Here is a 72,089-nt window from a genome sequence, read left to right as displayed (position 1 = left end):
TATAGCAATACAACTACCGCATGGGGCTATCACTGGATCAAACCACCCTGGACTCTACTGTTCTTTTATTCACATTTAGTCTAAAAGACCAACTGAAGCTAAAGAGGAGTTCAGCTTCTCCCTTGTTACAACCTTTGTCAACATATCTACTAGATTTTTATTGGTATGTATCTTCTCCAGCTTTAACTATCCATCCTCCAAAACTGACTGAATTAAATGGTACCGCAACAGTATGTGTTTGGTCTTAGAATGCAGAGCTGAATTCTTAGCAAGATGAATGGCACTCTGACTATTTGTGAACAAATAATTATCCTTCTGACGATGTCCCAATTCTTCCAAGAAGAACTGAAGCCATATCATCTCTTTGGTTGCCTCTGTAGCAGCAACATACTCTGCCTCTATAGTGGAGAGAGCATTAAACTTCTGTAGCCTAGAAACCCAGCTCACAGCTGCCCCACCAACAGTAAAGACATAACCTGTAGTACTCTGCCTGGTATCAATATCCCCAGCCAAATTTGAGTCAACATAGCCTTGTAAATCAGTAGTTGAGCCCCCAAAGTGTAAACACTTATTGGATGTTCCTCTCAAATATCTAAGAATCCACTTGACAACATTCCAATGCTCAAATCCTGGATGACTCATATACCTGCTAACAACTCCCACTGCATGTGCAATATCTGGCCTAGTGCATACCATAGCATACATCAAACTTCCTACAGCTAAAGCATAGGGTACCTTGGACATCTTATCCTCCTCTTCCTGTGTCTTGGGACACATCTCCTTAGTCAATTTCAAATGACCAGGTAAAGGTGTGCTGACAGCTTTAGCATTCTCCATAGAGAAACGTTGCAGCACCTTCTCAACATAATCAGCTTGAGATAGCATCAATTTTCTGTTCTTCCTATCTTTGCAAATCTTCATACCAAGGATTTGTTTTGCTGCCCCCAAATCCTTCATAGCAAATGCATGTGCTAATTGGCGTTTCAGCTCCTTAATATGATCCATGTTAGACCCAGCTACAAGCATATCATCAACATATAAACATAAAATAATGTAGCTATCATCATCCAACCTCTTAAAATAAACACAATAATCTGAATGACACCTATTATATCCATGCTCATGCATAAAACTATCAAATTTTAGATACCATTGCCGAGGTGCTTGGTTAAAGCCATATAAACTTTTCTTCAATTTGCACACTAAGTTCTCCTTACCTTTGACCTCAAAACCCTGTGGCTGAGCCATATATATTTCTTCATCCAAATCACCATGAAGAAAGGCTGTTTTAACATCCATCTTCTCTAAATGCAAATCTTCAGTACCCACAAGACTTAAAATAGTATGAATAGAAGTCATTTTAACAACAGGAGAAAATATCTCATCAAAATCAATTCCCTTTTTCTGTGCAAATCCTTTTACAACTAACCTGGCCTTAAATCTTTTCTTACCTCCTTCCTCTTCTTTCAACCTGTAAACCCATTTATTCTGTAAAGCCTTTTTACCTGCAGACAACTTGCACAAATCCCATGTCTTATTTTTCAGCAAAGAGTCCATTTCATCTTTCATTGCAAACTCCCACTGAATCTTAGTATCCACCTGCACAGCTTCATCATAACTTTTAGGTTCACCAGCATTAGTAAGTAAAATAGAATACAAAGATGGAGAAAACCTTTGTGGAGGTCTAATTAGCCTTGTTGACCATCTAACATTCACTGGTGTGTGTGGTATTTGTTGTTGCAGTTGTTGCACATCATGAGGAATGGCTGGAACATCAGCTTTTGGAATATCATCCAGCACTACATAATCATCTTCTTTCTTCTCATGTTGCTGCAACAGATCTTTGTACAACACTTTTTCATTGAATATGACATCCTGGCTTCTTATAATTTTATGATTTTCAAAATCCCAAAGCCTATAGCCAAATTCATTAATGCCATATCCAACAAAGACACATTTCTTTGATCTAGCTTCTAGCTTGGTTATATTTTCAAAGTCTATATGAGCAAAAGCTTCACAACCGAAGGTTTTGAGAAAAGAATAACTCACCTTCTTACCAGTCCATGCTTCGTCTGGAATACCACAACCCAAAGGAGTAGAGGGACCTCTATTAATCAAATATACTGCAGTATTGACAGCCTCCGCCCACATGTGTAAGGGCAACCCAGCATGCAACCTCATGCTCCTTGCGCGCTCCATTATAGTCCTGTTCATGCGTTCAGCCACTCCATTTTCCTGTGGAGTCCTTGGAACAATTTTTTGTCTACGAATACCATTAGTGGAGCAATAATCTTCAAATTCATGACTGCAATACTCACCACCATTATCAGATCTGAGACATTTTAATTTCTTACCAGTCTCATTTTCAACCAAGCATTTCCATTTCTTAAAAGTTTGAAATACATCAGATTTTTGTCTAAGGAAATAAACCCATACTTTTCTAGTTGCGTCATCAATAAATGTAACATAATAATGAGAGCCACCAAGGGAAGATACCTGAGCCGGTCCCCATACATCTATATGCACAAGCTCTAATTTCTCCTTTTTGTTTTCCTTCCCTGTCTTTACAAAACTCACTCTCTTTTGTTTTCCATACACACAACTTTCACAGAAATCCATATTCACACATTTTAGACTAGGTAAAACTTTCCTTGAATGAAGTACTTTCATACCTTTCTCACCCATGTACCCAAGTCTATTGTGCCACAGCGCTGTATCAGAATCTACAACAGCTATTTGTTCTCCCTGCTCAACTGCAGTAATTGTTCCTGAATATTCATTTTTCTCTGAAACAATCAAAGTAGAAGGAACAATATGACCTGTACAAAGATATAAGGTGCCTACTTTCACAACTTTTGCTACTACAAGGGAACCTTTTGAAACCTTCCAATTTTTATCATTAAAAGTAACTACACAACCCTCATCACCGAGTTGCCCTACTGAAATTAAATTCCTACTCAGCTTTGGAACATGTCTTACCTCATGTAGTAGCCAGTGATTCCCATTTTGCAACTTAATCTTAATTTTTCCCTTTCCAACAATCTGACAGGGTTCATTATCCCCTAAATAAACAAACTCAAAATCCCCTTGGACATAATCAATGAAATAACCTCTATGAGGTGTAGCATGAAAAGAAGCACCAGAATCTAAAACCCATGAATCATCAACACTCTCTAAAGACAGAAGCAAAGCATCCTCTTCGGATTTGTTACTTACCACATTTGCCTCTTTGTCTCCATCTGATTTATCTCCTTCATTTTTCTTTCGAGTCCAGAAATCTTTCTTTTTGTGCCCTAGTTTCCCACAGTACCATCAATCATTTGGTCCTCTCGATTGAGACCTCCTCCCCTTTGACTTTCCTCTTGATTTTCCATGATTTCCAAAGTTACTTCCTCTTTCACTCATTCTGCCCCTGCTTTGTGCATTTAAAGCACTTCCTGATGTAGATCCACCTGAGGATTTTCTACGAGTTTCCTCACTTAAAATAACACCGATCACATCATCATATTTTAGGGTACTAGATCCAGGAACAGAATTACTCACCGCCATTACCAAGCCATTCCAGCTTTCAGGCAAAGAACACAAAATCAAGAGAGCCCTAATTTCTTCATCAAAATTGATACCCACAGAAGATAATTGACTAGTAATTGTATTAAACTCATTTAAATGATTTGCAACAGATCCACCTTCTGCTATTTTCATATTAAATAAATGCTTCATGAGAAATACCTTATTTGAAGCGGAGGGCTTTTCATACAGTGTCACTAGGGTTTTCATCAAATCTTTTGTCATCTTTGCTTTTGTAATATTAAATGCCACCGATGGTGCCAAGCATAACCGAATGCTTCCGAGTGCCTTTCTGTCCAAAAGATCCCATTCAGCCTCTGACATAGTTCCCTGATTCTTGGATTTTCCTTCCAACGGCTTCCATAAATCCTTCTGATATAAATAGTCTTCCATTTGCATCTTCCATAACTGGAAGTTCTGCCCATTAAACCTGTCAACCCTCAACTTACCCTCATCTGCCATCGCTCCCACTCAACTGTGAGACTCCCACTTAACCGTGAGACTTTCTTGTAGAGGATAACTGAAAGACAACCTTGCTCTGATACCACTTGTTAGGATAAACCACGGACAGAAATAAAAACTACATGCAAATATAACCAATAATAGAAAATAATATAACACACAGAAATGAACAAAAGACACCAAGATTTAATGTGGTTCACCCAATCCCTGGGCTACGTCCACCAAACAGCAAGTCCGATCTTATTACAGTCTAGTGATTACAACCTGATTACAATCTATAATCCCTTACAGCTCAATACCGCCGCAAGAACCAATTTCGTATCACCACATATAAAAAATACCCAACCCTAAGCCCTTTTTATACAAGTATTAAACCGCTTTAGGGTTATAACATGTCAGCCATATGTCGGCCATAATATGTCGGCTACTATGTCGGCTACAGTATGTACAGTACTTTCTTGATCAGTCACCACAATCTAACAATCTCCCACTTGGGGACTGATCAGGCTCCACACGAAACAACAATATGGAATGTTTTTTTTCATTTTGTCTTTGTGCAAGTTTTCAATGGTCTGAGTTTTGAACAGATTTTTCTTATCTTCTCACTGGAAACAAGTTGATAGTTTGCAGAAGATTTAAAAGTTTTAGTTTTGGGTCGAATTTGGTATGTTTGCAAAAAATTAGTCTCAGTGTGTGTGTAATATCTCCCAAATGCACCATTGGATTTTCATGAGCTTCGTATATGTTATTATAGGCCTAATTATGCCCATCTTCACCATAGAGATCGAAGAGTTTTGATCTGGTTCAAGAGTTATTCATGTCTGAGTGCAGGCCTATCTACAGATAGCAAGAAGTAATGTTTTGCAGAAAAATGTACTCTGATGCGGGGTCAATATCTCAAGTTTGAACTGTTGGATTTCTCTCAAATTTTTATATGTTGTTTGAAACCTAGTTACGCAAAATATCAATGGTTGGATTGAGTAAATCTTTTTGGTTTGAAAGTTATTCATGTCTGAGTGTGGGTCTATCCGAAGGCAGCAAGAAGATATTTTGGGGGATTTTTTCTTCAAAGTTTTGTTTATTGAATCTGATTTTAGTGTGTGATCCTGAAGTTTGTAGATGCCCCTTGAAGCAACTTAGTTGAGTGACTGATTCCTCCTAAGTTTTCCAAGGTGTGGCTCTGCATCAGTTCCTAGGGCCATCTCTTGTCTGGATTCCCAATCTTCTTTTTGAGCTTCACCAGCATCAGCAGGAGGTTTCTTTGCTACACCAGTGACATAACACAATAAACCTTTTTCTACCAATGGCTCTCTAATTTTTTCTTTCCAAGTAGCATAATTATGTGGAGTTAACTTTGAAAAAGAACCCATAATGCAAGAACACAAGATCAAGGAGACACAGTATGCAGTATACGCCCCCCCTTTTCATTCAATCAAAAAATGCCCCCTTTATGTATAGTGCATTTACAATGGGCCACTTGCCAAAATGAACAAAGTGGTCTTTTTGATTTTGTTGATTACAACCTCTATATAGAGAACAAATCTAGACTATTACAATGTTGCTCAAAATTACAACAATTGTGAAGCAATACAATGCAAAACATGACCTATCTCTGAAAGTGGTATTTTTGTCCACACAAGACTAAAATCTAATTATAGATCTAAAAACTAGACAAAAGAAATACACTTTCAAAAAAAATGGAACTTGAAAAGGAGCCCAGATGAGCTAGTATGATGCATTTGAAGCTACAAAAAGTAGGATTAGATAGGTACAGTCACCAAAAAATGCTAATTATGAAAAATCCATGCACCAAAACCAAAAGTAACTGCACCACTAAAAAATTTAGAAAATTTTATCCAAAATCAGAAAAAAAGTCACACCTAATTTAAAGTCTAGATGACCGAGTTATGGCAGTTTGAAGTCAAGCTACCAAATCAAAAATGAATTGGAAGATGAGTTTGCAAAGGAAAACACTATTTGAAATTTTATGGTCAAATGGCTATTGTGGCAGTTCAAAAATGCCCTAGTATGATGGTCAATCAACCATCAATTGTAGGCTCATGATTTGTTGACGTCAATGTCTTCAACCCCTGTGATGACATCAACAATATACAAACAAGTACAATCTAGTACGATAAATGAAATATATAGTATAAAAAAACTAACATGTCACTAAAGTGTACACCAAGTTGGCTACTTGTGTGATAGTCAGGGCACTAACTAGTTGATGACCATGTAGTATGGTTGAAGCTGAGATGTGTACGGCTAGTAGCTATGGCTTTGGCCATGTGGAGGTAGGCTAGATAGGTGTCTATCAGAGAGATAGGTTGTTGCATGTGCTAGAGGCTGAATTCCATACCAGAATATTCGCTTGGGTCAGAATGTTGTACCACTCAGGTTTGTGGGCCAGAGATAGAAACAGTCACTAGGACTTTGTTATGGAGGCACCGAAGTTTTAAATCTGGCAGGACTTTAGTCCCAAATTGTTGATGCCATTGGTAAGCATAATGAATAAAAGATTAAGCACTTGGACTGTTTCTTAACTTGTATCTATCAGTGGAAATTGAAAGAAGGCCACCTATTTTCAATGAATAGTCAGCTGGTAGAAAGTATGTGGTCACCTGTATTTGAAGGAATCTTGGCCACCAATCTTAAGGAATATTTACTAGAGTGTTGAATGTCCACTTGTGTGATTAAACCTATGAATATTAAAAAAATACATGTAGAATAATACCTGCAGACTATAGTATATTCCATAATACTTAGGGCCAGGGTTTGACTACCCAGTTCTTGGGAAAAAAAAAATTCTCTGCCTAGACGCCCACCCAACTAGCTATTGATTTGAAATTTTTTTCTCTGTGCGGCTTTGCAAATTGGGCCTTTGGGTTCTGATTTGTAAAAAAAAAATTTTTGTCCCCGTTGACTATGGCCTATTTGGCATCAATCTTCATCGAATCATTGCTTTGGACATAATGGTGAGGTCTGATTTGGCTCTAGACAATCCCAATTATAACTGATGCTCTGGATCTAGATTGGGTCCCTTAGAGAGATGAAGCAATGAGGTCTCTAATGGCTATGTGATGAGTATCTCCTTTAGCTCTGATAACATGTAAAAATCTACCTTAGGGTAGAATTTACCCAAGACCAAGGAGCTCAAACACAAGCACAAAATAGATTAGAGTATGATCAAAATAACTGTATAGTATTCAATACAATGAAATTCTATGTACAAGTACACTAGGAGTGCCTATATATAAAGGCCTCTAAGATGCATCTAGAATACCTAGGAATTAGCTACATGATAAGTCATACAAATAGGCACATATCCACCAAATATGGGTTATCCTCCATTAAGCATGGAAGTAAGTGTGATGATGAGAGAATAAGCTTACAATGGTGTAACACACAAATTAGTGTTGTAGACAACATGTGCTAAATTAGAAGTGTGAATAACTGTGTTGTCTACATGACAACTTAGTGAATGATGCAAGCTCCTATGTTGTAGATACCATGTGCATAATTAGAGTTTCCTACTTCTATGTTGTCTACATAGCAACTCAAGAAGGTGCGCAAACTCCTAAGTGTCTCATAAAAAAAAGAAAAATAATAAAATAATGCACTAACCTAAGTAAAGTTAAGTAAATTATAAATAGTAAATACCTATTTACACCAACATTCCCCATGTACAAGTGAAAAAAGTCTTTTCTTGATCTTCTGGTGCAATTTTGATCTGATTATAACTAGAAAATCCATCCATGAGTGAGTCCATTTCATATCATGTCATCATGTCCACTATCATATCAATGTTAGGTAGTGGAAAATCATCCTTCAAACTTACTAAGTTCAGATCTTGGAATCTATATAGACTTTGATAGATTTGTCATGCGCGAAGACTAGCACAATATTTGATATCCATTTAGCATAATCAATAGCACATATGAAACCAACTTTCAAAAGCTTTTCTAATTCAGCTTTGACCAATAATGCAACATGAGGATGCATTTTAATAAGTTTCTATTTGACTAGTTTAACTCCTAGCGCAATAGATAAGTGATGCATTATGAGGTCGGGATCTAATCCTAGCATGTCTAAGTATGTCCACGCAAATTTTATCTTTTTCTCTTGGAAGAAGGCAATGAATTCCTCTTTTTCCTCTGGATATAGTGACTATGCAAGATGTATCATGTGAGGTTGTTCCTTTATTCCCAAGTTGATTAGTTGTGTTGGTTCTATCAACACCGATGATCTTTCCTGAAAATGACTAGGAATTACATCAAATATCTTATTTGTAGGCACCTCAAAGAGGTTTTCACCCTTGGATACGTCTTTTATTTTTACTATTTTAGGTTTTGATACTGCCACAATTTGGTTTTCACCATCAGACCTTTATTTTTTATTTTTTTTATTTTGTATAACTGAGATATTTGATGTCAACTTTAGTCATGTTGACATTTTGTTCACTGGTGCAAAACATTACTAGTTTGACATCATTTAAGTAGAAGGCAAGAGCATAGTCATTCTAGAATGTAGGGACTTCACTATATGCATTGGAATTCTAGTCTATGAGCTTGGGATAGGTGAGTGAAACAGATGTGATAGATTCAATTGTGTTCATGGTATAATCATTAAATGCTTGAACAAGAAATTTGAGACCTAGAGCAACTTTGTGCATAAGCATCTTCTAATTCCTTTGAGCAGTAACATCATTAATTGAAGACTCGAGGACACTAGTTGGATAGGACTCATCAAACTTAACCCTAGATGATTCACCAACTTCAAGAAGGTTTTCATAGACATGAACTTGATCTATGTCTTTGTCTGTAGTTGCTTCTAAGAGAGAGTTGAATTCATACTCTCGAGAGTCTGTGCTACATGGAGACAGACTATAGAACTCCCCAACAATGATAGGGACAAACTCTCCTTCATCCTCTAGATTTTTGCAAAGGTACTCAATGTTTAGAGCATGACTATACTTTTCTTGTTCTTGTTGAAATGGGGAGAATCAGCAATGTCACTAGAAGAATCACTATCACCATCCATGTTACTTACACGTGGTACAAAATCATTTGGTTCCACAAAGAATTCAGCAAGATCATCAAGAATTGGATAAGGATAAGGATCTTCATCATCTACATTATCTTCATGGTCATCGAACTCAGCTCGTGACTCATTTTAAAATGAATTCTCAGTTTTTGGTATAAATTTGTTAATCCCTAAATGGAAGGGAATCTTCTTGAAGCCTAGACATGATGTGTCTCAATTTCTTTAGGTTATCAATTTGATAGGGTCAACCAAACCATTTTTGTCGTATCCAATAGGACCAGTCCCCTTGTAGCCAAAATGTTTCATGAGTCTAAGACCGAGACCATACTTCTCAGGAGTAATTTCACGAGTCTGTTCTGTGTGGTCAACTAGAGTTTCCTCTTTGTAAATCCATGCATCAATAGCTCTATTTTTAGATTCCTCCTCAAGATGTATAGTAGCTTTAACAAAGGTACCATCATACTTAGTTTGAGGCATCAACACAAATGGTCTCTTCACTTCAGATGGTCTCCCATAATGATGAGGAGACTTAGGAAGACATGTCAAAGACAGAACTGGTTCTATGTGATATTCACCCATATAGTTTCTTTTAGCTTAAGTGACTGTTCAATTTGTTTCAGCTTGTTATAATGATGGTTTGTAGATTCCCTATTAGCAGGTACAAATTTTTCAGCAAATTTCATCATGTTACAGGTATAGCTAGTAGTTATAGGTATGGTGACTTCAGAGCCATGAAATGGGAATTTTATGCATTGATGATAAGTGGAGGCACAACTCACATCTCATGTATCCATGGTCTTCCTAGTAGAATATTATAAGCTAAGGGAATGTTGAGGACCTCACAAGTGACATCCCTTTCTACAGGACCAACGTGGAGAGGCAACACCACAAGAACTAAATATTTTTGCTCAACTTCATAATATGCTTTGATAATTATCTTACAACAGGGATCAATGGAATATTCAGAATAGTCCAATTGCCTAAACAGAGTAGCAGACACAATGTTTAAACTAGCTCCATTATCAATGAGCACATGACAAACATGTTTCTTGTGTATCATGACCTCAATGTGTAGAGGTTGATTATGTGGATGAATCAGTCAATTATCATCTTCCTCAAAGAAAGACATATAGTAAGATGAGGTCAAATGACCTACCATAGATTGGAAACTCTTGAGATCTAAATCTTGGGGTACGTTTGCCTCAGCGAGAGCTTAGCTGAGAATCTACCTATGAGAAGACAAGATTTTGAGCAATTCAAAGATTGTAATTTGGGTATTTGTTCATTTTAATTGATCAAAGATACTGTAGCTAGTAGCTATAGAAGTTGTTGCAAGTTTTGTTCATTTTCTAGATGGACCAACAAGAGGCTTGTCTTTGTGTTGTTCTAGCTTAGGCACAGAAGGCGCAGGGCCTTTGAGAACTAACTTAGCATGAGAATGTGTAACATCCTTGGCACAAGATTGTGATGGTTCATTTTTAGATGTGTTGGAAGAAGAGCCCCTTAATAGAAATGGTGTCTTAGGTTTAGTTTTGTCTTATGTGCCATTGATAGTGATAACATCTTGGTACTCAACATCCATGGGTTCAACTATGTGGACTATCTCATCATCATCATTAGAGTATATTGAATTGATCTTTTTATGAGATTTCTATTTTGAGTTTTCTCCTTTTTCATAAGATGGGAATGGCTCCTTGAAAGCCTTGTGATTTTCATTCTTGTTATGTCCATCCACAACAATCTCACAATCATCAATTAGGTCTTGGATTTTGTGCCGCAAGTTGATGCAATTGCTGGTTTTGTAACCTTTGTTTTGGTGATATTCATAAAATGTGGTTTTGTTCCACCATGGTGGTCATGGTTGTGGATTGTAAGGACAAGATTTATCCAATGGAGAAATGAGCATATTTTACAGCAAGGTCTTGTAGACCAAATCCAAAGGTTCACCAAGAGGTTTAAATTCTCATTTTGGGCTTGTAACCCAAGATGAGATTTTTGGTTTGTTCCCAACCATCTTGTTGTTAGAAAGAGATTTTTTAACATTCTTGGATGCTTTGAGATTGTTTGTGAGATTGAAAGCTACCTTAGTAGGTTTAGGAGTAACGTTATCAACAACTCTCTCATGTACGACCTCTTAATTTTTATTCACATACTTGGATTTGTCCTTATTAGAGGTAGATCCTTGTTTAATTTATTTTTGAAAGGTTAACTCGCCCTTTTTGACCATGAATTCCTCTATTTGGATAGCTTGTGTGACCGTATCTTTGAAGGTACATGGACCTTGAAGTTGAACTTTATACCCAAAATCAGGTAAAAGATTATCCTTAAAGATATCAAGTTTTTGTGTTTCAGGGATTTTACTTGAGTATTTGGTGTAAAGTTGTCTCCATCTCTGAAGGAATGTGAGGAAAGGTTCCACAACTCTCTATTCAAGGTTACACAACTCTCAAATGTTAACTAGGTGTTGTATGTTGTGAGAGTACTATTGGACAAACAAGTTTGCAATCTCATTGAATGTTTTGATACCCATAGGAAAGAGTGAAAACTACTCCATAGCCTAACCACCTAGACTTCTTAGAAATAGACACATGAGATATGTCTAATTATGCATAAATTTCATAGACAAGGCACCAAATTCTCACAAATGATCTTGGGGATCTATAGTTCCAAAGTATTTATCATACTTAGGTAACTCAACTCCTCTTAGAAAAAGAGGCATGTCTATACTCTTGTCAAAAGGAAATGGAAAAAGAGCATCTAGAGTGTATGTTGTTGTAGGTTTTTCTTTATCACACATCATCTAGGCTAGTTGGTCTTGCATGATCTTTAGTTTTTTTCACAATTTAGAAATTTCAGTTTCCTCTTCAAGTGTAATGATATTTTCAACATTAAAGTGATGAGGTAGCTTAGCTCCCTCTTGGGAAAGTTGGAGAAATTATTTCTCTTTCTCTTTGCTAAGAAAGATCTCCATGACTTTATGGAAGTTATTGTCTTTATGACATTTTTAGATATGCTTAGGGAGTATTTCTACCTCTTCTTCATTCTCATCAGTAATAGGTTCCCAATTTCTTTCAGTCCTGTGTTGATCTTGGTCTCTATTATGTTCTCCATATTCTATTTCTTCTTCAACCATTTTAGGGATGTGATAAGTTTCAATGTATGTTGGTTGAAAAGGTTGTCTAAATAAGAATTCAACTGTGTTGTTTAGAGATGTATGACCTTTGCTAGTTTTGGGATCCTCTTGGTACAAGGGGTTCTTGTTTTGTTGTAATTTTATAGAAAACATTCTCTGAACATGAGGAGATCATGAAAGCTCCTCACTAGATGAATTGGACATATACCATGCATAAACTGAAGAGTGACCTCTACCATGATTACGACCTCTAGCTCTACCTCATCTAAATTTGGAAGGATAAAACACATTTTTTCTTCTTGTTGCCACAATCATAGACAAGGACAAAAAGTGAAAGCCTGGACAAGGACCACACTAGAACATAGTCTCAAAAAGGAAGATGAGAGTTTTGTATACTAGGGTATGAGTTGTCTAAGTGATGGTTAGAAAAACCAAAGGTTATGACTATCATGACACAAAGTATGATGAATATAAAAGGAAAAAATAAGATAAACAAGTGAGGAGACAAGTTCATGCATAGATCACAAGTGTTTAGCTAAGAAAGATACCATTGTTTGACACTATTTGTAAATAGAAAGGAGGTAAATTGTTGCAGGGAACAAACCAAACTTAGAGTGCAAATAGCTTTGACATAACCAGTTGATAGTTTTAATGCAAGATCCCACACAAAGATTCTTAGGGAACCATGCAAAAAGGCACAGAGTACCAAGTGAAGATTCATAACAATAAATTTTGACCAGCTTCCTTGTGTGAGGACTTATATAGAGCCATGCAAGGATGTGCTAGACTGACAAGAAAACATGATTCTAACACAGAAGGACAGATTTCCAAGATCTTGCACAAAGATTTGCATAGGACCACACAAAGACTTGGACAGGGTTGGCAAAGAAGTGCAAGCTCAAAAGGTTCTCATGCAAAATTTCACAAAGTTGGGCACAAAAACAAGGACAAAATTGACAACTAAGATAGAATTTTAAAGAGATTTTTAATCTTTTCAATAGTTCTAGAAATATTGTTGGTTGTTTGATAGATTTTATGGAAATAACAAGATGGTTTTCAAGCTTCAAACAACATTTTGATTTCAAAAAGATAGTTTGTTTTCAGATAACATGGGAAGCAAGTAGTAGTCGCAAACAATCCAACCGAGGACAAAGCAACTCAGAGGGATAGGGAAGTCTTGAGCTTCAGTTCGTTTAACATGTTCGGACAAGTGTAAGACTTGATAATGAACATGCTTATCCCTATAACAAAAAATGGTAGAGGAAGAAAAACCTTTTTCCCACAACTTATGTGCATGCATTCAACTCACACAGCCGTGTCACCCTACTAGAGGGTGCCTATGTTTTTGGTGTATTCAAAAGGCTCAATAATATATACACTAAATGAACACTCTTGTAGCAGGGGTCAAGTGCATATACTACCTTCCAATGTCTAGGTACATGCTTATGGTGAGTTTTATAAGAGAGATTCTTCCCCCTCCTTGCACAAAGATTATGCCCCCTTTTGGAGGTGAACCAGGTAGCAACTAATTAAGAGGTTTTTACTTGGCTTTCATTCATATTAACCCCTAGTGGCTTCACAAGTGAAGTTGAGGCCAACAACCCACACCAGCATCTGTAAGTGCACACACTTGACTAGCAAGACTGGGGCTAGCATTGACTAGTTTAGTTTATAGAGCCTCTTCTTCATATGTGATGTTAGGATGAAGAAGAGGAAATTAATATGGCTTTGGAGTCTTTCGCTCTACAAAGCTTCTTTATTATAGTGAGTTGGAATCTCTGGCCAAAGGATTGTGCTCACTTGGGTCATTTCTGGAGGTTGGATCACTTTGGTAGGCCCTCTAAAGGTTGACTTGGACTAGTGGTTCAGATCTAAGGGTCCAAGTTTCTGATTTCCCTCAAGGGAAAAGTACATACTCCTCTACCTCATCAGCTAACCCAAACATGCAAGACGTGTTAATCACTGAGTTATCTTATTGATTCCACCTTGTCCTATTCCAAGACTTTGATACCCTAAAAGGAAATCATCATCTCTTAATTAAAGGATTTATTTGGGAGAACAACTAACTTGCTTGCCTCCCTTGGGTACCATCTTTTAGAGGCTTCTAGGCTTTTGATTTACCCTTAGGGATCACTTCCAAGTGGTAAAGAGAATACTCACCTATTCCCCTATCTTGCACCCTATGAAGTTCACAAGCCCTATTTCTACTATATGTGGAAATAAATAAATAAAACACGATGTTTAAGTGGGTTTGAAATGAGTCTTTGACATGTGTATCTTTGACAAAGTATCCTACAATCACACAATTATACTTATTTCAAGTGTTTTGATAAGGTGTCTTCAACATGCATCCTACAAACCACTATCAAGCTATTTCAAAACCAAAAATAAGAAATAAAATTCTTTAGTAAACAACATTAGTCAAATGCATAATGATAAATCCAAATTTTGGAAACTATACTTGCATATTTTGTTGCAAGATTTTGCATGAGATCACACACAAGCCCATGTGAGAAAATGATGTGCACCGCATGAGAAACTACGCATTTATTCACTTTTTCATGTGAGAAAGTGTAATGAAAGAGGTGAACTCCTTATTTCTTCACATGAAAATAATATTTCTCACACAAAGATCTAGAAAATGGTATGGACAACTGCGACAAAGTTATAAAAAATGTAAAAAATAGAGTAAATGATGCCAAAAAATTTGATTTGTCGGCCCCATGGTGGGTGCTAGAAATATATATGTGAAATGCAGGCCTCAGATTCTCACACATACTTCAACACAATAATTATCTAAAAGATCATCCTAGAATGAATATGAGATTATTCATCTGAGTAATCCAATAGTTCAACCTATTGCCTTCTAACTAGAAAGATTTTTCCTTTGTTGTTAGAACGAGAAGTAGGCAACCAAACCTCTAGAATGAAGGATTTGAGGCTATATGAGATATGCAAGATTATTCTAACAATAAGAAACAACAATTAATCTAAATGGATGCATTATTAAACTATGAGATTGATATGTAATAATATTAAGCTAAGAATGCAATAGAAAATGAGTAGATATTCTAGCATAAGTTCAATGCAAATTCAATTCAACCTCTATAATGAGGAATTGAAGGCTTCTTAAATAGAACCCTAGAATCGATCGATGGTCGAGATTAATCGGAATGGACAATCAAGATTGAAGATGAGACTTAGTCATAATGGAATATTCCTTATGAAAAGGGAGTTAATTGATTGCCTTTGAGTGGAAAAGGGAGTTAACTTTCTTAATTTTGAGTGGAATAAGGAGTTAATTGATTTGATTCCTTTTCTAGTTTTAGCTCACCTAGAGTTTCCATTTCTAAACTAAAGAGAAGATTTGGAGAGAATATTTAATTTAATAAAATAAAATATGAACTCATAAATGGATAAACTTTAATTAATTGAATAATTAAATTCAATAATTAAAAAGAGGAGATATCTTATTAAATCAAATATATTTAATTCCTTTGTACATTAGCTAAAGAGGTAATTTTAATTTAATTAAAGTATGAACACTTATAATTAAATTAGATTAAATCAATAGGTTTATTATAGCTAATTTGAGCCGATACTTAGGAATTAAATAAATAATGTGATTAATATAGATTAGGGTTTTCTACATTTGACACCTAGGTCAAATAGCAATTATTAGAATTAGAATTTTTGAGTAAAATAGGACTTAGGGATGATTGAATAGACTAGAATTGGTTAATATAGCAATGTGCCAATTTTGGGGTATTACAATTTTAACCCTTGTTCCATTTCTTCATTGGCCTATTGGGTTAGTTACCTAGTATTTAAGCTATGTAGGTTGTGTCCCTATTGTCATTAAATTTACCATGCCCACTTATCTTTCTTGAGAAGGTTGATTCATTTTTCTATTTTATTTTGACATGACCTTATTTTCTTATGTCACCGTTAATATATTTGGTACTAGTATCTTAGTGTTCTAATTCCTATTAAATGATCAAATTTATTTGATAAAATTTTTGCATGGTGACTTCAATTATTATTCCTTGCAAATTATTTGTAACCCTGAAATTATACAAACAATCAACATCATTATGCAACCCTAGGTTTGTTGGGTGTGGGGGAGTGATAATGAATTAAAATAGAATCTTCATTTTTGTAGTGGTGCTCCCCTTGAGTTGACAAAGTGATAGCTTGGCCAAAGTTGTTGGGGCCTATCAAAAGCTTATGATAGCCTATCAACATGACTATACAAAGATTTAGTTGGAAGGGTATTTAAATAATATAATAAATGAAGATGAAAAAGATAACTCAATAATTAAATCTATAAAGAATACTTGTATATATCATAATGACATGTGTTTCAATGATGAACTTCACAATAGAAGCTAACAAGAATAAAGTTTCAAAGAAAAATATGTACATATTCTTAGAATAAAGCATAACTTAATCATTAAGTCATGATAACTTGATTGTTAAGTTAACCTTACTTCTCTCTTAAGATATCAATTTATGCATTAATGATATTTAATAATTATATTAATAATTATTTATTTTCTTTTTACTATTTCTTATTTTAGGTTTCCAAATGCAATATATTAGGTTTGATCATTGTACACTTTATTGATTTCTTTTGATATGATAATATAATCTGTACTATTTTTAAAACCTAAATACCTAATTTTTTCTTTCACCCTTCCTCGTTATAGATTATATTTGCATGGAGATGATTTTGGATTTGTGAAGTTTGATTGACAGTTCAACTACATGGTATCAGAGTATGGGCCTCGTATGTCTTCTTTTACTTTGAAGATTTTTCAGTAAAAGGGGTTTCCTCAGAAAGATAACTACTTTCATTAATTTTTCAATGCAATAAGGGGTCAACTACTTTTCAATGTATTTTAAGCCCAAAAAAACATCACTGTTGGGTTTGTCACACCCAAAAGCACTTATTTTCATATAAAACATATTTAGTTTAGACGAAGGTGACCTCTAAGGAAAAAAAATTTCTCCCTAGGTCGTATGACCTTGGGCACACAAATTGAGCAATTTTTTTAAAAAAAAATTTGACAATAATTCACAATTTATTAAAGGCATGTCCAATTTTTTTCATAAAATACATTAGATACCTTAAAGAAAAAAAAGATACAAAACATATTTTTAAGGAGTTTAAAATTTTAAAAAATGGAGTACACTACCTGACATCGATAGTACTATATATTAGGCCTAACACTAAAAGTACTTGATGTTGACAACTGCCACAACTTCAAGCCCCCCCATCTACTCCTATTTTTATACCTAGGCTCTACCTATAGTGGTCACCTAGTTTCATATGACCCCAATCCTTCATCAAGAGTGCTATTCAGTGATAGCAACAATTTGAGGAACCACATTTATGAACTAGAGATCCATTTAAATTATGCTTATAATTGTCAAGAGAAAAGAAAATTGTAAGTTTTAATGCATTATTTTTGAGCATATATAGTGATGTTTCCTTTTTTTGAAGGACTTATTTTCAAATGGAATGTTTTCTTCATAACTAGAGGCAAACAATGAGGCCATTATATGAGTTATTCTTTAATAAGTATTTAGTAAATCAAGGTTTAGTTATATTAATATCAACCACAATAAGAATGTTGACATGTATTATCAACATTCACTATTATCCTTGAAGAAGTTTAAACTCCAATTATGATACCTTTATCTAATGCTAGTATACTCAAACTAATTAAATTGAATAGTAAACTAAACCATGCAAAAAGAGAACTCATAACACTATATTTTTTTAGCTATAGAAATCATGGCCAAAGGAAAAATCTAGTGGGTATGGTGCCCACAAAATGATTCACTAATGAAAAGTATGTGGTTAAAGATATTGACTGTGTTAGGAGTCTATTACATGCACATAGTGTCACGGTCCTTGGTAGAGGACTTAGGCTGTGTTAGAAGCCTCAACCCTGTTAAGAGTTTCTTCAACCCTATTAGGATTTGGTACAATTAAATCTAGAAAAAAAATTGACAAGCTGAGCCCAATGCCCAAACATGTAACTTACAATGTAGTTTATTGATACAAAACGATAGATACAAAAACCTTTTGCTTGTTGAGCTGATATCTTCAATATATGATATATCAAAAGCTATTCTTCACAAAACTCACTATCCTCTGATCATACATCATAATTTACATCTCATAAATTCCTTATAGTCTTCCTTAGAATCATACATAACTTTGCATATTGTAATCTACCTATTTACCTTTATAATTCACAAAACATTGTCTAGTCGACCTTTAAGCTTTCACACACTTGGTGAAATACAAAATTAATTATTTCTCTTTTAGGGTTAACATCTATGGTTTCATTCCTAACTATTAAATTAATTATTTTGTAGAAAAAAATTCCTTAACTCATAGTTACCCATTTTTTGGTATGCCATGTTCATGTCTCTATACTGCCACAACTAGTAGAACTATCATATATTCTTCCATACTGACTGTACTATCTTGTAAATTTACAAATGTCATCCTAACACTCTATATTGCCTATACCTAACTTCACATGTTCCCATAATGTCTTAGTCATCCATACATATCAAAATTATATCTGCTCTACTAGATAACTTAGTTGATACTTAAGACAATTTTCTAAGTCTAACTGTTATACCTTCATCTTCACATCATGCTCTCTTTACATAATATATATGTTTCCATAAATGTCAAATCAAATTTAACTACTTATCCAAAGTGCATGAAACCCCCCCCCTTTGGAATTGATGGCAACATATGAGAAAATTAAGTCCCAAAGTGTTGATTGAAACTTTACAAAAAATTGGCCTTAAAAAAATTTCAAAACTTCAAAAGTTTGTGGATCATCATATTCTATAACCATATTTCTATATATCTCCTTTTACATTTTATCTTTCCCTTTGACTATAATAATTTTAATGAATAATTCTCCCCCTTTCTGCATGCATCATAAAATTTTCCTATATTGCTCCCCCTTTGAAATCAATAACAAAGGTGTCTAAACTTATATACAAGTCAAAATTGTGAATCTATACCTCTGTATTTAGGTGGATAGCCATGAAATGAATTCATAAAAGCTTTCCTTTAGGCTCTTGAAGTTCATTTTCCACGAGTTTCTGACTCCCTCAAATATGCTGAGAAGAGTGCAAAGTCCATAAGATGCAATTTTAACTTTAATCAAATTTGAATAGAAAATTTTCTCAAAAGATGTCTTTGTCTATAGAAATTCTTCTAATTTCTTCTCAAGTGATGTTGTCTTCAAAGATAGGTTTTCTCAAAGAAGTGAGAAACTTTTTGTAATTCTCTCTCTATTCATCACAATAATACTTATTTCACCATAAGTCTTCCCAATTATTTCTTCAATATCTTCTACCCTTGTATCAAACTTCTGAAGTTGATGTACGAGTTTTTGAATGTCTCAATACTTCTTCCTTAGCTCCTCATCATTGTCCTCAATGAACTTAAATGATAATGTGCAGTTAGCATATAGTTCCTTTCCTTTTTGTTCACATTTTCTCAGCTCTTGCATACATGCATCAAGAGCTCCCAAGTAATTTTTAATAGTTTTACAAACCGTGTCAAACATTTATGCATCATTTATGATTCAAAATATTTCACTAATTCCTTGGTTCTCACCTAAAAATCTTATTATGTCACTTTTGATGGAAATTTATTCTACATTCTATCCAACACTTTAGTTAGAGTCTTTTTAAGACTGCCCACTTTCTTGTTCTTCTCTAGTAGCTTACTCAAATATGACCTGTGTGCTTTTTTATCATCATCATCATCAAATCCTATTGCTACTTCTTTTGCCTTCTTTTCATGACTTTTATTTTCCTTTTCATCTTTCTTTTTCTCTTCCTCTTCCTTCTTCTTCTTCTCTTCCTGCTCTTTGTTACTCTCCTCCTCCTCTTCTTTCTTCTTCTTCTTCTTCTCTTCTTCTTCCTTTTTCCTCTTTTCTTCTTCTTCCTTTTTCTTCTACTCTTCTTCCTCTTTCTTTTTTCTCTTCTTCTTTCTTTCTTTTCTCCTCTTCTTTCTCCTTTTATTTTCCTCTTCTTCTATCTATTTTTTGCTCTCTTCCTCTTCCTTCTTCTTCTTCTCTTCCTCTTCTTTCTTCTTCTTATCCTCCTCTTCTTTCTTCTTCTTCTTATCTTTTTCTTCCATTTTCCTCTTTTCTTCTTCTTCCTTTTTCTTCTGCTTTTCTTCATTTTTCTTTTTTCTCTTCTTCTTTCTTTCTTTTCTCCTCTTCTTTCTCCTTTTCTTTTCCTCTTCTTCTATCTTTTTCTTTTCTTCCTCCTCTTCTTCACTATCAAAGCTAGTGCAACTAGTCAAATAACCAACAATATTTGTACCATAATCCTTAAAAGGATCATTTTGATGTATCAACTATTACCTTGGTGCTATCAATATGCCTAGTATTTGTAAAAAACTTTATCTCCAGAGTCAGAGATACCTTTGTCATGATCATATCCTTTGTTGTAGGTGCCTCTTTATCCTTCTCTTTTCAGATTAATCTATCATCATTTTCACAATTATTTCCTTTATTTCCTTGTTCACTTCATCATAATTTCCTCCCATGATGAGTATGATCCTTGTCTTATTTCTCAAGTAAGGTGCAAGGTTAATCAATAAAACTTGCAAGTGATTTTCATCTTTAACTTCACAAAGTTTCCTAAGGTGATTATCTCTTGTGTTGTTTTCTTCTTCTGCAATGCTCTAGTTTCCATTAAAAAGTTTATTGGAATTAGATGTTGAATGTCTAAAAATTGCTTATCATTAATAATCAAAATTTTTTATTGCACCATTTTCTAACTCAAATCTTTCAAAATTTCTATAGAAATCAGAATACTTGTTAAGTTGTGCAAAATTTTCTTTCTTGATGATTTCATCATTTAGGCTCTCAATTCTTGGCTTTCATGCTGTCATTCCTATGGGTGTCTTTGTTTCTATCCTTTTTACTTCAGCTTCCTTCTCCTCCTTTTCACCATTTGATGAATCTAATTTAGATTCAACTATCTGTGTTTTCCTTTTGGGACCAATAATTTTTCTTCTCTTTACTAGTCTTGTATGTCGGAATGTCTTAATGGAGAGAATGCTTCTGAGAGAGGGGGGGGGGGGGGGGAGGAATCAAAAGTACTAGCTTTTGACCTATTTTTAAACCCTTAATAACATATTATTAAAATGAACATGCATGCATATAAACATTAAGCAATCATGAGAAACATATATGAATCACCACATAACACTTGAGATTTTTATAACCCAAAAACCCTCTAGGAATAAGAAGGTAAAAATGGGGTGGGGATGATACCCTCAAAATCATTGTAGTAATAATGTTTGACCACTTCTAATGGCCTGCCCTATTAAAGGCTTTACACTATGTCAATAGTGGCCTAGTTAAAGGATTTACAAACACTTTACATGAAGTGTTACCCTGTTAAAGGATTTAATCACTCTTCAAAGGATCTAAAACCTAGCTATTAAGCTAACCTATCAACATAGGATTTTCTTTCTAATACAATTGCTAGAGAGTATTAGGTATAATAAACCCGATAGCTTACAATCATTGATTGCTGAATTTAGGCACTTGATCTGCTTTCTTTGATCTTGATTCTATGAAATCTGATATCTGTTTGTATTCTTTGCTTAGTTATGATCAACTAAATATCTATTTGCTGCTCTTTTCCTCTAAGTCTTTTTACTCTAAAATCTAAACTCCACTATAGTTTTTCCATACACTTCTTCATCCTCTACAATACAATGAGATTTTTTCTTCCTTATAAAGACATTCAAAGACTTAGGGTTAGATGTGGATCTATGATCCATATTGAATCTCTGTTTCTTGCTCATTCCTTGCACTTTTATTATTGGTTGCATGACTTCTCTATTTTTCTTATTGGATGCATGTAGATTGCATAGGAAATATAAAAGATTCGATCTTATTTCTTTAATCCTTCAAGATTCATCATATGTCTTCCATATGAGTTTGTGCCTTTTCAAACTCATATACGCATTCTGTGTTACTCAACAGTTACTGATTCTTGATGCTCGACACATATAACAAAGCTATCTCACTCAGCTCCTATTGTGTTCCTATTTTTCTTAGCATGGTCTATGACTCGGCACCTAAATATTACTCGGCACTTGTATCGTGCTCGACACCTGAAGTCACTCGATACTTGATCTTCACTTAGCACCTGAAGGCTGCTCGGCACCTGAAGATCTCTCAACACTTGATCTTCACTCGACACTTGAAGGCTTCTTGACACCTAAAGATCACTCAACACCTATTGGATTATCTAACTTGACTCATGTTGTGGCTCGACATACATAGTGTGCTCGGATCAAAAGTGGTTAAGTGTGTTGGCATTCAAATGTCAAAACCACTAACAATCTCCCCCTTTGACATGACTAACAAAAACACTTAACTAAGCATTATTTATCTGACCTTATAAGTACATTCACTAATCTGCTGGGTATATATACAAAGGTTTTAAAAGAAAACTTGATCAAAATATTATAACTTACAACATATACCTCAAAATTATTGTAACTCCCCCTAAGTGGATTGTGCCATTATCTATGCTATTTTGGTAACCAAAATTTTGTGATGTATGTCATGCTCCCCCTTTGATCTTGTCTCCCCCATTCTCTTTATAATATCTCCCCCTTTTTGACACTTATGTCAAAGAGTGCTAAGGGTTAAGACCATATTTCACCAAAAATGCGCTATTTACCTCCATAATCATCCTAAGAGTTGCATCCGAATTATGCAAAGAAATTTCCAATGACTTGTGTTGGATGGTAGTCTCTGTAGCAAGGTGAACAAGTCCATCTAAAGTAGAAAGATTAGGATCTTTCTTGAGAATAGTTTCAGCATAGACTTGTTCTTTATGGAGTACTTCCAAATGTGGGGTAATGGAGGATTGTAGCTATATCAGTTTGGCCTTGATGGTGGCCTCTCCTATTGTTAACACAACTATTGTTTTCTTGGTGTGAAGCATTTGATTAAAGTACTTCTCACTTTGAGCTGGATCTTTGGGTAGTTGCATGCTTGAAATCTTTAGATTCCTCTCCAGGCTCATTATTCTTTGGCTTGTCTCCTATGTGAAGTATGAAAAGTCACACAACTTGTTGTACAATGAGAATATATTCTCAAGTACCTTTTTCACTTTGTCAAGTGTTTTTTCCAATTCAACCTAGGAAAGTGCAATTTTACTAGATATTTTCTCATTTACTTTCCCTTGGAATTTCCTTTCAGACCATTCCATAAGTTTTACATTTTTTTCTTGGTCTTCATTTGTCACTTGGTCAACAATATCTAATAATTGCTCCATTATATGCTTTGACTCATCTGGTGACTGCAAACTAAAGGCATCCATAAAGATGTCCTTAATCTCATGTAATGTTTGCTTTTGTTTATACTCCTTCCTGAGTATCTCTTGCCTCTTTCTTCTATTCAATGCTTCTTGTACCTCATTGATTTGACCAATGCTTTTTTTTTTTGAGTCATAACTTGGTATGACTATCTCCTCATCTAATTTAGGGTCTCCATAGTGAAGTACCCTTGCAAATTTTGTAGTACTTGATCCTAGTGCTGATATTTGCAGTGGTATTGCATCATTTCTTGGTTGTTTTGAAGGAGTTCTTGAGGTAGGCAAATTTATCAATGTTTGTATTGCCTCCTACTCTTTAGGGGTTTCCTTTTCTTCCTTCCTCTGTTGTCTACTACCTTCATCAATTATAAAAATGTGAGGAAGTGCACCTTGTGTTTGTGCTATAGGATCAAATGTAAAAGTTTGTCCTATTTGTTCTACTTCTTTGTCTCCTATTGCAATCGGCTTCTATACTATGGTGTCAACTATTCCTGATGAAAAAACTATTTTCATTTGAAGTTGACCACTAGTAGTTGTAGAGATGATGGAAGGTGGTCCTTGTGGATTCAACTTATCTCTAATTGTGTCTTCTACTAATTTTTGTAATTCATCCACACTGACCAATAGTGGATCTGTACATAATTTTGCTTGTTGTGTGGATTGGTCAAGGATTCTTTTGAGATCCTCTATAGTTAAAGGATTGATGTTTTGAGCATAAGTGTTAGGAACATCCTATATAGTTATAGTTTCTACAGGTGTGATGGGTGCATGAGGAGGGCTAGAAGGTGGCAATTGTGTGTCTTGCACACTTTGGTCTTGTTGCTGCTCCTGCTCAGTTGTTGCCATTTCATCTTGTTTTTGTGTCTCCTCCTCCTCAGCTATTTATTTCTCCTCTCCATCTTTCTTTTCTTCTCCCTTCTTCTCTTCTTCTCCTTTCGTTTCTTCTTCCTTCTTCTCTTCTTTTCCTTTTTCTGTGTTCTTTATTTCTTCCTCCTCTTTCTCACTAGGCTCTTCATGTTTTGTGTTTTGTCCCTCAAGGGGATCTTCTTCTCCATCTTTGCTAGTAGTCAAGCCATATATCAACTTCCATATTTTTGTTGACATACTAACAAAATTTTCAATCTTGTTTTGTAAGATATCAAAGGCTTTATGCTTTGGTTTGAAATTGCCACTATATTTCTTATTAGCCTTTGTTATTTGACCTCTTGTTAGGTCAAGCATCACCTGTGCTAAGGTAGATTCTCTTATCTCCTTTTCAATTTTTAGACAATGATGCCATTTGTTTTCAATTATCTCATATAATTCTCTAGGCATGGTATTGTCTAGCTCTAGAGGTGTAGACTTGAATTTAGCCATCATGGCATATACTGATTCCTCTATTTTTTTTTGTTCTTCTTTACTTAGCTTATTGAAATCAATGCTTTTGAAATTAGTAAAATCTTCATTCTTAATATTTTCATAAATTTTATCTAAGGCTGATTTGGGAGGATGACTTAGCACTTTGAATTGGCTTAAATCTTATGACTTTGTTCTTTCCTCCTCATCAGAATCTGGTTGTGCTACATATTTTCTTCTTTTTCTCAATACTTCACTAGTCTGTTCAATAGCCTTCTTCTTCTCTTTAATTTGTTCCTTGGCCTTTTGTGAAGATTCCCTTGTGGTAACCCTTGTGACTAGTATTTGTGGCTTGGCCTGAGTTGGCTTAGCACCCTTCTTTGTTTTGGGCCAAGCTGGAGGTGTACTGTTGCCTTTCTTTTTTTGGCTCAGCTTGGGTTGGTGCTTCCTTGGCTTCTTCTTCCTTAGCACCTTCCTCCTTGTCTTCACCTAGGCCTTGAGTCAATTCCATTTGGCCTTGCTCTTTTTCATCCTCATCATCATCATCGTCATCATCATCTTCTTCTGCTTCAGCCTCAATTCCTTCACCAAATTTCTTCTTAATTTTCTTTACCAATTTATCTTTCATCTTCATTACGGAGGTAGTCCTTAACTCCATATTCAGCTTTGATCTTACAACATCATAAGTGATAAATTGTGGGGCACTCTTGTCTATCTCTTCTGCCAATAATGCAGTTATTGCTAATGGTTCATCTATGTTGATCTCATAACCAAATGGCCTTAACCATCTCACCCTTGGAACTGATGCTTGGATATAGGTGAAATCAATATCAACTAAGAAGCATATATCATTAGTATGTCTTTCCACTAAGGAAACTGGTATTCTTACCCTTTGCTTCATGGATTTCTTAAAATCCTCAAAATAGCTTGTCATCAGAATTGTCTCCCATTTGTTATATATATTCATTAATTTGGGCTATGATAATTCTATCATTTCTCCATGTAACTTTTCCAAAATAAGGAAATTCATTCTAAACATAAAAGAATACACAAACCAAAATTTCTCCAAATTTGTATTGGGCACCCTATTTCCTTCTTATAGCTGTTAGTTTTTTATTAATTTGTTGTAGTTGCAGTTCTGCAAGATCATAAGTATGATCCTTTTTCACCAATTTGTAGCCTACATCTACTGCAATACATGGCACACTGTTGAGTCTACTGGATTGATAGAATTTATGGGTAATAACTCTAATAGCAAATTCAATGAGAGGATCTTGAATGGTGTGAATTGTCATTCCCCTTTTATTCCACTGGGCACCTATGTTTTTCTCAATAACCTCCTTGGATTCACTTCTCAAGGTCTTGTACCAATCTAGGGTAGGATATCCAGTTACCCTATGAATGATTTTTTTTGTGATCTTGATGGGAACATCTTCTAGCCATAGAGTACCATCATGAATTCTGCTTAACACAAGTTTGATCCATTCTGTCTTAAATATGGTGGGAAAACTCAAAATTCGTGTTAAACCCTTCCTTTCAGCAATTTTTTATTCATCTTTCAAAACTCCATCAACACACAACTTCTCATAGGCTTCTCTTATTTCCATATCTCCTATGGCTCCTATCTTACAATTATAGCATCTTCTTACTTCTTGAACCATTACAACTTTTGGGGGTATGCGAGAAAGGGCTCTGACGAGATCATTCTTGTATGCAACATGAGGGATGGGATGAAAATTAGGCTGCTTAACCTCATTAGATGCTAGCTAGAATTCAAATGACTCTTTTTCATAGGTTTTCTTAGAACTTGAAGCCATTTGTACAAACTAGGGTTTCCTTTACACAGAAATATGAAACTGCGTAGCTCGGCACAAATGAAAATACCTCAAGATTGATGAAAATGCATTGTAAGAGGTTGGAATCTACTTGAAATACTAGATTCTCTTCTATGAAGTCACTCCACTTTCTTTCACTTCTTTGCTTCTCATTCTTGATGAAGATAAATGATTAAAATCACGATAATATACCCTATTTCCATTGCATTAAATGCTCAACTACCCACTTAGTTTCTGAAGGATTTTTAACATTACTCGGCTTGTACTACATTTCCACTTCACTCAGCTTCCATTGGAGTTAATTAACTCAACATTAGTTATCAACTCGGTCGTTGTTAGGAACTCGGCATGTGTTGGGGATTTACTTGGCATCTAAGGACAATTCGACAACTTTTTGAGAATCTTCATATTATTTCTTTGCATCTTTGTGTATGCTTATTTCTTCTTTTTAGTACTTCTTTGTCTTGGGACTGATGTATGATGTAACTTTGTATATCAGTCCCATACACCTCTCTTATGCTTAGTTTGATGAAGTGCGATCACTTGACCCATTGGGTGAAGTGATCCCTTCACTTGATGTGTTGCCCTTATTTTTCTTCTTCCATGTTGTATTCATCTCTTCTCTTATGTGTTCAATGCCTATCTTTTCCTTTCCTTTGTTGAATTCAATTTTTGGTGCTTTGGACCTTGTAGGACAGTTTCTGCTAATATGACTAGTTTTCAAGCAACTGAAACATGTGGTTTGGTTCAACCATCTTTTATAGTTCCCCTTGAAATGTGTTCTTATATAGTTCTAGGGTATGTCTCCATATTCTTGACAATAATGACAGCTATACCTGGTGTTATAATCCCAATAGTAGTAATTTCCTTTCGTTTTTGCTAGTTGATTTGATGTCCACATAGGCTTTGATCTAAATTCAAAGGCTCTATGTCCATACTTCTTGAAATTATGACAATTTCCATCAAATCTTTGTGTCCTTGTGACTTTAGTCCTGCAATCTTGTGTCATATGTCCTTGCATATTGCACTTGTGATAATAACCCTTGCTTTTGGGTGGGTTTGGCTGATTGATTCTTCTACTCCTGCACACATTAGCAGTATGCCCCTTTTTACTATAGTAATGATAGTGGGTTTAGAATCCTTACCTTTGTCACTTCTTTTCTCAACACTCTTTGATGATTCCCCTACTTTAGTGCTGTAGTATCTAAGTCCTGATGTATCATGGGTTGATCTTGGGAATTTCAGCAACTATTCAAAGTACTTGATGGCTTCACTTGATTTGTTGAGATTCTTTGCTATTTCCTTTTCTCTGTTTAGTTCATTTTGCAGTTGTTCATTTTGCATCCTTAAAGTAGAGATATCAATATCTTTCATATTGAGTTCATGATGAAGGTTCATCATTTGGGCAAGTGTATCCAACTGCATGTTTGAGATCCTTGTTAATTCAGTACATTTTTCTGCCAGTCTGTTTGCAAGATTCTTTTTGTCATCTTCCATCATGACTCCATCCTCAATTGTCGTTTTCTTTTGTTCAGTGATTTCACATAACATTATGGCCTATGATTCATGTTCCATCTTGAGAGATCTTATCTCTTCTGCTTGAACTTTGTTTTTCTCCATAAGTTCTGCTATTGCTGCATCAAACTCTTTAGTGTCTCCATTGGCAAACACTTGTGTGGTGTCAATCTCCTTGTAGTTTATATCATTTTCAGCTATGGCTATGTCCTTTCTTCTTTTCAAGGATTTTCTTAATTCCTCTCTAGCTTCCTCTACCTTGTGTAGAGTGAGATGCACATCTATCACCTAGTTCTCAATGATCTTTCCAAGTTTGAAAACTTCCATCTTTAGATATTTTCCTCTAAGCTGTTAGGCTTCTTCTTGAGAGAACTTAGCTCTAATACCAATTGTTGGAATGTCTTAATGGAAAGAATGCTTCTGAGAGGGGGGGTGAATCAAATGTACTAGCTTTTGACCTATTTTTAAACCCTTAATAACATATTATTAAAATGAACATGCATGCATATAAACATTAAGCAATCATGAGAAACATATATGCATCACCAGATAACACTTGAGATTTTGGTAACCCGGAAACCCTCCAGGAATAAGAAGGTAAAACTGGGATGGGGATAATACCCACAAAATCACTGCAGTAATAATGTTTGACCACTTCTGATGGTCTTCCCTATTAAAGGCTTTACACTGTGTCAATAATGACCTGGTTAAAGGATTTACAAACACTTTACATGAAATGTTACCCTATTAAAGGATTTAATCACCTCTTCAAAGGATCTACAACCTAGCTGTTAAGCTAACTTATCAACATAGGATTTCCATTCTAATACAATTGCTAGAGAGTATTAGGTATAATAAACTTGATAGCTTACAATCCTTGATTGTTGAATTCAGGCACTTCATCTTCTTTCTCTGATCTTGATTCTATGAAATTTGATAGTTGTTCGTATTCTTTGCTTAGTTCTAATCAACTAAATATCTATTTGCTGCTCTTTTCCTCTAAGTCCTTTTACTCTTCACTCTGAACTCCATTATAGTTTTTCCATACACTTCTTCATCCTCTACAATACAATGAGATTTCATCTTCCTTATAAAGACATTCGACGACTTAGGGTTAGATGTGGATCTATGATCCATATTGAATCTCTATTTCTTGCTCATTCCTTGAACTTTTATTATTGGTTGCATGCCTTCTCTATTTTTCTTATTGGCTACATGTAGATTGCATAGGAAATACAAAAGATTCAATCTTATCTATTTAATCATTCAAGATTCATCATATGTCAGCCATAAAATGGTTTACATATGAGTTTGTGCCTTTTCAAACTCATATACACATTCTTTGTTACTCGACACTTACTGATTCTTGATGCTCGACATATATAACAAAACTATCTCACTCGGCTCCTATTGCATTCCTATTTTGCTCGGCATGGTCTATGACTCAGTACTTGAATATTACTCAGCACGTGTATCATGCTTGACACTTGAAGTCACTCGGCACTTGATCTTCACTCGGCACCTGAAAATCACTAGGCATTTGATCTTCACTCGGCACTTGAAGGCTTCTCAGCACCTAAAGATCACTCAACACCTATTAGATTATCTAACTTGGCTCATGTTGTGGCTTGGCATACATAGTGTGCTCAGCTGAAAAGTGGTTAAGTGTGTTGGCATTCAAATGCCAAAACCACTAACACTATAGCCATCTATTTGAATCTCTTCTTTTATTATCAGCATCTAGGGCTAGAATATCCTTATTGGTGGCTTCGAAAGACCATGGTAGATTTATGAGCTTACATCTACACATTTTTTAAAATTTTCTTTCCATAATATATTTTTGGGAATCAAGGTTTGCAAAGATCAAATTAAATAAGCTCTTTTGTATCATCTAAAAAAAAGAGTAACAATTTCCTAGGTTTTGTCCTCATACCTATAGGAGCCAATCATTTGGAAAATTTCTAGAAGACAAATTATTGACATGCATAGTAGAAAAAATAATAGCACTATATCAAAACTTATCTTTTCCCCCACCTAACTCTACCATCATTTGGTCATTAGGTTTAATGATGAATTTCTGAAGAGCTAGGTCCTTACCTCCAATTATCTCTATTTCCCTTTCATCAGTGACATCTAGTTTTCTTTTGACAAACTTGGCATTAGGTGGAAGGTGTCGAGCTCCATGCAAGGTAAAAGGACAAACCTATGTCACCCTTTTACAAAGGAAAAGGCTAACAAAAGTATACCTGTTCAACTTCAATGACATAAATCTTGTATTATTATTTAGAATTTGAAATTAAAGTAAACTGATGAAATGTGTAGAAATGGATGAAGTTTAGGATTACAATTTTTAATAATTATTTACAAAAAGAAATGATAGGTTTTCCTATTTTTTAAAGATAACTTTTTAGTTGCTCAAAAACGTTGGAAATTAGGGGTCTAGTTCTCACCACAAAACTACAAGGAAATAAACTTATTTCCTTTTGATCTCATATTATGCTATAGATAATATATGTAGCTAGAACAATCAAAAACAAAAATTGACTTTAGAGCTATATTTTCTCTTTTATAATGATTCAAATTTCAACTTATTCAAATCGATACTTTTCATCTCCCACCACATTTTTGAAAATAAATCTATTCCAACCAAAATAAAAATTATAGATTCTTGAAGATGACTCTCTCCTCTAGAACATTATATAATTTTTTAAAACATGTGATATGATTTACTATTTTTTTCTTTCTCAAAATTGACATCATCTCGAGTGTTAAAATGCGTAATTGTAGAATTTTTTTAATATTAAATATTATATCTAATTAAAACACTATGAACTCTATATGAGAATATTCTTGACTATGAGCTCTATAAAATTATATATATATGTTATTAAAAAAATATATTAAAAGTAGTAAGAGTTATTGAAACGTCAGTTTTCTAAAATAATTTAAATTCTTTGGTAATTTGATACTAACTACTATAAAACATGCATTTAATAGACATTTCCAATCGGAAAAGTGTGAGACCATATATAACTTAGCTAGAATAAATTTAACAAAATCATATGTTTGAAAAAAATTAATTTTTTGATACAAATACTAAAATTTAGTTGTTCTAATTAGTCAACCTAAAAGGTGACACAACTTTGTCCTTTCACCCTGCAAAGCTTGTTTGAATGTCACAAGTCACCCTCCATGGCTTTGGGTGATTGCTGATTTTGATTTTTCTCCATGGAATGTACTCTTTTTATGGTCAATGTACTAGTAACCAAGATTGGGATGGGAAGGGTTAGAATGAACGGTTGTAACAACATTGATAATATGGGAGGAACTTGTGTATAATAAATGCCAAGGATGTCAATCCTCTGTAATAATGGGAGACACGTTGGCCATTAAAAGCTAGTACATGGCAATAAAGAGGGCTCTACAAATGCCTAGTTGTAGATCCCTCTATAGTGTGTTCCTTATTTCCCACAATAAGAGGTCATGTTTTTTTATTTTTAAAATTAAAATAAAAGAATATGACTTGATTTGATTTTTTTTAGAGAACTACTATTTTTGAAAGAATTGTGGTAAATTTATCTTGTAAATTTTTTGAATTATTATAATTATTTAAGTTATTTAAATTTGTGAAATAATATTAAAATTTGGATGTGTCAAGATTTATGTTTTTTTGTTATTAATAAAATACCAACTTTCTACATCTCTTCATTAATGACTAACTAAGGGTAGTTAAGGGACTAATAGTTTTTGTAGCTTCTTTACTAGTCATCAAAAATTAATTATTTTTAATGTTATTCCGAAGATAAAATATAGGTCCAATGTACATACAAAGTATATTTTTAAAACTAAATCTAGAAAGAGCCAAAGATGGACTTAAAGAAAATGAAAGATTTATAATTTTATATTGTCTCTCATCTACATTACAAGTTGAATGTCATTATAGCAAAGTAGAATTAATTAGAAACTTTTGTATGCTAATATGTGAAGGAAAATAATGTTCATGAAAAATAATTTAGCCAATTTACTGAGAGACATTTATTTTTTAATGTTAAGGAGAATAATTCTATATAATGATAATTCATAAATAGACATATGACTAAAGAATAAAAAAATATATTACTGAATTTCCTAAAATTTATTCAAATAAGTAAAGATGTGTTCGATAAAAAATGCTAGATAATGAAACATATGAGATGTCATCATAGTCATCTTCATACTTATTTGTTACTTCTTGATATAATAGACATGGATGGGGCATGTATAGATGCTAATTACTTTGTGGTAGATTATGAAAACTTTAAAATTTAGCATTGGTTTGTGATCAATTTAATAATCATGGCTACGAAGTCTCAACTTGTTGCAAGAATTTTTCCAAAAAGAGTCCTAAATGATAAAATGTGTAAGAAAAATCAAATTTCCTCGATGCATAATAGTTCAACATAGTCCTATTTGCATTTCCCAATGCAAATCTTGTAAGGGAATGAGTAAATAAGTATTTTTTTTAAATAATAATAATTGTTTGAACTCCTATATTCTTTACTTAGGAGCCTTTCTTTTTATGGGTCAATGTTTATGGGAAACATTAAAAATTAGTTTTTATTGGATAATAAAATATAGATTAAAATGGATTGACTTAGAATTATAATTTACTAAAATTTAATCTAATCTTGTCAATTGTGATATCGATTTTAAAATTTGATTGATGATTATAGATCGAATATAAGTGGAACTTTATTCCAAGAGTAGTTTAACACTACATATTGGTCTATTGGATGAGTGATGAAGGAACAAAAAGAAAAAACAAAATACTCTTAATGCTTAGTAACAAAAAACACAAAATATGTAGTATTATTTGAAAATGCATTTAACACAAAGCAAGTAACATTCTTTTAGAGAGAACAGTAGTAAAACTCAATTATCCCCATGATTCAACATGGTGATTCCTTGGCAACATAGAGAATTCAAACAATTGAATCAAGTTATACTTATCACAACCATAAAAAAGATTACTAATATTTTAAATTTCCTTTTCATCCATCATAAAAAATAATTGTGTAAACTGGTATGTTGAATTATTATTCCAGGGAGCTAGGCTAGGAATCATGAATAGCAGCTACATTGAAATGACTATTGTTTCTTGTTGTAATTTTAAAAAAAAAAATTGTACCAATGGAATACATTGTCCTTAACTTTTCCTTCATTAAGGGTCATCATTTATTTAAAGAAAATGCCTTATCCACAAGTCTTAAAATTATCCTTGTAGTCTATTTGACCCAAAATGAACTTCACACAATCTTTGTTAGATTGGCTTGTTTCTTTCTATTGGTGTAAATAAGTATTGACTTATTACATTTACTTAAGTTTACTTAGTTTAATGCATTATTTAATTATTTTGCATTATTTTATTATTTATTTAGGTGAGACACTTAGGAATTTGTGTACTCTCATTCATGTATGCAACTCTAATTATGCACATGGTTTCTACAACACAGGAGTATGCATCATTCACTAAGTTTTCATGATGACAACATAGTTATCCACATTCTTTATTTAGCACATGTTGTCTACACCACTGATTTCTGTGCTACACCCTTGTAGGCTTATCCTCACATCATCACACATACTTTCGTGCTTAGTGGAGGATAATCCATATCTGGTGTACATGTGCTTGGTTGTATGACTTATCATGATGTTGATTACGAGGAATTCTAGATGTATCTCAGAGGCCTTTATATATAGGCACTCATAGTGTACTCTCATCACGTCATATTGAATGAATATCATCATTCTGATCATACTCTCTCCATTTGGTCTACTATTGTGCTTGTGTGTTTGAGTTCTTAGTTCTTGGGTGAATTTTGGCCCAAGCAAAATTCTTACATGGTATCAGAGCTCTAAGGAAGATTCTCTTCACATAGCTGTTCAAGACCATTCATGCTTCAACACCTTGACTCGAATCTGGAGGATTCACAGAAATTGGGAGTGTCTAGAGCTAGATCTGACCTCACTGTTGCATCTGGAGAATCAATTCGGTGAAGATCAACTTTAAATTTGCCTATGTTGGGTGAAAGTTGATCGTGAGGCAACTTTTTTACAAGTCAAAACTCAGAGGCCCTGATTTGCAATTCGGGTATGATCATTTTATTGATCTAATTAGTTATTTTTTGGATTTGAATCTCTGTATTTATTTGTATTTTTAGAATTATTTTTGGATTTATTACACAGGCAAAGAAAAAAAAGTTTTCCAAATTGGGCAATGACACCCCAGCTTGGCTCTATGTTTTGGTAGTGGAATATTTGGATTTATTGCAAGGTTATTAATCAACGGGTATCTTTGCAAATTGACGAGCATTACATCAAATGGAATACTCTAATCAGTAAGTAGGCTGTACAACTCTGTGAAATCTTGCACAGGCTAGTGGCCGTACCTAAATTGACTGAGAAATATTGGCTAGACCCTACTAAATCGATCATCCAATGCCATTTTAGGTAGGCCATACTGGCTGGTGACATTTGTTTCATAATAAGTTGCAGACTTATTTTAACCGCTTTGGAGCTGTAAAACCCATGAATGTGGGATATTTCCTAAACAAATCTGGCTGTATCTTTGGCGGCAAAAAAGTGAAATCTGACAGCACATATAAAAACCTAGTAGTGGAACCCTTTCTTCGGCATCTGGAATTCCACCCCCTAGTAGCACTGTCACCTCTATCCTGTGCATTAAAGTTTTCCAGCAATGCTTTTAGACCTCTGACAACGTTTAGTACATAGTCCAACAACTGTGAAACAAATTGTCGACATGGGAATCTTCCCCTCCTTGTGCATAGGACATGTGGAACCAAATAACTCATCCATGAGACATTTATCCACAAATCAATCCTCTCACATGTGGACCCAAAAGGCATGCACCACATGGAGTAATAGCATGGACATGCAGGCAGACAACAAACATCTAGTCAACGCTGATTCGACAGTATAGTCAGCATCCACATATACGCTACATAAGCTAATCCTAGTCAGTGACCATATAGTACACGTCATCCATCATACTATACACACAAATTTTGTACTATGCTAGCATCATCATGACATCATGCTAATGTTATCTGAGGGTTTGAGGTCGTTGACATCATCTAATTCGTGAGTTTAAAATTGATGACCATCTAGACATCATCCCAAGGCAAAATTGAACTGCTGTGATGCCTAGAAAACCTTCAAATTTAACCCTGCCATTTGCTAATGCAACCCCTCTTCAAATTGATTTGGGTTTTTGCAATCTAACTTCGGGAGGCCATAACTTGGACATCCAAACACCAAATTAGGTGTAATTTTTTTTGAAATTGGGTAGAATTTTCTAAATTTTTTAGTGGTGCAGCTATTTTCTAGTTTTGGTGCATGAATTGTTTAGAAATTGTATTTTTGGGCAACTGTACCTACATAATCCTACATTTTGCAACATGAAATGCTCCGTACGAGCACATCTGGAGTCGAAAATAGGTTCTTTTTTTTTTAAAGTATGTTATTTTTCATCTACTTTCTAGGTCTGCTACTAGATTGTAGGGTTGTGTCGACAAAAGTGTCACTTTCAACAATTGGGCCTTACTTTTCTTTGTAATGCTTTAGAATTGTAGCACATTGTAAAGTTCTAGATTTGTAATCCATATAGAGGTTGTAACAAGAAAAATTAAAAGTTCACAAAGGCCAAAATTGGTAAGTGACCCATTGTAATCGCACTACTGATAAAGTGCCCAAAGCATCTATTTTGGGGGGGGGGGGGGGGGGGGGGTTCTTGATTTATGTTTGGGGGTAGATTATAGGATCATGTATCAAATCAAGAAGTGTTCTACATCCAAGGAAGCTTGAGATTCCCTCAAAAGCCTTTATGGTAAAGTGTCTGAAGAAGATGTGCTCAAAATTGAAGATGAGCTTGTCTACTTAGATCCTAAGTCATATGACTCAATACAAGATTTCATCATCAAGGTGAATGAGCTAAGCACAAAGCTTACTGATTGTGGGAGTTCCATGAAAGATAACAGATTGATCTATCTCATACATAACAAGCTGCCATCAGAGTATTCCACATTTGTATCTTCTTTTAACACTTTAAAGACTACCTTAGGGTCTACATACAAGAAAATTACTTTTGATGAATATGTTAAATTATTGGATGATGAAGAAAAGAAGTTGAAATCAATGGGGATTATCAAATCACCTTAGTCTAAAGCATTGGTGGCCAATACTGAGGGTTCTCAACAATTAGTTGGACAATCTTCAAACAAAGGTAAGGGTAAAACGAAATGGAAGAAGGACAAATTAGAGGATGTAGAAAAGACAACACCACAATCCAATCAACAAGGCAAGTCCTCAAATTCCAACAAGAAGGGGGACAATAATAAGGAGAAGAAAAAGTGCACTTATTGCAAGAAATTGGGTCATGAAGAGCATGAGTGTTACCTCAAAAAGATTGATGAGTTGATGAATATCATGAAGAAACATAATGTTCCATTGCCTAATGCTTATAAGGACAAAGGGTATTCTTCAAATTCAAAGGGCAAAGGGAAAGCATTCATGGAAAATGCAAACTCTTCAAAGGAATGGATATTTGACTCAAGTGCCTCATATCATATGGGTTCTTGAAAGGAGGATTTCTCTTCAATGAAGCAATCAAAGATACCACACATCTTCATGGGAAATGATAGCAAAATGGAAGTTGAAGGAAAAGAAAACGTGGAGATGGAAAATTGTGAGTTTCAAGAGGTTCTCTATGTTCCAAACCTAAGTTCAAATTGCCTTTCAGTCTACCAAATCACTCACCTTGGAGATGCACATAGAGTTGAGTTCGTTCCAGACTCAGTAAAAGTGCATAGTCTCAAAGATGATTCCTTGGTTGCAGTTGGAAAAGTGAATCATAACAAAAGGTTATACTGTTTCTCCCATTTTGTGCCCAAGTCTCCGTCAAAGGCCCTGTTATCACAGTCAAATTCAAACATGCAATTATGGCATGAGTGTATGGTCATCTTGACTTCCTCTATCTTCAACAACTTTGCACAAACCAAATGGTCAAAGGTCTACCCCAAATCAATTTTTCTATGGGTGAATGTTCAATAGAATCAGTGGATATGCATCCAAAAGGGAAGTTACAAAGAAGCCTTCAAGAGAAATAGGTGTTCTATAGATGTTTCACATGGTATTAGCAGGTCCTTTTGCATTTAGCCAGGGTCACTACATACTCACTTTCATTGATGACTTTTCAAGGTTCACTTGTGTCTACTGTCTTCATAATAAGAATAAGTGTTGGACAAATTTCTAGCCTTCAAGACTCATGTAGAATGGAAATCCAAGAAAGACATCAAAGTACTCTGAATGGAAAATGGAAGCATGTATGTGAACAGAGGACTTATGGACTTTTATAGACTCAAGGGCATTGATCTTTAGACTCTACCAGCATTCAGTCTGCATAAGACATATGTTGCAGCTTTGAGGATCTAAACTCTTAAGTCTATGGCAAGTTGCATGATACAAGCCAAGTTTCTAGATCCATCATTATAAGTCCAAGAAATCTCTACTACCACTCATATTCTTAATCGATCTCCTCATCCAGCCTTAGATGGAAAAACACCTTTTGAGGCATGGTGCCGTAGAAAACCTATTGTGACACACTTCAAAGTCATCAGTTGTCCTATATGGGCAAAGATATCTTCCAGGGGATGCAAGGCATAGTCACCTCGGCCTTGTACTTTTATTGGTTATGAAGACAATGTGAAGGCATATAGACTTCTAGATCTTGAGACACATTAGATATTTGTGGAGAAGGATGTACACTTTGAGGAAAGTTCACCCAGCTTGTCCTCTCATCCTCTTCACACATCATATAGTGTGGAAACTGATAGTGACACTGGCGATAGTGCTTCAACAGATTCAGACATGTGGGGTTTTATCGACAGTTGTAGTGAGAGGTCACTACATCAGTTTAGTCCACATGCATACATCACCACTGTGATAGGTCCAGAATAATAGGGTACTTCCAGGTACAGGTTCAGTGACAAATTTGGGGGATAGTATTGATGATCTGCCTCTCTTCTTGGTGCAAAATCACCTTCTTTAGTTGTCACGAGGGCTCCATCAGACTCTCTTGTTCATTCTCTACATGATCAATCCTCATAGGTTGAAGTGATTGTGGATACTTATGATCAGTAGTTGTAGCAAGGTTCTTCATTAGTTGCAGAGACAGATAGTTCTTTGGGACAAGTTCCTCAGTCAATTGAGCAAGTTTCAAAGACATCACTCATCCATGGGATTCTTTCCACACATAGTGGAAGCGTCTCATTTGTATGCTTGGCATTGTTTCTTCCTAAGGGGAGGAACACCATTCTGCAGTCTTGGATCAACTTCTTCATCAGAGCAGTCATTATTTGGCATTCTTCTTTGGGTCATGGAGCCTATTCTATCTCTCTTCCTCTTCTCATCATTATCTTATGTATATACTAGATGTATGACGTAATGGGAGGCTCTTGGTTACTCCATCCATCCATGCATCCCTATTTATCTCTCTTTTTGGGGGAGGGTTTTTCCCATGAGTTTTTCCTCTTTCTCCACTTTATGAGAGATTGCATTTACATTATGTACATGGGTACCTAACATGGCCTAATAGTCGGGACCCATCTTGCACTTCATCCTAGATTTCATAAGCTTAAGGACATTCCCCTAAGTTGCACTTAAGGGGGGGTGTTGGTGTAAATAAGTATTTACTTAATACACTTACTTAAGTTTACTTAGGTTAATGCATTATTTAATTATTTTGTATTATTTATTTATTTATTTAGGTGAGACACTTAGGAATTTGTGTACTCTCATTGATGTATGCAACTCTAATTATGCACATGGTGTCTACAACATAGGAGTATGCATCATTCACTGAGTTGTCATGTTGACAACACAGTTACCGCACTCCTTATTTAGCACATGTTCTCTACACCACTGATTTGCATGCTACACCCTTGTAGGCTTATCCTCACATCATCGCACATACTTTTGTGCTTAATGGAGGATAATCCATATCTGGTGGACATGTGCTTGGTTGTATGACTTATCATGATGTTGATTACGAGGCATTCTAGATGTATCTCAGAGGCCTTTATATACAGGCACTCCTAGTGTACTCTCATCACGTCATATTGATTGAATATCATCATTCTGATCATACTCTCTCCATTTGGTCTACCATTGTGCTTCTGTGTTTAAGTTCTTAGTTCTTGGGTGAATTCTAGCCTAAGCCAAATTCTTACACTTTCTTGTCCTCCTCCATAAGAATCGGTGTAGTGGAAGCATCATCATTATCATTAATAAAATTAAAATTATTATAGTGGTCTCCATCATGATATGAGATATGATGTGTGGTAGTTGTTACAAGCTAGAGTTGCAGTTGCACCAAAATATTGACCTATCAATGCTCGATACAATCACTAGGCTTATAGAACACAGGAGGTGATTAAGCCATGTCATAAACCTTGAAAGGGAAACATTGATTGTTAGTCCAACAATCCTTGCACCCTAGCATTACCCAAGGAGATTCAAACCTGTGACCAAACTCTCATACTACTTGTTACAAGCTAGAGCTTTTGTTGCACCAAAAGATTGACCTAAGATTGACCTATCAATGCTTGATATAACCACTAGGCTTATAGAACACATGAGATGATTAAGCCATGCAATGACTCCCAAAGGGGAATGTTGGTAGTTAGTCTAGTAGTAGTATCTCTTCTATCAAAATTGTGGATCTTAGATGCTTGGCCCTTTAAGTGGTGCACGTGGATGTTGGAGCACATGACCATTAAGGATGCATGAATCTTGCAATGGTGTATCAATGTTCCATCTTTTACCATATTTTTACGATATTTTTTGAAAGGCATTGCACTTTATTGAGAAAAAAAGGCTCAAAGTCTAAATGTTGCTTCATAATGTACAATGACAATTCAAGATTTTATTTTGATCACCTTCAATTTTATCTATTAGGGCTCTAAAGTAAACATTTTCATCTAGTAGCATTTTCCCCATTCTCATTTGCAATCTATTTATAGGAGAATCCAATTTCTCTTGGCTCTTCTTCTCATTTGCCTCTTCACGTAATAGGACATTTAATTGAGATTGGTTGGCTCCTTTATTAGTGGGTGTTTTGGTAGAGAAAGGAAGAGGTCTCATACTTTTAAGGTCAATATATTTTGATTTTGCTCTCTGTTATCTCATGTAATCCATGAAGTTCTCAGTCCATGTTATTTTTTAGAGTGTCCAGGGATCTAGTACAATATGATACTCAAAACATTGACACGATCTGTAACCATTTTTCATATGTTTCTTCTAAATGAGTTGATTAATGAAATTTCAATCACACTCAACTAAAATAGACTAAATATATACACATTCAAGGCCAATTAAAAAATATATAAACACTATTCAATTTCTCTTATTTAATCCTTAGAAATACTATTGATAATTAATAGAAACTAGTGCTTCACATAGTGCCATTAAAATTGAACATATTTAAAGAAACACATAAATTTTTTTTAGAAAGTTACATACGAGTGTGTACTCATGGCATGGAAAAGACTAAACAACAACAACAAATCAAGTCACAAAGAGATCCAAAGATGGTGATTAACAATTTAAGCTACCCAAGAAATAGACAATAAAATTACCCTTTCACATGGATGAAAGAAATAGTTGTAGTGGTAATTGATGGTGGAGATGGAGCCAAGGCTACTAGAGAGAATCCTTGAGAATTAATATGCTTTTGTCAAGTTTTGCAGAGAAACTGGTATGCACACTATATATAGAAAGAGAGTTTACTAGAAAAGATGTTTAATACAAATGCTAAGTTCTAGCATGCTAAATGCATGTATTGATTAGAGTGAGACATGGCTGCATAACTTACCACTATCACAAATTTTTACAATGTTGTTTCCTAACTAATAATAGATTTTTACACCAGTCATATCGATATTTTAAACAATCTTTCTACATCACTAATAAAATGATTTCATTTGAGATATATAACACTATCAACATAGCCCTTGTACCCTTAAAACAAAACTTAAAATGTAGACATTTCAACTTATTAGATTTAAAGAAAGCTTATCCTACATTATGTAGATTTAATGATTTTTCTTGGTTTTGTTTTGGAGACATAAGAATTGTAGTCCGACTTAAAAAAATGTTAACAAGTTATACAAGCTATTGAATGTTTTTTCGGTGAACATCTATATGTACACAATAACAAGTAATACCGACAAGATGGAGTGAGGGCTGCCTAGAGTGAAATTTTAGATGACATCATATTCTTGAATTCAGAGAAATCCAGCTGTCCATTGCAATCTGAATCAAATCTGCAAATCATCTTCTCACAGTTTTGCATATCTTGGTCCAATGGAATCAATCCCATTATGTAAAGGAGGTTCACATTAATCCACGCACTTCACCGACGCTCACCATTCCATCTACGTGAAAACATCAAGTTCTTGGTGGAAACCCATCAAGACGTACAGGAAAATAAATCGGCCATGAAAACACATTAATGCAATTAATGGCCAACAAATAAACAATCATTGTTGCGCGTTCTTCCAACTAAAGAAAAAGGAAATTACCTTACCTGACGGGGAAGTTGTAACGACCATTTGTGAATGTTTCCCACAAGATATAGAAATTTTCAAGGATGGTAGCGAAGTACCCCACGAAAACAATTTTAGAGGTGGCAGCCGGCTTGCCGACGCGTTTTGCGAAGCTTTCCTAAGGTTTCCCTAATGACTTCATTTGAATGCCGACCATACGATCATGTTCTCGTACTTATATTTGGAAAATACTTGAACATTTTCCTCAATACTTGAATTTGGTGGTATACAATAAATTTCCAAGTACAAACTCATATTACGCTGGAAATTGCATATTAAGTGCGTTTTGAGTGTATTATACTTAGGTGCTTTTGAACGTATCCTTATTTTATTTCTAAATGCGGACTGAAATTACTTATTAAGTGCGTTTTGGGAGAATGCTGAGTAACATATTTATATTAAATATATAAAATATTCTTTTTGAGTGTCTTATGTATTGTATAAATTGATGAAAATAGATGTCTTGAAAAGGATATATTGTGGTGTGTTTTATAAAGATTAATACGTGATATATGTAAATCAATAGTAATTATTAGAGGACATATAAAAGATTAAATGAATTAGGGCGAGGTTAGGGACATGCTTATTGTTAGAGAAGGCAATAAGGTTAGTGTGACGATTATCAAAAGAAATATGATGATATGATCGTGATCATGGAATTGTGTGGTTTTAGAGTATGATTATAAATAATGTTAGGCTAAGATTAGGGTAAGGATTGGGATAAGCTTTTATTAGTGATAGGAATAAAGCTAGGGTTCGGATTGAGATAATTATTTGTGTCAGTAGTAGGATTATGATTATAGTTGGATTATTCTTAGGGATTTTGTTATGGTTATAGTTAGAATTTAGGTCAGGTTTAGAGCTATAATAAGGTTTGGGCTTTATGTTAGAATTGGAATTAACATGAGGAATATAGTTGTTGGAGAGAATATTGTATTTAAGAATTTGTGTTAGGCTTAGGGATAAGATTATTATTAGAATTAGAGTTATAATGAGTGGAATAATTAATGTTTTGAGTAAGTAAAAACAAGTTTTAAAGGACCCAAAACCTTTTACATAGTACACAATAGAAAGGCTAAGAAAGCCCACAGGAAATTGTGCATTAACACCAAAAAATAAAACCAGCTATGACAAGCAACCTTAAAGTAGTTGAATAATGAATGCTAAAATTAGATCTATAGCTGAATTTTTTTGAAAAATTAGGGTTTGGGATAAGATAAGGGTTAATATTAGTATTAAGTTTATAGTTAGTATTGGAGATAAACAAAGATTGGGTTAAGATTAGGGTTATAATATAAATACAATTCTAATTTAACTTAAATAAATTCTAAATGTAATACATATCCTCCTAAATAAACTCTAGCATATGATAAAACCTTGTTGTTTTAATCATAACTAACAAATATTTATATTACATATCCTAAAATGAAACTTGAGTTTTAGCTTTGCAACTCGCTTTGCAAATAGCTTTGTAGCTTTTCCACCCTTGACCTCCTTCCTGCCTCCATGCCCTCTCAATCTTGGGAGGGATGGATCCCCCCTCCACCTGTACCTCCCCCCCCTGGAACCAACCTCCATTTGTCCAGATTTGGAGCTGGTCACGAAATCTCAAAATGGTTGTTTCCTTCCTCTAGAGGACACTACTATTCTAGTGGAACCTAGTGCCATCCCTAACAACTATGCTTGTTTGGGCCCCACACCCATGGGAATTTCCACGTTAATGACAACCCCAAAGTCAAACTAGTTGGGGGTTGTTGTTGGATCCAAGACTCCTATAGATTCTAGTACAAAACCCATGTTCTCCTCAAGACCCACTCCACCTCTAATTTCTTTACTTGATTCAGCGGTGGATTTGATTTCCTTAGGGTTTACCCTATACCTTATTGGAAAGTTTGTCTCTTTCCAACCTATAGTGGATATGGTTAGAAAATGGTGCTAAAAAAAGTGGAAACTAAGAGGTTCTATATCCATCTCTATAATGGTTGGGGTCCTCTTCTAGTTCAGTTTCACAGTTGAAAAGGACTGAGATTTGATCATGGCTAGATCTTGAAACTTTAGCAAACACCACTTGATGCAGGCAAAATGGAAACCAGGTTTTAACATAGAGAGTGACCTTTACAGGTCCACCCCAGTCTAGATACGCTTGCCTTGGCTCCCCTTGGAATTTTTGGATGAGTGTTTTTCAAGATGGATTGGTAACTCCTTTGGGTAGTTCATAAAAATGGACTTGATGACTAGTTCAAAGGCTAAACTGGGTTTCGCTAGGATATGTGTTAATGTGGGAATGAATAAACCCTACCAACCATGGTGGACTTAAGTCTAAATGGGGTACTTGGTTGCAACCATTGGCTTATGAGAATGTTTCTCCTTTCTGCCAAAAACATAAGAACTTTGGCCATATTTTTGTGGAATTCCCAAAGAGTGAGAAACTCAAGAGTGAGGTCTCCTTCCTAGGTGTGGAGGTGGTTGAAAGTTTGAAAATAGTTGAAAGGGATGCCATGCCCAAAACCTAGGAAAGCACAAAACTAGTAGGTTTCACCAAAACTTGTGTGGAGGATCCTCAACTAAATGGAACCCCTTGCCTTGATGGGAGTACTAGAACCCATGCCAAAGTGAAGGATGTAGTGCATGGTGAGGGGATCACAAGTAATCTGTCTAATTTAATGGACCCTCCTGCTCGGGAAGAGGGGGAAATTGTTGACATAAAAACCCTAGAAAAGCCACATTTGGGTGATGGTTTTCTTGACAAAGAAATGGTTGTTGAGGGGGTAGTGAGCCACTACAACCCACCCCTCGACTTGGGGACTGGCTCACCACTTGTAAATTAAACCCTTGTGGTTTCCCTTCCAAGTATTGTTGAAGTATTTTCACCTACTTATAAGGGCCCAAGCCTTGATTTCCTTAATAATGAAATTGAATTGACGATCCCAAAGAGGAAGATTAGAGGAGGGAATAGGGCAGATGTTGGATCAATCACAAGGATTGGGAGACCTCTGATCACAAATATCCATCAAAAGGAAAAAGAAAAGGATATTGTACATGGCAAACAAAAAAACCTTGAAGGAAACCCAAAACCATAAAAGATTAAGATCATATCCTAGAATGTGAGAGGGTTGAATAGCCCTAAAAAGTAGTATAAAATCAAGCATAAGATAATTGAACTTAACATTGATATGATTCTTTATAAGGAAGTCAAAATGACTGAGAAAGTCTTCTCAAGAGTGGCTAATTATGTTTGGCCAGGTGCTAAATATACATTTAGTGATGCTAATGGAGCTTCTGGTGGTATTGCTATGATTTGGAATCCTAACACAATTGTGGATGTGGATATCTCTATCAACACCCATTTTGTTGCCATAAATTTCACCACCCAATCTAGCAGTTGGACTGGTTCTAATTTCTATGCCCCTAACACTCATAATGGTAGGCTTGTTGTCTAGGATGAGGCTACCACTATGGTTGATTCCATGAGACAAGGATTTTTTTTGTGTATGGGTGACTTTAACACCCCATTGTACCTATCAGAGAAATTGGGGGGATTGGAGGATTTTTCAGATAGTATGCAAGACTTGGAGAATTTTTTGAGAAGAAACAATATGATAGATATCGATCTCCAAGGTTCTACCTTACTTGGTCTAATAAAAGACTAGGGGAAAATGTGGTTTAGGTTAGGCTTGATAGGGCTCTAATATATTTTGGTTGGGACATTCTCCAACACACCTCCTTAAAGGCATATTTGAGGACCATTTCGAATCATTCTATTTTGCTTCTCTCATGGACACAAAGCTCAACTTGATGATGGCCTTTTAAGTATGAGATCATGTGGTACTCGTATAATGAATTTAGAGATTGCAGTGTATTGTGGTGGAAGGATCCGAAGGAAGGCACAACCATGTTCTCAATTGCTAAAGTACTTGACAAAATCTAAAAGGAGGTGGGAGAATGGAGCAAATCCATGTTTGGTAATTTATCCAAAGAAAAGAAAGTTATTGAAAAGAAGCTAGAAGCTCTCCAAATTTAATTTGCACAAAGAAATGCATCGATTAAGCAGCAACAAGAGGAGTGTAGAGACAAATGGAAAACTCTCCTAAATAGAGAAGAAGTCGTCTGGAAACAAAGATCTAGGGTCCAATGGTTGGATGAGGGAGACAGAAATACAACGTTCTTTCATAGATCAGCCTCCAAAAGGAAAAAGAGAAACACTATCAACATGTTGATGGATGATAATGACCATGAGGTCACTGAAATGGAATGGACACAAGATAAAGTCAATTCCTATTTCCAAGAAATGTTCAACCCTCAGGCTACCCAAGTCAATAGTAACTTACAAAGTGATATCCTGAGGTTGTTTCAACTAGTGATTATTGAACAAATAAATGAGGAAATGATGAGCAAGGTAAAAGAAGAGGAAGTCAAAATTAATTTTTCTAGTATGAATCAGTATAAAGCCCTTGGTCCTTATGGGTTTCCTCCTGCTTTCTTCCAAGAATTCAAGGACATTGTTAAGTATGATGTCATCCATATTACTCATGACTTTGTTAGGATGGGAGAGTTGGTGAAGGAACTCAACCAAACCTTCATTTTTCTCATCCCCAAGACAATTTATAAAGTTCTTGCTAAGATTATGGTGAATCGCATCAAGCACCTCCTGGACAAATTCACTGGCCCCTATTAGAATAGCTTTGTACCTAGGAGGCAGATTCTTGATGTAGTTATAATCACCCATGAGGTAATACACTCTATGGAAAGGTCTAAGAAGCTAAGTATGGTCCTTAAACTAGATATTTCCAAAGCCTATGATAAGGTTAGGTGTGATTTTCATTTTTCTATTCTTCCAAACTTGACATTAACGAGAAGGTTAATAGTATTATAAAACATGATGTAACCTCTATTTATTTTTTAGTGCTCATTAATGGAGAGACTAGCAATTATTTCTCTTCCTGGATAAAAGTACAAAGTTGTGTCACCTTTCATGCTGACTTATCAAAATTATAAATTTGATATTTTTATCTAAAAGTTAATTCTATTTAAACATGTGATCTAGATAAATTCATTCTAACTAAGTTATATATGGGCTCACACTTTTCCAATTGGAAATATCTATTAACTACATATTTTATACTAGTTCATATTTCAATTAGTAAGGAAATAAAATTATTTCTAAAAAATGGCATTTCAATAACTCTTACTATTATTTTATGATACTTTTTAGATAACATATAAACACTATTTTATAGAGCTCAAAGTCAAGAATATTCTCATATAGATTTTATAATGTTTTAATTAGATATAGTATATTGTAATTAAAAAATTCTACAAGCACATATTTTAACACTCAAAAAGATGTCAATTTTGAGAAAGAAAAAATTATTAAAGGACATAACAAATAAAGAAGCTATATGATGTTCTAGAGGAGAGAGTCCTCTTCGATAATTTATAATTTTTCTTGTGGTTAGAATTGATTTGTTTTGAAAAATGTGGTGGGAGATGAAAACTATCAATTTTGGGTGAGTTGAAATTTGAATCAATATAAAAGAGAAAATATAGGTCCAAAGCCAATTTTTAATTTTTATTGTTCTACCTATATATGTTATCTATGACATAGTTTGAGATCAAAGGCGAATAATTTTATTTCCATATTGTTTTGTGGTGGGAACTAGACCCCTATTTTTTAGCTTTTTTAGCAATTAAAAAATTATCCATAAAAATAAAGAAAATATATCAATCCTTATTCCAAATATTTATTAAAAATTATAATCCTAAATTTAATCCATTTTGACACATTTAATTACTTTACTTTATTATAAAATTCTAAATAATAATACCATTTTTATGTCATTGAAGGTCAACAATTATACTTTTGTTAGCCTTTTCCTTTACAAAAGGGTAACACAGGTTTTTGCTTTTACCCTCCTCCCAAGGTATTTGTCAAGGTGACTCCCTATCTCCCTGCATTTTTATTATTGTAAAAAAAGTATTAAGTAGAAATTTAGTTTCTTTGACTAACTCTGGCAGAATTAAGGGCATTAAACCCCCCTCTTGATGACACCCACAAATCATTCAACACTTTGTGGATGATACATTTTTATTCGACATCTCCTCCATCCATCAAGTGAGAGAATGGAAAGATGCCCCTAATCAGTATGGGTTGGTCTCTGGTCAATGCATAAACTACAAGAAAAGAAAAGTTTTTTTCTTTAACATCATTGCCATTTTGAGAGAAAAGGTCATAGGTATTCTTTGTTGCTAGGAGGCATCCCTCCTAGATACCCATTTTGGTATACCGCTTACTGTAAAGGAAGTCCCAATCAATATTGGAATGGAGTAGTTGAACTCTTCCAAGGAGAGCTAGTGGGCTGGAAAGGAAAAATCTTAAGTAATGTTGGGAAGCTCCAACTTCTCTCCACCTCCTTCTATGGCATCGAAGTGTATTTCCTCTCCATAGTTAAAATCTTGGGCATATTTAAAGGTATTCTTGAGAAAATCTAGTAGAATTTCTTATGGTCTGGTACTGAAGAGAAGACTAGAATGAATTTGGTTAGCTGGGAGAAAATCTATCATCTAAAATCTTTTGGAGGTTTAAATTTAAGAAGAATAGGACACTTGAATAAGGTCCTCTTAATCAAAATTGGTTGGAAATTAGTGAACTCCCATGGTAGTTGGTATAACATCATAAAGGATAAATATCTTGGAAGATTGTCACCCCACCAATTCCCTTGGGCACATGCTCTCCCCTAGGGCTCCAAGATGCAGAACAATGTGGTTAACACCTGAAAGATACTAAAAATGGGGTGTCAAGTTGGATTATGGGGAATGGTAAGTCTATTTACTTTTGGGAAGACCAATGGATTCATCATAACCCCCTCATGCATACTAAGTTCTTACCTCTGTGTGAGATTTGTACTAGATTGTATGGCCCTCAGACTCAAAACTTTATCACACCTTATAGATAATCGATTATTTTCCATAACCTTGAGCCAATGGAGTTGGGGCTTTCTCGAGAACTACAAGACCTTCTCCATAACTATAAGTTCCCCTCACCCTAGTTGAGGACTCATTAGTGTGAAAACTCACACCCTCAAGGGAGTTCACAGTTAAGTCTTCTTATTTTGGTTGCTTGGGGATGAAGGTAGCTTGGAATGATTGGACAAAAGTTTGGCAACCTTAGATCCTACCAAAGATAAAATTCTTCTGGTGGATGAGTTTGCATTGGTCAATTCTCACTATCGATAACCTTTAGCATAGAGGGTGCCAACTCACTAACTACTTCATTTTATGTCTCCAAGATTCTGAAACTATTCCACGCCTACTTATCCACTACCCCTTTGCCATAGATATTTGGAGCGAAGTCCTTCCCTTATGGGAGGCACAGTGGTGTATGGAGAGTGAGTTAAAGAAATTTATTCATTGGGACAGTGTGGCTTCCCACCCATACTTCAAAAACTTATGGTTGATTCTCCCCCTATATGTTACATGGAAAATTTGGAAGGAGAGAAACAATAGGATTTTTAGGGAATAGACCACTACCAGCTTGGCAAAAAATTATTAGGCTCATAAAGGAATGGAGCTAGATTTGGCATTGGAAGCCTCACCCCTCCCCCCTAGGTGCTCCAGATATGAAATGGGTATTGGATTGGAATGTTGGCTCAATTATGGCACAATTTGACAATTCCAAAGTCTTGGCTAGAAAGAAGACAATGTAGCACACCCCCCCTAAGTTGTGGATGAAACTAAATTTTGATGGTTCAGCCATGATAGCTAGTACCATGGTAGGAGGTGTCCTTTGTAATAATATGGAAACTATGGTGGTCACCTATAATGGAAACTATATAGGAGGCTCTAATAAAGAAGTTGGAGAAATGATGCTTCTATAGGGGTTAAGAATTGTGAGAGCTCAGAGAATCAATAAGCTTTCCATTAGGGCTACTAAGGGTGAGGGTCAAAGCAACTAGTAGATTAAAATTATAATCAATGAAATCCAAAGGTTTATGAAAGATTACCTTGAGATCCACATGTCTTACATATATCAGGACGAGAATGGTGTGGCAAATGAGTTGGCCAAATTTGGCCATGGTGTCATGTGATTTGTTGAATCAGAGGACATCAGATTGTTTTCATCATCAATGCAAGTTGCAATGGAAAAGGAGTGTACCTTCAATAATGCCATATGAATAATCAAAACATGTGGTAGGCATTGAATTTTCCACATGTGATTGAGGACAAGGCGATCCATAAAGGGATTTTTTGGAAAGATTGTATGTTTATATGCATTAATGTTTTGATTGTTTTGATTATTTATTACTGCTGAAAAGGACACAAAGGGTGGATTTAGAGAGATGCAAAGAGTGATCTACTAATGATCAAAATGAAAAGTTTTTGTGATGCAAACAAAGGGTGGATAACTAAGGCCAAAGGCACCTAGCTATCCAAACCACCTTGCAAGAGTTAACCCAATGGAAGAAAACACAAGGAACAACAACCAAACGAGGAAGAAGAGAGAAATACTTTTTATTGATTCATCAAAACATCTTGATACATGTCCAACTATAAGGCCTTCTAGGTTATGGCTAATTACAAATACATTCACATTTAAAGATTCAAATTCAAATTCGCATATTTAGTTCTACTCTACCATCCAAAAACTTGTCTAACTCTAAGCCTAAACACTCTCTATATACTTGTCAAAATGCCTTACAGATTATTCTAGAACATTACAAAAGAGGAAGGCCAACCCAACAATAGTCTAGACACATCCCAAGAAAAGATTTTAACATAAATGTCACGATCGAAATAAATCTTGCAAGTTGGCTCATAGAAATCACGTCCAAATGCTAACACTTAGCATATACTGGGTAACTTGGCACATGAAGAGACACTCGACATACATTGGGTAACTCGACACATGAAGAGTCACTTGGCATACACTAGATAAGTCGACACATGAAGGAATTCCTAGAGTAACTTGGCACATGAAGGATTGCTAGGCACATGAAGGAATTGCTAGGCACATGAAGGACTACTAGGCACATGAAGCAACTTCTAGGCACATGAAGCAACTTCTAGACACATGAAGGACTACTAGGCACATGAAACAACTGGGGTTGAAAGAAATGATTCTCCTAAATCATTGAGATGTCACAACCTGAACTGAATCCAACTCAAATTGAGAAATCCATGAAGCATCTTCAATAGGTCTATTCTTCCACTTCACCAAATATTCAAGTAATCTTTTCGTCTTGCCCTCTTGCCAACTCTCTAATCCAATATATGTTCAACTTCTTCAATCTACTTCTTAGGATAATCATCTGACACAACAACTTCATCCTTTGACTCATGATACTTATATAAATCAACAATATTGAATATAGGGGATATATCTATGTCATCAGGTAACTCAACTTCTTAAGCATTACACTATCAAACTTCTTCAAGATCTTACAAGGTCCAAATTTCTTCATCTTCAGCTTACTATATGTTCCAATTGGGAACCCTCCTTTGTTGAGATGAACCATCACCTCATCACCAACTTGAAAATCATGGTGTCTTCTAGATTGATCAGCATTGTTCTTATACTTTTGATTACTTTGGTCCAACCTCAACTTCACTTCCTTATGCAAAGACTCCATAAAATCAACAAATTCTTCTCCTACAACACTTCTCTTTTCTTCACTAGCAACATCTCTCAAGTCTAATATACCTCTAGGATGCATTCTAGTAACAATCTCAAAAGGTGTCTTCCCTATACTCCTATTCACAGAATTATTATATGCAAATTATGTGTGTGCCAATACCATCTCCTAATTACTTGGCTTATTCCCAACTAAACATCTTAGAAAATTACCCAAGCTTCTATTCACAACCTCTATTTGTCCATCTATTTGTGGATGGAATGTAGAACTAAACTTCAGCTCAGTACCCATCTTCTTCCATAAAGTCTTCCAAAAATAACCAACAAATTTACTATCTCTATTAGAAATAATGCTTCTTGGTAATCCGTGCAATCTCACGATCTCTTTAAAGAAAAGTTCAGCAACATGCTCAGCATTAGACATCTTCTTGCATGGTATGAAATGAGCCATATTAAAAAATATGTCCACTAGAACAAATATGGAATCATACCCCTTCACCATCTTAGGTGATCAAAGAACAAAATCCATATTGATGTCAGTCCAAGGTTTCTTAGGAATAGTAATAGGTGTATACAAACTAGTATTTTGACTCACCCCTTTTGAAACTTGAAAAACTCCACAACTCTTTACAAATTTCTAAACATCCTTATACGTTTGTGGCCAATAATACTTCTCTTTCAACACACTCAATATTTTATCAATTCCAAAATGTCTATCCAATCCACCACTATGCTTTTCCTTAATCAGATTCAACCTCATAGAACTTCTAGAAATACACAACTCAATGCCTTTGAACAACATACCATCTAAAATGAAATATTCATCATACTTACTTATGTGATCTATTAGATTTGGTGCTCCGCACTCTCTCCATGCCTTAGAAAAATTAGGATCAGCTTCATACAACTCTTTCATTTCATCAAAACCAAGAACTTCAACCTTCATTTCAGTCAACAAAAAACATCTTCTACTCAATGCATCAACAACTCTATTAGTGACTCCACTCATATGCTTAATAACAAATGTGAAACTCTGCAAGTACTCAACTCACTTCATATGTCTCTGTTTCAATTTATGTTGACTTCCCAAGTATTGTAAAGCTTTATGATCAGTATATAACACAAACTCCTTAGGAATCAAATAATGTCTCCATTCAAAGCTTGGACAATAGTATAGAACTCTTGATCATACAAAAAATACATCCTTTTAGTATGATTCAACTTTTCACTAAAGAAAGTAACAAGTTTACCTTCTTGACTTAATATAGCTCCAATTGCATTACCACTTGCATAACATTCAACTTGAAATACTTTGTTCAAATCAGGCAAAGCTAATATAGGTAATTCAGCAACCTTTTGTTTCAAAGTCTCAAAACTCTTATCAGCTCCATGTGTTCACTTGAATTCTTTTTTATCTCCCCTCATTGTCTCAGTCACAACATTACAAATAGCACTAAAATTCTTTATAAACTTTCTATAAAAACTAGCCAAACCATGAAATGATCTTACCTCACCCACATTATTAGGTGTAGGCCACTCCAAAATTGCTTTGACCTTCTCAGGATCCATCTTCAATCCATTAGCTGAAATCACAAATCTCAAATACACAATCTCCTCTTGCATAAATGAACACTTTTTCAGATTAATCAGCAACTTTTTCTCTTTTAACCTCTGCAATACTTGTCTAATATGCTCAAGATGTTCTTCCTTAGTCTTACTAAATATCAAAATATCATCCAAATAAAAAATCACAAACTTACCCAAAAATCTTTTCAGAACTTCATTCATCAACCTCATGAAAGTACTAGGTGCATTAGTCAAACCAAAAGGCATAACCAACCATTCATACAAACCATATTTTGTCTTAAACGCAGTCTTCCATTCATCACCTTCTCTAATTTTGATTTGATGATAGCCACTCTTCAAATCAATCTTGGTAAAATACATTGCTCCACTCAAACAATCCATTATGTCATCCATCCTTGGCATAGGAAACCTATATTTCACTGTTATCTTGTTAATAGCTCTAGAATTAGTACACATTCTCCATTCTCCATTCTTTTTAGGTGCTAATATAGTAAGTACAACACATGGACTCTAGATTTCTTTGATCAAACCTTTTTGCAACAACTCATGCACTTGTCTATTAAGTTCTTCATTCTCTATAGGTGTCAATCTATATGGTGCTTTTTTTGGCAAACTAGATCAAGGAATCTGATCCATACAATGACTTATACTTCTTACTAGAGGTAAACCATCAGGAATATCATTAGAAATAATTTCTTTATACTCATTCAACAATTTTGTAATTTCTACTAGTACTTGGCTATCACTATCTACTGTCACTTGGTCATTACTAGATTTTGTTGGTTAGCCATTACTACCAACACTTAGTCCTCTAGGAACTATGGCAAAATAGACTTGATTCTTTTTCATTTCCTTTTCAAATTGTTTCCCATTAACCATGCATGTTTTTACAACAATACATTTAACCTCATCTGGACTTTCAATTAAAGGAAACAATGTTTGTTTCTTCCCATTTACCCAAAGAGTATATTGATTCAATCTTCCATCATGTACATCATATCTATCATATTGCCAAGGTCTACCCAACAAAATATGACAACAATCCATGGGCATAATATCACACAAAAATTCATCAAAGTAATGTCCAATTTTGAACTTCACAAGGCATTGCTCACTTACAAATATCTTATGCTCATCTTTGATCCATGAAACATGATATGGTTTGGGATGTTTCAGCCTTCACAATTGCAACTTGGTAAACAGCTCTTATGTTGCTAGATTTGTAGAACTTCCACTGTTAATGATCACTTTGTAGCATTGTCTAGTCATCTTACATCTTATCTTGAAAAGACTTCTCCTTAAAATAGGTTCCTCATCACTTCCCTTATTACATAACGTTCTTCTCACCATTAGATTTTCTCCTACCTTAGGTCCACTTGGTGAACCCTCATCATCTCCTTGAATGACAACATTTCTGTTACCTTGCCCACTTTTAGAGGATCTACATTCAAAAGATCTATGTCCCTCTTTACCACATTTGAAACAATTACCATGAAATCCACCTCTAGAATAAGAATCACCTCTTCCTTAGTAAGAATTAGTGCCTCCTTGGTAAGAATTACCACTTTTCCATTCGGTCTTTCCTTTCTCATCATTCTTCCATTCATATTTGCCACTATCTTGCATAGAATTTTCAGATCTGCCACCTTCACCATAAGATCTACCTCTGCCTCTCTGGAATCTACCACCTCTACCTCTATCTTTGTTGATTCTTCTTTGTCAAGATCTCCTCAGCTTTCAAGGCATATTGATATGCTTCTTCTACACCTTCTAACTTCACAAAACTTATTTCATCTTGTATTCCAGATCTGAGTCCATTTATGTACCTTACAATTTTCTCAACATCATCATCCTCATGACCAGATCTGATGTCCAATCTATATAATTCCTCAGTATATTATTTTACGATCATGTCGTTTTGTTTCAAATTTTGCATCTTTCTCAACAAGCTAACTTGGTAATCAGTAGGAAGGAATTTGTTCTTTACCTTGTTCACCATCTTTGTCCAAGTTTTGATCTTCTCCTTTCCTCTCCTTTGTCTATCAGTTTTCAAGTGCTCCCACCATAGTGATGCATGACCTTTTAGCCTAGTGACTACAATCTTCACCTTTCTGTTATCAGAAGTGTTTTCATACTCAAAGAACTTCTCCATATCAGAGATCCAATCCAACACAACATTGGTCTCCAATTTTCCATCATAAGGAACAACTTCTACAGTAGGCTTTGAATTTTCCCTAGACAACATGCGCAACAATCTTTCCCCATCTTGATCTTCTTCAGTTCTAGATTATGGTTTGGTGCTATTGCTTCATCATCAAGATGTGTTCCTCTCCTCTAGGTTGTCTCCATAGCATCTAATTTGGGTGCATTTTGTATCAACTAATCCAATATAGCATCATTGACATTTCTTCTACCATGAACCATCTTTACAAATTAGGTTCTTGCAAGATCATAACCCTCTACAAGTTATAGGTCAAATCCACAGATTTGTAGCTGTACAACCAAATTTGAATTAGGGTTCTACATGATCCAATCTCCACAAGGATGAACCTCAAGCTTTGATACCAACTAACACAGACAAAGGGTGGATAACTAGGGCCAAAGGCTCACCCAACTCTCCAAACCACCCTGCAAGAGTTAAAAAAATGGAAGCAAACACAAGGAACAACAACTAAAGGAGGAAGAAGAGAGGAATACTTTTTACTGATTCATCAAAACATCTTCATACATGCCTAGCTGTAAGGCCTTCTACGTTACAACCAATTACAAATACATTCACAATTAAAGATCCAACTGCAAATTTACACTTTTAGTTTTGCTCTACAATCTACTCCCAAAAACTTGCCTAACTCTAAGCCTAAACACTCTATATATACTTGCCAAAATGGCTAATAGATTATTCTAGAACATTACAAAAGAAGAAGGCCAACCCAAAAATGGTCTAGACACATCCCAAGAAAAGATCTTAACATAAATGTCACAATCGAAATAAATAGCACAAGTTGTCTCATAGAAATCATGTCCAATTGTTGACAATTGGCATACACTAGATAACTCAACACATGAAGAGACACTTGGCATACATTGGGTAACTCAATAGATGAAGAGTCACTTGGCATACATTGGGTAACTTGGCACATGATGGAATTTCTATAGTAACTTGGCACTTGAAGGAATGCTAGGCACATGAAGGACTGCTAGGCACATGAAGTAACTTTTACGCATGTGAAGGACTACTAGACACATGAAGGAACTGCTAGGCACATGAAGGACTACTAGGCACATGAAGGACTGCTAGGCACATGAAGGAATTGCTAGGTACCAACTTGCAGAATGAACAAAAATGAGCAGGATAACAAGGTAACCCAAGATGCTCATTCATCATTTTGAATTCCCACACAAGCTATAGTTGGGGACAGTTGTTTATGGATGGAAAGAGATCACTCACATGTGTTGTGGAGTTTGGTTTCTTGTTTCTCAAGAAACCTTATAGAATTATGATGCTTATGCACTAACTTTTCATTTTAATGATTGAGGCTTTTGATTTTATATTTTTTAATTTCCAAACCTACAATAAGGCCATGTCGTCTAAAGAAATGGTGTTTGAACTAGGTGATGACATGGGTACTAGTGATTAGACTAAAATGGTAGGTGTGGAGGAATGTATCTATAGTAGCAAGGTGGCAATGGTTTACTTGCAAGAGGGTGACCTCTTACTATGTATGGAGGGTATGGTGAAGCATGATGAGAATGTCTTGATATAGTTTTTCTAGACTTGGAAGGACAGAAAGGTGTCTATCAATGGTATGGGATTTGAAATCGTAGAGGAAACCATTGTGAGGGTTGGATTATTTTTTATGGAAGGAACGAACTGGCTGAGACAAGCTAAGGTTAATGAGGAAGTCAGCTTTCAAAAATATTTCTAATTCAAGGAGGAACCATTGCAAATACACAGTGCGTTCTCATGAGAAGCCCTTCCTAAGCCTTCAAACACCATTTGCTATGAAATTATGTGGTATATCATCCTAGAGGACCACTTTTAGGTAATCTATTATTACCATTTCCCTATTCTAAATTACTTTAGGAACATAGACCATATTTTCGTCTCGTTTCTTTATTTGAATTCACTAAAAGATTGTATTTATAAGGCTAGGAGGAAGCATGAGGAGGGTAAAAATTTCTACCTTATCCATTAGGGGCTTATGAATAAACTATATATCTAGCACCTAGACCAAAATCTACCACTATTTGTTAACCCTCTAGCCTCTATCACCCCCCAAGTCTCCTTGGACCCTAGCCTTGGCCATAGCCACAAGAAATTAAAGAAAACCCCTGGTCTTGAGGTAAAAAATAACCTTATATAGTCAGATTCAGATATTGGGAAGGATACATAGAATGCTAGGAGAATGAGTAAATATCTCTAGATGGAAAAATTATTTCCCTCCCCCCCAAGCATGACTCCACCTCTAATTCTTTTGAAAGTGATGTAAAACCTGCAAGAAAGAAGGGACTACCTTAGGACACCAAACCTACCCCTAGCCCTCTTAATCCCCCCCATGTCTCTTACACTCTATAGGCTACCCTAGCTAGAAGTGGGGTGCATGGGTGAAGATATCATATCCCTAAGAAAATAAACTCGCAAAGGTGCTGGTAAGAAAGGAAAACATAGCCACTGTAAGGAGAGATTGGAAAGGCTTGAGTAGTCTATGAAGGAGCTGGTAGAAAATCAAATTGGTATCTACTAGAGATTTGATACTTTGAGTTTTCCAGCAAGGCCATGCACTCCACAACCACAACCCTCTAGTTTTTGTAGGTGAATAAAGAGGAGAAGGACCTGGATAAGGCTACCAAGACAACCTGATCCATCCATGGGTTTCTAGTCAAGGACTAGCTAAAGGCCATCCTATACAAACTAGTTAAGATGGAGAGGGAGGATGTGGATAAGGAAATTCCTAAAGAAAAGAAGGAGGAAAACCATGGGCAGGAAGAGGGAAACTAGCCTTGGTTCTCGTGTCTTTTGTTTTTGTTTTTATGCTCATACCTATGGACTTGGCATCTCACAAGGTTTTACTTTTTATGCTTATGTTGATTAATGGGACTAATAGCAGTAATTTATTTAGGTGCTACTAGTTTATTTTATGGTCTTTTCTACATATTAGTTTAAGGACTAATAGTACTATTAATTCTACAATGGATATATCTTTTATTTTGAAGTTTAAAGTTGGCATCAGTTATATGACTAGGAGGTAACCTCTAGCTGATTCTTCAACATTTTTGTACTTTGGGGTTAGCTCCTCGACTTTTTGGTTGTTAATCTTGATAAACTCTAATTTAATGATTAATTTTACTCTAAGGACATAAGAACCATAAAATTAGTAACCATATCCATCACTTTGTCCTTTACTAATAATACCCCAAATTAAACCCTAACTATAACCAAACCCTATTCTTATAGTAATTAAACTTAAAATAACTTGAATCATTCTAAAATTTAATCTAGCTATTTCGATCATATCATCATAATAGAACACTAATGTTGATCTAAATTGAATCATACAATAATAATTAAACCATAATTTTTCATAATCCTAAGCTTAACTATATTCATCTTTTTTTTTTATGTCAACTTATCAGTGCTCTTTCATTTTCATTATTGCAAGACTTAAACCTACCTAATTTATATATTAGATAGTGTGTAGTTTAGAGTATATACTAAAAGATCATGAATAAAATGAGGTCACACACCAAATAAACCAAATATACATCCAACACAACAAAGTTGTTTAAAATTTGAAAAAATCCAAAAGTGTTATGGCTCAAAAATTATTTTCTATGATATAAATTCTTTGAAAAAGTTTCAAAAAAATTTAAAAATGTATGTATGGTGGATTATTTATCTTAATAGCAAGCCTTTGGCTCTTAGTCAATGCTACTCTACTAAAAGTGGCACAAAAAAGGCATATCTCTCATACATGATCTAATGATTGATAAGTACATGGGCACTTGGGAGGAAATGAGAAGCCTATTTAATATTTGTAAATCATAAAACAAAACTTACACTCTTCTATCATACGAAGTGACCATATTCTTTCCCTAGTAAGGTTTCAAACACTCAACAGGTGTTGGATCAAACTAAATGAAAATATGGGAACCTTTTCTTCAAGGGTACTAGTAAACATATCTATTACATGCTTAAACAAGATGTGAGAATCGTTGATAGAATTAAGCATTACTACGGCTTTAAATGATAAAAATCTAGATGTCACTTCATCTATCAATTATTTTGGCACTCACCTATTGAAATAAAGATAATTTTCTTTAGGTCGATCCTCCTCCTAAATAAAATTTCTCTTGGATCTTTCCTTTCTAATTCTGGTCCACAAGCCATTTTTTGTTGTTGTCTGCAAGTGTAATGAAACCTATGATGATATAATTTTAAATGGCACATTTCTAATATGATATGGTCTTTTTTTTTGGCCATTGCATCATTTGGAATACTAATAATAACATGTCATGTCATGAAATTCTACCTACCAAGTTGTTTATTAGTTAAAAATTAAAGATGTCAAAAATATTTATTGTTGGGCTTATTATTAATCTCCCCCACCTCTGACACCTTAGCTATAAAAGCACTTAGTAACAAAAATTAGTATCAAAGTTGTAATCATTGGAAATATAAGAGTAACTGAGAGGGGAGGGGTGAATCATTTACCACAAAAATAAATCCAAGATCCCTTAGATGTTAATACAAATCAAAGCCAAAACTCCATTGAAATTGAATTATTGTTATTACTTGGGTAACACATAAGCACTTCGTTAACACTAAAAATTTATTGTCACTTAGCAAGTATTAAAATATCAATTGTTACTTAGTAATGATGAACATGCAAATCTTAAGATATTAAGTGTGATTAACCTTAATTAACTTACTTGCATACACATAAAGAAATAACATGAATACAAGAGACAACATGATTTAATGTGGAAAACCAATTTGGGAAAAATTACAAATTTCAACTAGTTACGATTTTTCACTCTTTTGAAGTGAGCCCTATTAGGAGCCAACCTTATTAAAGGTTACAAAATAAACTATTAGGTGTGACCCTGTTAAAGGATTTAATGACCTTTTTAGGAGTGGCCTTGCTAGAGGTCTTTAGAAACTTCAATCAAGAAATGCCACCTTGTTAGAGGGTTTACAAAATATCTTTTAGGCTAACTCTATTAAGAGATTTGATTCACTACTACAATGGTTAGAGAGTAACAATGAATTTACCTAATTGTTGATGTAGCTGACTTGCAGATTCAAATCTCAATTTTGGCTTGAATACTTGGTCCTTCTTGATCAAATTAATCTTTACATCTCAATAAGGATATTCTTCTTATCCTTCCTATTCGCATCATCTAAGAATATTCTTATCTTCCACACATTGTCACACCTTCAAGCCTAAACTTGACCTTATACTTATATCATATACACTATCAAGTCAACTTGAATACAACTTAAAATAATTAATATTGACCTCTTAAGTAGGCTAGAACCAACAAACAAATTTATTAAACTCAATATGCTAAAACAAGAAAATCCTTTGTTAGTTGACGCAACTTGGTAGACACTAACTCTGAAATGATTTTTCTTTATTAACCAAGTGAGGTTGGTTAACAATAAAAATTTGTAAACTTCCTTTGGTAATAAAGTGAGCTCAATTAACACTTGTTTCATGCCAACTTTCCTTTGTTAACCAAGTGATCTTGGTTAACTCTGCAACTTTGTAAACTTCCTTTGGTAACCAAGTGAGCTTGGTTAATACTAGTTCCATGCCAACTTTCCTTTGTTAATTGAGTGAGATCAATTAACACTAAAATTATATGAACTTCTCTTTGGTTCTTGAGTGACCTCGATAGACACTATCTTCTAAACTTGGTAAACTCTAGAATGCTCAACAGACACAGAAAACTATCTTCATCACCCAAGTGAGCTCGACAAACACTAACTAGTGAAGGTTAGATATTTTGTGTAGCATCAAGGAAAAATATAATTGATAAATTTTTTCCAATAGTAGTCCTTTTTTGTGGTAACATATTAACAACTTGAGGGAAAGATCCAAGATGAGGAAGAAGAAAGCTCTTAAGTTTACAAGAGAGAACTACATAGTATGGTGTGGAATGATAACACTCTATCTCAAAGGAATGGGAGAGTAGTGTTATAATCATGTAGTCACATAATATTTTGTTTATCCTATAAATCTTTATGTGGATTAGTGGAGGATTCAATAAGAACTCACAATGTAATATGGATGCTATAGCGAGTACCCTTTTAGATATAGAAAAAATATATGTTCAAGACCTATAGACCACTTATGTCATGTGTTAGAAGCTAAATGCAGTCCATGTAAGAGAATCATATATGTAGAAGGATAGGTAGATATTTTCAAGAGATAATTTTATTAAATGAGGATGATAGAGTTTAAGAACATTGAACTATACATTCAAATAATCAAAGTTGTAGTTTTTGCTATCAAAGGTTCTAGTGGAACCCTTAAAAAAATGATGTGGTAAGTAGAATACTTAGAACCCTATTTCCTCAGTATTCTTTTAAAGTGTCAATTATTTAAGAATTTTAATCTTTAGGAACTAGTATACTCACTTTGGATTCATTCATAGGAAATTTAATAGCTTTTGAGATAAGTATCTTTGACAATAATATGCCTAAGATAGAAGTTGCATTTAAGTAATCTAAAACTCTTTCCGCTTCAAGAAGAGAAATGCATATTTCAACTAGCTCATTTTTTTATATTTATAGTGCTTTTGAATCTCTTTTAATTGAGGAAAAGAAATAGGAGGAAGTAGACACATTACTTGCTAGGAGGTTTCCTACAAGAAATGAAAACTACAAAGGTATAATTCATTTGAAGTATTTTTCATGCAAAAAGATTAAATACATATTTATTTTAGATTCTCTAACAAGGAATAGAAAGAAAAGGAAAGGAAAAACAAGGGGAACAAGAAGGCCTTCTATATTATAAAAGAAGGTGTTACCAATGAAGATTTAGATGGAAGAGAATACAAAGAAATTGTATTCATTATAATCAAAGAAGATCCTACTAATGGTGATGAGAAAGATTTGGTCTATTGGGTTCAAGGATTTAAATACAATATGTTAAGTATTTCTTGGTTAAATAGAATAGGTTATATAATGAATTTCAATAAAGGAATGTGAGGGATCATTTGAAAGTACATGGTTTGTACCTATGAAAAAACAAAAGGTTTCTTCCATTTGAATTATACTATCAAGTGGAAGATTTTTGGTTATGGCATAAAAGGTTATGTCATGCTAACTTTGATATTTTGGTAAAAGTAAGATGAAAGTGGTAAGAGGACAGCCTAATCTAGAGAAAAAAAAAATGTGATGTATAAACAATGTCATTTGGAGAGTAAACTAGATCTACCTCTATTTGTGAAAGTTACTATTCTAAAGGATTTCTAGAGCTAGTTCACATTGATCTGTGTGGTCCAAGAGGAACACAAATTTACCATGGGAATAGATACTTCATGCTATTTGTAGATGATCACTCCATGATTATGTGGGTTATAGATTTTTGGTGTAAATTGGAATATTTCTACATGTTCAATATCATCAAAGCTAGAGTACAATGAGAGACTTGTAAAAAGTTGAAGTGTCTTAGATCAGATAGAGGAGGAAAGTTCACTTTACATTAATTCATTGCATATTTTGAAGAACATGGAATCATAAGTAATAGGTCAAATAAAATTAAATCTAAATAGAATAGAAATATTGAAAGGAGAAATAGATCAATCATTGTCTGTGCAAGAGAATTCATGGTATAGAAAAGCATTGCTGAAAATTTTTTGTGAGAAGTGATGAGTACTATAGTTTACACATTGAATGAGCACAATTGAAGAAAGACCTAAGACACTGTGTGAACTTTGGCATGGTAAATATCCTTTTGTAAGATATTTCAAAGTTTTGGGAATTGGATGTTACATAAGAAGAGATGACTACTAGGGGAAATTTTTATTCTACAAGTGCTAAAGGCACGTTCCTACTATACTACACTATAAGTAAATATTATAAGTCTTTCAAAAAGATAACTAACAAGATGATAGAAGGGAAAAATGTTATGATTGATTGATACTCTGAATAGAATCATTAATTTAGTAAAAGAGAATAAGAAGAAATTTTTAGATTTGTTTATATACAATCACTTGAATATAATTCTACAATGGAATTGGTGGAAGAGCATGAATATGCATTAGAACTAATCCCAGTAATTGAAGAAAGTCTTAGAGAAGACCCACTATTACCAAGGTATGTCAAGTTAAATCAATCACTAGGTCAAATCATTGGGGATAAGCATATTAGTGTTCTAAGAAGAACAAAGGAAAGAGAAAATATTATTTTTCTAACTTAATTTAAACCTAAGAAGTAAAGGATACATTAAAAGAACAAGTTTTGGGTAAGGACTCTGAAGGAGATCTCATAATAGATTAAAAAGAACTAAACATGACAATTAGTTTCTAGACTAGTAGCTAATAATATAATTTGAGTTAAATGGTTTTTTAGAAATAAGATGGATTAAATAGGTGAAGTATTCAAGAACTATTATTAGTTTTCCAAGGTTATGCTTAAGAAAGAAGTTGAGACTAAGGAAGAAAATTTGAACCTATGACTAGACAGGAAGGGGTAAGAGAACTCCCTATATTTTTTGCTTATATGAGATTCAAAGTTTAACAAATGGATGTCAATCTATTACTTTTGAATGGTATGTTAGAACAATAGACATACATAAAATAACCTAAATGATTTTCCTATTTAGATGGAAAGAACATGGAGTACAAGCTAGATAATGTGGTGTATGGAGTAAAATAACCACATAGAGCATGGTATGAATGGTTTTACTCATACTTAATAATTTTTAGTTCAAAAGAACAAGTGAGAAACACAATGTGTATTGAAAGGAAGAAAGTGGTGGTGTATTGTTGATTGCAAACATGTTTTTTGATGATATTATCTTTAGAGAAGATGATACAATGAGTATCATATACTTATAAGAATTCAAGAAATAATTTGAAATTTCTATTATTGGTGACATAAAATTATTCAAAGGTTTGTATTTATATCAACTCAAGGATGAAATCTACATAAGTTAGACCAAATATTTGAAATAGATAATGAGAACATTTAGACTAGAAGACTTCAAGCCTATTGGAACTTTAATGATAACAAGATGTAAAATATCCATAGAATATTATTCTAAGGTTGTGCATAAGACATTTTACAAATCTATGATTAGTAAGCATGATTCCAAATTGAGCATGTTTTACATCTCCTCTAATGTCATATTCGATTCTCAAGAAGGTGCCTCATAATTATCCATTGGGGGATTAGTACTACTATAAGAAGCACTAGTATCCTCTTCATGACTACTTGTTGATTCAAGAGTTTGAACAACCTCAAGAATCCTTGTGTTTTCATTATTTTTTGTAACTTCAAAAATTTCTACAACTCCATAGTTTTTTAGAACCTCAAATTTTCCCACATCTTTAAAACATTTCATGATATCCATGCTCATTGCAATGCAAAAATTTTCAATATTTTTATCGAACATGTTATATATTGTATCTTGGCATCTATCACATTCTAACTTAGGATGACTCCTTAATCAAGACAATAATAGATGGAAATCAAAAAGATATTTGGATCTTGATCTTCTCCAAGGTACTTTCAATTCCTTGTTATGTAATTTGTAAATCCTTTGAAACATAATCTTTAATATAAAATTCCTTTAAAAAAAACTTGAGACAACATTATTTGGTTCCTTAGAAAGCATTGGACTATAATTAACCTATCAATTAGTAGGAGTAGGATGTAACCCAAGAGGGACATCATCCCTTTGAGGATCTTCTCTTCTTATTAGATTGTGTTTTTTCTTATTGTCACTACCTTATACATATTCCACATAATATTTGAGATCTTCCTCTTCATTGAATGGGAATACAAAATCTTGTTGATAAACTTCATAACTTTGGTTTCCTATAGATTTATCATATGATTTAAACAACATATCAATAAATTGAAAAGTTTGTTCCTTTGTGGTTTGGGGAGGTTGTTTGAAATATCCTTGTTCCCATATCAATTTTCACTTAAACTCATACTTTTAATACCATTAAATTTTCATTATTGATGTTACTATAGGGGCCATTATTTTTGTTCGTATTTCAAGATTTTTTTTTGGGTAGAAATTTGTCTGAGATGATTGTCTTGGTTTCTTAAGAAAATCAGCTTTATTCTTATGGGTTCATTGGATGAATGGGAATTTTCCATCTTCACAGCTTCAAATTCAATAGCTATATTATTCTCAAGTTTAGAGAGAGAAGAAGTATTATACTCATTTAAGAATGTAGTCTTGAGGGGCTCTTACCCTGAATATGTGATTGTTGGTGGTTGAGAAACAATAACCTATTTCTTTGAAGGTATTGGATTCAATAGAGGCATTGGATTGGACATAGTGGTTTATGTTAGCATGAATTCTAATGGTATTACTTTGCTGGAGTATCATAAGAATTTTAGAGCATATGGTAGTGTTGACATGTTGCATTCATTACTACATTTGTCATTGATGTCAACATAACACTAATTCTATGAAGATTGGCAGAGTAGCAGACATAGATTGAGGTCATATGAATAGAGGTTTGAAAATAAGATTATGTGAAGTCAAGAATATGTTCCCCACAATCTCCTAATAATGAGGTTAAGTGTGTGTAACCTTAGTCAAAGAGATATAGAAGTTATATTTGATTTATAAAGAGCAATACAAAAACATAGTTCCTATAAAGTAGTTTCAAATTATTATGATTCATCTCTTTACTGAGATAAAATAAGGATATGTTAAGTTATACATTGGTAGAAGATAATTTGATCATGACGTATATAAGTGTGAAAACCCTAAAGTTGCATGTGTGAAGAGTTGCATTGACTATGAGATGACAATGCTATTGTAATTATGAAATAATTAATTATCTTATTATAATTAATTGGGAAAGCTTCAAGGTCAACACAACAAATTATTTTGAAGGTAGGCTATAAAGGAAAGCATTTTCCTTGGTTGTAACATGTCATTGTGATTGGAGTATCAAATAGAAAGTGTTCAAGGAAGTGCAAACAAGAGTAGAGTATTTGGTAAATACAAGTAAGATATTTAATGGATTATTGGATATGAAGTTTGTGATTTCATATCAAGATCAAAAGGAGTAGAAGTCTGGTTGATATTGTAGACACCTAAATCCTTTAGGAAATAAATTATTTTTATTTTCTAAAAAAATTCTTGATGACATCATCATTTATTAATTAATTAATTATTTAATTAATTTATTTATTTTTATGCCATTAAATCCCTTTATCTTAATTTAAAATATTTAATTAAGGAATCCCTCCCAAAAATGTTTAAATCTTATTTAAACATTATTTCCTTAAGACCACTAACCTCTTCCAAAATATTCTAATCCTTCTTTAATTTTGATTAAAGGCTAATCCCATCATTTCCTACCCCTAATCCCAACTCAAAATATTTAATTAAGATTAAATATTAATCCTCATGTTTATTAAAAAAAGTTTTAATAAATATCTCCTCAACCGAAACCCTTGAAATAAATAAAATTTTATTTATTTCCTAAAAATCTAGTTTATCCTCATCCTACAAAGTTCTAGACTCTTCTAGAAAGTCTTCATCCTCATCCTAAGAAGTTTTAGATTATTCTAGAAAGTCTTCATCCTCATCCAAAGTCTAGACTCTTCTAGAAGATGTCTTTAAACCTAATCCTAATCCCCTCCTAACCTTGTCACATTCCCTAAACATGGGTTAAGACTTACTAACCCAAGCCAAAGTTAACAAATATCTCCTCCTTCACTCAACCTCATTAAATGCCATCCACTTGCCTATCCCTAAGCTAATCCTAAACCATCCTAATCCATCCTCTAATCATTTGCACAATCCTAAGCAAGCTTAAAACCTTCCTAATCAAGCCCAAGTCGAAATTCCTCTCATCTCCCTCAAAATATGCCAACCATAAAACTTTATGAAGCCCACTAGGCCATAAATGACTCTTCTAAGCCCTTTCATTTCTCTTACAAGCCATTATGAGGGTCTTTATGAAGATTTTATCCCTTGAGCCTCTTTTGTTGACTCATCCTTCCCCTTTCCTCCATCCTCTCACCCTATGACATGTGTCACTCGTTGATTGGCTGTAAGGAAGCACAATCCATGTGCTCTCCTCTCATGCAATCTAAGCCTTCCATAAGATTTTTCCCATCCTTGCATCCTAGCCCTTGATCCCTCAAGCCCTTTGCCTATTTAAGGAATCCTCTCCCAAGCCATTTTAACACAATCCATGAAGTAAAGTCATAATTTTATTTTAAGAAGCCATTTTACATCAAAACCATACACTCACACCCAAATTCCAACTCCATTTGAAGCCCTTTTTGAAGCATAAGCTTGAGCATTCATCCTATCTATTTAGACAAAGCCACTCAACAAGAGAGCTTCTCATTGAGAGAGCCCATTAATGGCTCATATTCTCAATTGAGAGTTCATCTTAGTCTATCTTGAAGTTTATGATTTTTTTTTATTTTGTAGAAGCTTTATTTAAATTTGGATTCTATTAGCATACTAACATTGCTCATATACAGATATAATAAAGAAAGGGGAATGAACAATATAGTTTAGTTCTATTATTCTACAAGGAATAATATAGAGATCACTTGAACAATGGGTTCCCTCGTCTTGCCCTTGAAGTCATTTGGATAGTGGGTCTATCAGTCTTCTACAACTCCTAACAAGGATTCAAAGTATCCTAACAAAGCATGATATGTAGTTAATGTTTGTATCTATAGACTCCTAACAGGTTCCATCCTCTAACAAGGAATATTTATATTAGTACATCATCTTGTGGGTATCATCCTTGACAAGGTTTTCCCTTTGATCAAGGGTTTCCCTAGTTAACATATCTAGTGTTATTGTGCATGAGTATCTTGTTGTGGTTTCTAATTATATTGATCATATGGTTTAGATTTAATAAGGTTGATAATTTTGATATTAGAACTAGATAATTGATTCACCCCCTCCACCTCCCCTCTCAATTATATTGGTGGACTATATATTCTAACAATTGGTATGAGAGCTTCAAGTCCTTAAAGAGAAAGATCAATTGCTTTGGGAGATCTATAGTCCTAAGTTGGATAGAGGAAATTTTGTCATCTAGGAGATGGAGATTCTTGGTGAGCAATGAAGGAAGAGTTAGATCAGATAGTGAAGAATGAGACATGGGAATTAGTTCCTAGACCTAATGACAAGAATTTTATTGGAACCAAATGGGTATTTAGGAATAAGATGAATGAACAAGGAAAAGTTGTAAGAAACAAGGCTAGACTTGTGTGAAAAGTATATTAATAGCATGAAGGAATAAATTATGAGGAGACATATGTCCTTGTATCTAGAATGAAAGTGGTGAGAATGTTCTTAGCTTATGCAACAAATAAGAAATTCAAAGTGTAGTAGATGGAGGTCAAATCAACCTTCTTGAATGGAGACATTGAAGAAATGCCTTACATTGAGAAACCTAAAGGTTTCCTCTGACAAAAGAGAAAGATATGGTATGCTGGTAAAAGCGCAAACTTGTGTCACCCTTTTACAAAGATAAAGGCTAACACAAGTATAATTGTTCACCATTAATGACATAAAAATGGTATTATTATTTAGAATTTAAAAATGAGGTAAACTAAAGAAATGTGTAGAACTGGATGAAGTTTAGGATTATAATTTTTAATAATTATTTGGAATAAGAAATGATATATTTTCCTATTTTTTAATGATAACTTTTTAGTTGTTGAAAAATGCTGGAAATTAGGGGTCTAGTTCCCACCAAAAAATTACATGGAAATAAACTTATTTCCCTTTGATCTCATTTTATGTTATAGATAACATATGTAGCTAGAAAAATCAAAAATAAAAATTGGCTTTAGAACTATTTTTTCTCTTTTATAACATTTCAAACTTCAACTTATTCAAATCAATAGTTTTCATCTCCCACCACATTTTTCAAAATAATTCATTGCAACCGAAAGAAAACTTATAGATTCTAAAAGAGGACTCTCTCCTTTAGAACATTATATAATTTTTAGTTTTTATAGATTTGATTTAATATTCTCAAAACTAACATCTTCATGAGTGTTTTTAATTAGATAAATCCTAAAACTCGAGAGTTAAAACATAATAGGCTGATAATAAGCATTAAAATCCTAGCCACAAAAGTAATAAGTCTAAAGGCTGATAATAAGCACTAGGTCTAGCTTAACAAATAAAGGCTAGAGAAAAGGCAAAATTAAAATGACAAAGCTAACGAAATAGACAAAAGCCATAAAAAAAAGCTAGTAAAAAAGGAAAAAGATAGGAGCTAATCCTTGATCTTTCTTTCCAGCTTGTGCATGACTTGGGCAGCCTCCTAGGCCATTTGATTCTCCTCAGCATCCTATTGGTGAGTCCTATGTTCTTCCTATTCTAGAGTAGAAAAAGTGATACCGGACGTATTATCATCATCAAATCTGGCTTAACCCCTATCTTTTCCATCCACATCCCCCTGCATGTCTCTATCTTTAAGAAAGTCAATTAAAGATAGAATGTTGTTATTAATTGAATTGAGTAGTGAGATCATCTAGCTCGACAGATTGTGGTTGTAATTTTCTAGATTGTGGATCCTGCTTTCTACTAGGCTTTTCCTATCATCATAATATGTCCCTTTCTCTAGGCCCTTAAGGTTCCTGTCTCCTTCCATTTGACCCACCTTATCCTTAACCTCCTCCAGCTCATGAAAAAGCCACTTGATTGACCTATAATTGTCTATCATGTTGTTGCAGGCATTGTTCGAGAGGTTCATCCTAGATTAGCTGGCATTATCAGAGATTGCCACAATTGCAGGGTTAATGAACTCTTCCAGACGTGGTTCTTCCTGGCTGTCCACTAGGATCTGGGGGTTCATAACTTCTCTAAAAATACCCATTTTCAAAGTCCTCAGATTAAAATTTCTCTAAGCTTTCCTCCTATCTTTGGTCAACACCTCTCCCCACTCTTCTTCAAAGCTATCCTTTTTCTACTCCGTTGAGTGGGCTTGGGGATGGATAGGGGAGAGAGGGGGTAGAGAAGAGTCTGGATCCTACTGTGACCTCTCATCCTCCATGCCCACACTCTTGCATTTCTTCCCACTATGGGCTTCCTTTTTTTCCTCTTGCCTCTCCTTTTCCTCATCTTTAGACTCCATAGTCTCCTCTTCATCACAATCATTCTGCCCTTCATTCCCAATCTTCTTCTGGCCATGATCCCTAGGAATTTTTCTTCTAGGGGTAATGGAGGAGGGAAACTTCTTAACATTAGGCGTTTCTTTTTTACTAGAGAAAGTAAGCCCCCCTTCCTCAGAACTAATGCTCTGAATATCATTTGAGTTAGAGGAGTAGCTTGAGCTTTCAATTTCCTCATTCCTAGCCTGTGAAGGGATGCTACTTATCATTTGAGCCTTGAAGTGCTCATAGATGAGCAATAGCACCCCCTCATGCAAAGTACGGTTAATAGAGGGTTTCTTTTTGAAGCTAGCCACCACCTTGCTCATAGAGTTCAACAAATAGAAAGGGAAAGAAACTTTGCTATCATGCCAAAAATGATTCAAAAGAATGAAATGGTGGGTGAAAACATGATCAAACCTAGGGTCAAGAATAATGTACTCAATGATAGCACGTAGAACATATCTCTAAATCTTCATTATAGAGTCTAGATCATAAAACATATCACTCTTTTTTAGGCCATTCAGCTCCTTAGAATTGTTAGTAAAGTCCTTCACTACACTGGCCGAAAGCTTTTTGTCGCTAAAGAACTTAAAGCCCACCATCAAAATCTTAGTAATAGCCAAAAGCACCTCCTCCATAATTAGAAAAGCTATCCCATTCACCTTGACTCTACCATCCTTCCACGAATTTACCATGCTATTAGTCACATTTTGGTTGTAACCATTTAGCTTCATGATATACCTAGAAATCCTACCCTGCACGAGCTTCTCCCACACTTTCTCCTTGCTCCTCCATTTCTCCATTTTTCCTGTAGGTTCTTTTATGTACCTTTTACCCACCATTTTGGCACTTTTCTCTCCCACAATTCTCATAAGCATAGCCCTCTAATACCTCACCACTTGATAGGGTTCTCTATGATTTAGAGATAGACTGAAGAAATAAGCCTTGTCGATTCTATGTTTACAAATGCAAAAAAAAGACCCATAAAGCATGCCGAATAAACCATAATAATTCCCACTTCTTACATTTACCGATACAACCTTTAAGAGTCATACCCTTTCCCCATAAGCCTTTCATATTCATAATTGCAGGTTGATCTCCTCTGTACTCCCTTGGATCTTATCTAGCTCAATCAAGCTCTTTACATCCATCAAAAAACTCTTTCCCAATGGCCAGGTCATTTTTTGGTCAGATTGGACACCATTATTTGCAAACCAATCCGCCACTGGGTTCGCTTCCCAAAAAAGATGAGTGACATGGACTCTATCAAATTTAGCAAGAGTCTCATGTATCTCATCAATAATATTTGCAATCAACCACGAATAATGGGATATGCCATTTAAACATTTAATAATGTTATTCAAGTCCCCTTCAAGCCATAGATTAGTAACTCCAACTTCAAAAGCCAGTTTCACCACATGGCAGGCCGCACTTGCTTCCACAAAGTGATTAGTTTGCAATCCCAGTGGGAGAGAGAAGGCCATTTACTCTGTCCCCAAATTCATTCCTTATTATGCTTCCACATCCTGAGGAGCTAGGATTTCCCTTGGAGGCCCCATAAAAATTGTCTTTATGC

The sequence above is a fragment of the Cupressus sempervirens genome, chromosome 3, assembly GCF_028749045.1.
Source record: "Cupressus sempervirens isolate cs-2001-9-10 chromosome 3, ASM2874904v1, whole genome shotgun sequence".
NCBI classification, from domain to species: Eukaryota; Viridiplantae; Streptophyta; class Pinopsida; order Cupressales; family Cupressaceae; genus Cupressus; species Cupressus sempervirens.
Note: the sequence above shows the minus strand (reverse complement) of the source record.